General features: G+C 34.5%; 9 protein-coding genes across 14 annotated transcripts in view; 6 read left to right on the top strand and 3 right to left on the bottom strand.

The window, feature by feature from the left end:
- The first annotated feature begins 699 nt into the window (after positions 1–699).
- On the top strand, positions 700–5,056 carry LOC7455765 (eukaryotic translation initiation factor 2 subunit gamma). Of its 2 annotated transcripts, none has more exons than XM_024589860.2 (9): positions 700–852; positions 999–1,159; positions 1,255–1,316; positions 2,059–2,171; positions 2,253–2,355; positions 2,763–2,990; positions 3,132–3,350; positions 3,783–4,043; positions 4,487–5,056. In XM_024589860.2, the coding sequence occupies exons 2-9, from the start codon at positions 1,054–1,056 to the stop codon at positions 4,787–4,789; spliced, it is 1,395 nt and encodes a 464-aa protein (XP_024445628.1). In that variant the 5' UTR covers positions 700–852; positions 999–1,053; the 3' UTR covers positions 4,790–5,056. The 2 variants fall into 2 exon arrangements, with proteins under 2 accessions (XP_024445628.1, XP_024445638.1); XM_024589870.2 differs by having other exon boundaries at positions 701–852; positions 996–1,159.
- Positions 5,057–9,314: 4,258 nt separating this feature from the next.
- On the top strand, positions 9,315–17,660 carry LOC18094049 (LRR receptor-like serine/threonine-protein kinase FEI 1). 4 transcript variants are annotated; one of them, XM_006368203.3, is made up of 15 exons: positions 9,315–9,569; positions 9,811–9,897; positions 10,421–10,627; positions 11,145–11,280; positions 11,521–11,592; positions 11,704–11,775; positions 12,736–12,807; positions 13,389–13,460; positions 13,577–13,648; positions 13,831–13,925; positions 14,237–14,404; positions 14,511–14,843; positions 15,702–15,947; positions 16,456–16,589; positions 16,911–17,660. In XM_006368203.3, exons 3-15 carry the CDS (start codon positions 10,531–10,533, stop codon positions 17,127–17,129), a joined length of 1,788 nt encoding a protein of 595 aa, XP_006368265.1. In that variant the 5' UTR covers positions 9,315–9,569; positions 9,811–9,897; positions 10,421–10,530; the 3' UTR covers positions 17,130–17,660. The 4 variants fall into 4 exon arrangements, with proteins under 4 accessions (XP_006368265.1, XP_006368267.1, XP_024455603.1 ...); XM_006368205.3 differs by having other exon boundaries at positions 10,397–10,627; XM_024599835.2 differs by having other exon boundaries at positions 9,569–9,706.
- Positions 17,661–19,457: 1,797 nt separating this feature from the next.
- Positions 19,458–24,852, bottom strand: LOC18094047 (SH3 domain-containing protein 1). Its single transcript, XM_006368198.3, has 10 exons — positions 24,525–24,852; positions 24,327–24,440; positions 24,157–24,226; positions 23,917–24,065; positions 23,358–23,459; positions 23,084–23,284; positions 22,367–22,429; positions 22,003–22,155; positions 20,386–20,460; positions 19,458–19,872 (listed from the first exon to the last, which is right to left on the bottom strand). The coding sequence occupies exons 1-10, from the start codon at positions 24,582–24,584 to the stop codon at positions 19,747–19,749; spliced, it is 1,113 nt and encodes a 370-aa protein (XP_006368260.1). The 5' UTR covers positions 24,585–24,852; the 3' UTR covers positions 19,458–19,746.
- Positions 24,853–28,145: 3,293 nt separating this feature from the next.
- On the top strand, positions 28,146–32,188 carry LOC18094046 (cell division control protein 48 homolog B). 2 transcript variants are annotated; one of them, XM_024599437.2, is made up of 12 exons: positions 28,146–28,440; positions 28,550–28,594; positions 28,685–28,740; positions 28,871–29,020; positions 29,197–29,304; positions 29,461–29,560; positions 29,771–30,049; positions 30,191–30,360; positions 30,605–30,733; positions 31,003–31,090; positions 31,207–31,284; positions 31,560–32,188. In XM_024599437.2, exons 1-12 carry the CDS (start codon positions 28,225–28,227, stop codon positions 32,028–32,030), a joined length of 1,890 nt encoding a protein of 629 aa, XP_024455205.1. In that variant the 5' UTR covers positions 28,146–28,224; the 3' UTR covers positions 32,031–32,188. The 2 variants fall into 2 exon arrangements, with proteins under 2 accessions (XP_024455205.1, XP_024455259.1); XM_024599491.2 differs by lacking the exon at positions 29,771–30,049.
- A 280-nt stretch (positions 32,189–32,468) lies between these two features.
- On the bottom strand, positions 32,469–33,849 carry LOC18094045 (uncharacterized). Its single transcript, XM_006368196.3, has one exon. It carries the CDS (start codon positions 33,710–33,712, stop codon positions 32,753–32,755), a length of 960 nt encoding a protein of 319 aa, XP_006368258.1. The 5' UTR covers positions 33,713–33,849; the 3' UTR covers positions 32,469–32,752.
- A 6,578-nt stretch (positions 33,850–40,427) lies between these two features.
- Positions 40,428–43,115, top strand: LOC18094044 (probable serine/threonine-protein kinase PBL15). Its single transcript, XM_006368195.3, has 5 exons — positions 40,428–41,018; positions 41,463–41,598; positions 41,843–41,979; positions 42,067–42,190; positions 42,457–43,115. The coding sequence occupies exons 1-5, from the start codon at positions 40,596–40,598 to the stop codon at positions 42,903–42,905; spliced, it is 1,269 nt and encodes a 422-aa protein (XP_006368257.1). The 5' UTR covers positions 40,428–40,595; the 3' UTR covers positions 42,906–43,115.
- A 6,125-nt stretch (positions 43,116–49,240) lies between these two features.
- On the top strand, positions 49,241–52,642 carry LOC18094043 (receptor-like protein 6). Its single transcript, XM_006368194.3, has 2 exons — positions 49,241–50,470; positions 50,543–52,642. Exons 1-2 carry the CDS (start codon positions 49,279–49,281, stop codon positions 52,522–52,524), a joined length of 3,174 nt encoding a protein of 1,057 aa, XP_006368256.1. The 5' UTR covers positions 49,241–49,278; the 3' UTR covers positions 52,525–52,642.
- A 1,067-nt stretch (positions 52,643–53,709) lies between these two features.
- Positions 53,710–55,528, top strand: LOC18094042 (uncharacterized). Its single transcript, XM_006368193.3, has one exon. It carries the CDS (start codon positions 53,782–53,784, stop codon positions 55,246–55,248), a length of 1,467 nt encoding a protein of 488 aa, XP_006368255.1. The 5' UTR covers positions 53,710–53,781; the 3' UTR covers positions 55,249–55,528.
- Positions 55,529–55,589: 61 nt separating this feature from the next.
- The window catches only part of LOC18094041 (protein NUCLEAR FUSION DEFECTIVE 4), a 5,635-nt gene continuing 276 nt past the window's right edge, over positions 55,590–60,948 (bottom strand). Inside the window, exons 1-3 of the mRNA XM_024599607.2 lie at positions 60,773–60,948; positions 56,359–57,272; positions 55,590–56,185 (exon numbers count right to left, since the gene is read on the bottom strand). The exon at positions 60,773–60,948 is cut by the window's right edge and continues 276 nt beyond it. Of these exons, the coding sequence (XP_024455375.1) occupies positions 55,711–56,185; positions 56,359–57,272; positions 60,773–60,948 (1,565 nt within the window). The 3' untranslated portion in view covers positions 55,590–55,710. The remainder of the gene's footprint in view (positions 56,186–56,358; positions 57,273–60,772) is intronic.

Genomic DNA, 60,948 nt, shown 5'->3' with positions numbered 1-60,948 from the left:
CTATAAAAGCATTGCTTATCTTTTTTTTTTCAAGAGCCTAAAAAACATCTCTAATTTTAAATAGAATCTAGAATGCAAGCAAGCTTTTGAAAAATTAAAGATTTATTTATCCTTCCAAAACATCTTTTCACAAAATAGAGTAGGATTTATTTATTTAGAGGTTGTAGATTTGAAAATTAGTGTAAAGCTTGTGAGAGATGAAAAAGAAGTCTAGAATCCTGTGTATTATACTAATAGGGTTTTCTATGATGTAGAAACAAGATACATGAAGATAGAAAAGGTGTTCTAGGCATTGCTTAAAAAAAAATAAAACTATATTTTCAATTATATTGATAAACTACCTTTTAACATAAATTCTTCATGCACCATATAATTTTATTTTCACTTGATTTTTAAATAAAAATATAATATATATTTTTAATATTAGTATATGTTTTCGTGCAACTTTATATAATATATTTTTTTAATTTTATTTTATTTTTATCAATGTTTAATTAAATAAAAAGTTGGTTTTAGAAAATAAAGTTTTAAATCTAATTAGGTTCATCCCTTATAGTGCAAAATTATATATCTCGGATTTATATTTTTTTCAACTTTTCCGTAATGTTAATAAATGTTTATAATATTTATCTGTATAACATTTATTAACAACTTTTCAGTTTATAATTAAAATTATTTTTTAATATCAACTGCCTAGTCAATTCCAAAAATAACAACAAACCATCTCACTTAAACCCCAAATAATAAAAATAAAAATATCGTCTTTACTCTTTATCCCTCCTCACTCGCACACTGAAACCCTAGCTATCTACACCGCCGCGTGCTCTCTCTTCCAAGCAAACAGCGCTGCCGGTACGCAATCTTCCTTTAATCTCTGTCAATCATTAGTTTTTACGATCTTCAACTATCAATATCTCAATCGAATCGACTCTGTGTATATTCGTTTTTTTGTTGTTGTCAATTGACATTTTAATTCAGTTTATCGGTCTGTTTAGCAGGAGAGGTTTTCGACTCGTTTGAGAAGTAACCAGTTGAAGCAGAGGAAGAGTCAAGATGGCGCGGAAAGGTTTGATGGAACAAGATTTAAGTAAACTGGACGTGACAACGTTGCATCCACTCTCTCCTGAAGTTATATCGCGGCAGGCAACCATTAATATAGGTTTTTTTGTTTTTGATTTTGGAATTTCCTTTCAGTAGCTTAGTTGTTGACCGTGTTCGTCGAAACTGATAGTTTTTGGTGTTAATTATTTGTAGGTACTATTGGTCATGTGGCACATGGGAAGTCTACTGTCGTCAAAGCAATTTCCGGTGTTCAGGTGATTTAGATGGTTTTGCCTTTAATTTTTATATCTGTTTCCTATCAGCAGTCTCTTATGGTTATATTATGTGGTATTTACTTTGGGGAATGAAAGGCCAAAAAAAAAACAGAAGAAGAAGAAGAAGGTTATAAATTTTTGCAATAGGGATAGTTATGTGAGCCGGTGAATTGGAAAACAATTTTTCAGTGATCTCAATTCCTTTTTCTTTCTTTCCCTCTCTTTTTTTAACACAATGGAGGCCCATCAAATAAGTAAGTCTTCCCTCTCCCTCTCTAACCCCCTTTATTCCCAGTGTAAATAGGATATGAAATGAGTTTAATTCATATAATGCAAAATGACCTTGCTGCTTAATCCACTGAGCATTCATATTCCTGCAATATATAACACTACTACTAACTATCAAGTATTGAAGTGTTGCTGGATTAGGTGCGTTTAGAAATTGATCCTTGCTCTGATAAAGGGAGTTTTACCTCCATCATGACAGGCAATCCTCCCCCACAATATGTTATATTATCACATGTAGCTAAGCTAGTTGTTTTCTTTTTAATCATGGTTCCACAGAGTAGTTACCTTACTAGCACAAGTTTTTGCCAAATGTTGTTCCGTGGTTATGATTATGGAAACTTGTATTTTGATCTATCCATACATAACAATCAGGCAGATCATTTTCAATTTGTTATAATTATGAATTGTACAGGTTTGAGGGGTGCTAATTTGGTGGTTTTCTATTCGTGTGCAGACGGTTCGTTTTAAAAATGAGTTGGAGCGTAATATTACAATAAAGCTTGGATATGCAAACGCAAAGATATACAAGTGTGAAGATGAGCGGTGCCCTCGGCCTAAGTGCTACAAGTGAGTAAATGCATAGGTGAAGCATTACTATTTAGGTTAAATATTGGCCTTTTGCCTTTAATGTAAGAACTGTTCTCGTAGGGCATATGGAAGTGGAAAGGAAGATAATCCTATGTGTGATGTAGAAGGGTTTCAAAACTGCAGGATGAATTTGCTGAGACATGTCTCTTTTGTTGATTGCCCGGTAAGGGGTCCAGGTGCTGTATTTAATTATGCTTTTTCACCATGCTGACTTTTCATATTTTGATTGTCACCCAGTAAGGCTACCTAGTAAGTGGTTGAACCAGGTCTCTATTTAATTATGGTTTATGCACTGTATGTACTTTTCATATGTTGATTGTAACACATTAAAGGTTTGGACCCAAATGTGCCTTCCTCCAAGTTTCTCACACGTTAAATGAATTATGGTATTGGTTGATTGTTTTTTATTCCCATTGGACTGCTTAGATATTAGCAAGAAAACGTTGGGTAATCAAGGCCTCTTCTTAACTGGCATTGCTGAATAAAATGTCTTAGCTGCAGATTATTAGTGTACTTCTATGCTTTTTGTGACTAGACCATCCACATTACATTTTTTGTGCTCTCCTGTAGGGTCATGACATTCTTATGGCTACAATGCTTAATGGAGCAGCAATTATGGATGGTGCATTGCTGCTCATAGCTGCAAATGAGAGCTGCCCCCAACCACAGACTTCTGAACATCTTGCTGCTGTTGAAATTATGCGTCTCCAACATATTATAATTCTTCAAAATAAAGTGGATCTTATTCAGGAAAATGCAGCCATCAACCAGCACGAGGCTATTCAGAAATTTATTCAGGTTTGCCCGTGCTATTTTTACACATCTTGTTAGTTGAGTGTACATGCATTGTATGTTCTTTTTCCTGATGATGCTCTTTTTCTCCAAAAAGCAAACGGGAGACCCACACCCTACTAATTCTTTTCATCTTTTTCTTTTCAGGGAACTGTTGCTGATGGTGCACCAGTTGTGCCAATTTCTGCTCAGCTAAAGTATAACATAGATGTTGTGTGTGAGTATATTGTTAAAAAGATCCCAATTCCGGAGAGGAACTTTACCTCACCACCTAACATGATTGTTATTCGATCTTTTGATGTCAACAAACCTGGATACGAGGTTGATGAGATAAGAGGTGGTGTGGCTGGTGGAAGCATCCTCAGGGTATGTTTTTAACATGTGTTTGGTTAATATTGGCGTGCATTTTTTTTCTTAGTTGTGTCTATACTTGGTGCAAGATCTTGGTTAATTTGTGCAGAGTTTCCATGCATTTTTTCTCATTCAATTCAATTCAATTCTGGCCCATTTTCCACATCAGGGTAATAATAGCCAGTGTAAATGGAGAAATGCTTGGTTTGTAACAATTCTGACTGCATGCTAAGGTTTATGGGGTCTGAGTGTTACTTATTTGAAGCCTTGTGGACTGACAATGAGAATTAACTTTAGGCCTTGGCACTCGTGAGCCCTTGATTTAGCTATTAAAGTTTGCTTTTTCCATGAAGATGTTGTGGTCCAGAGAGAGAGATTCATGAATTAGTCGTGCTGAGAATCTGTGATGTACGAGTATCATTATTTTGGTCTATCTTGTCCATGCAGGGTGTTTTGAAGGTCAATCAATTTATTGAGGTCCGTCCTGGGATCATTGTTAAGGACGAGGCTGGGAACATGAAGTGCACCCCAATATATACTAGAATAGTGTCATTATATGCCGAGCAGAATGAGCTACAATTTGCCGTGCCTGGAGGTCTAATTGGTGTTGGCACAACCATGGACCCCACTTTGACACGTGCTGATAGACTTGTGGGTCAAGTTCTTGGTGATGTTGGCTCACTCCCTGAAGTTTTTGGTGAGCTTGAGGTATGGAGCTGAATCAATAATAATGTTTTGTAGTTTTATACTTTCATTAAATACTTTTTGCATTCAAACTGCTTTCCATATCCAAGTCATAAATGAGCAAGTCCTGTCTATATTTATATTTGAGTATGTGTTTTGCGCGACATGTGCAAAGTTCTCCCTGTTGGGTTGAATTCAGTGCAGCTGAGTGGAGTTTCATTTTTGGTGTAGACAGGAAATAGTAGACACCCTGTTCGCATTCCAATGTGCATGTGATGATGCTTTTTATATATGGCTTATAAACTATCTTGAATTAAACATGCTTCTCTATGCAAGTTGCTTTGTCATTGGTTTCAATAAGTGCCCTTTTCTCTATAGGGGCAGAGATTTATGGGTTCTTCATATTGTGATGCAGGATTCTTGCACGCCTCTGGTACTAATGTTGTGCCTTTCTTTTCTTTGTGCAGGTGAATTTCTTTCTTTTGAGACGGCTTATTGGTGTCAGGACAAAGGGCTCAGAGAAGCAGGGAAAGGTTTCGAAGCTGACCAAGGGAGAGATTCTTATGTTGAACATTGGGTCCATGTCATCTGGTGCTCGAGTTCTTGCTGTGAAGAATGATTTGGCAAAACTACAACTTACTTCTCCAGTCTGCACCAGCAAGGGTGAGAAGATCGCATTGAGTCGCCGAGTGGAGAAGCACTGGCGTCTCATTGGGTGGGGTATGATTCAAGCCGGAACCACCATCGAAGTCCCACCTTGCCCCCTCTGAGTGTTTTTAAACAGGTAGACAGCTAGAGAAAATCAGAGTGAAAACAGCATAAGAAAGGCTTTTATCTAATATGTGGGAAGGTAGGCAGTTGAATGGATCTTTTTTTTTTCCAGTGCAGAAGAAAAAACATGATCTGAATGGCGCCTATCATTGTCCGTGTTCTGTTTTTTCCTTAATATTCCAATTTTTTTGCACGAGTCTTGTTGAATTATATTATTCTGGCGGGTTCTCAAGGAGTAAAGATGAAAATACAATGTTTATCGAGAATTTATTCTCTGTTTTGTCATGCTCTTTTTTTTTCTTTTTTACAGTTTTGGAGAATGATATTATGGCTTTAGGCATGATTTGTTTGCTTTGGCAAGGTCAAGGTAATCTGGCCATGAAAAACATACGAAATTTGGTTTATAGACTTCAATGCATTTAACATCTGTATTTTCCAGATTCATGATGCCTCTTGAACAGATTGGAAATTTAAGCTCAGTTTGATGAATTTGCCAATTACAATAGTTGTGTCACTGACAGTCAACAAATCAGGAAAAAGTAGCATACTTAACTCAGTATAAATCGTGTATCAATCAAGCACTTTGTGTTAAAAGAATTGTTCCTACTCAGTTCAGCTTTTGCGTGTTAGTTCCAAAAAAAAGCCCTGTTCTGTGATTTTTTTTCATTTGATTGTTTAGGAATTTTATGCGGATAAAGTATGTAATTGGTGAAGTAATATAGGATGAAATTTTTTTTAGATTTTTAAAGTGTGATCATATTAACGAATATTACTTGGTAAAATACTTTTCAAAATTTTTACTTTTACTGTGCTGTTATTTGTTAAAAAAAAATCCATTTTAAGCAGTATGACAATGAATCTCCTATCTCATACGTCCTCCATTTCCATCCCCAATGGGATGGGAGATGTCATTCAGAATCTTAAATTGTAAATGAAGCTCAAACCAGTAGGGGTATCTTCCACTACGAGGCATGATTGAGCCTACCTAACGATTTCATCCATCCTCTATTAAAATAATATTTTTTTCCAGACATCGAACATCTAAAAAAGCTTTCAAAAAAGCAAAACAAAGATGATCTAATTCCATGTGAAAAGGGGCTGACTCAGACTTGGAGGAGTTCACCGTTGTTCAAGAAAGATGATGCATTTCATGATTGAGGAACACTAAAAAGGGATCTCATGCGTTCATCACGACCACCAGATAAGGCAAAGAAGAATCAAATACTCGAGTCTCAAGGGACCCATTTCACTCAGTGAGTGGTGGTAGCATCTGCTGTGTTCTAATAAGTGTTTGATGACAACTAAAAACTTGCTTTAGTGACCGTTGTAAGTTCCGCAGACCCTTTTCACCCTTCAGCACCTCTGGTAATCGCAGGAGGTCCCGGTCGTTAAGCTTCGTCAAACAAGGATATCATCGTCATTCAGAGTTCAGCAATAATGGCTGCTGTCTGTGTGTACGGTGGAGTGGCGTGTGGAGCCCCGGAGGGCCGGGCACCCCCCATTATCCCTACATCCACCCCCTTGATCTTGATGCCGTGGACTAGACACGGGACCGTTTCAAGTGCACCCTGAAATGATTTTAGAGGTGAACAAATAATCATTTCATGTTAGAGCAGGCTATTGAGTAATTACTTCAAATAAATTTTCCATGAATTTATCAATTCGGGCATCAAACTATTCTGTCTGATATTCGGCTGCATTGTTGCATGAAAGTTTTTTCTTTTTCTTTTTAGTTTCATTTCAGTACGCAATGTAAATTTAGGGACAAAGAAAATAAGTTATTTGATGGTGTTATTAAAGTTAGTACCTTTTTTTTTTAACTCTAAATTGGTGCAACTTAATTTTTCAGGCATTGTTTTACACTCTAGAGGTCACCAGTTTGAGTCTCATAAATCTCAGGGTCACTAGAAACTTATACTATTATTAATTTCAGGGTCCGTAAAATCAGTCGAGGTACGTGTAAGACGGTCCGGATACCTATATTAATCTTAAAGATTTTTTTTATTCACGTTATCCTAAACGGGCCTATGCCCTATGCATTATTACTATCTCTCTATTAATAGAATTGCGTCCACCTTTCATGAATGAATCTGAGAAAGGATTATTACTATCTCTCTATTAATAGAATTGCGTCCACCTTTCATGAATGAATCTGAGACTCTTTTTTTTCCCATTGTCACGGGTTTTCTGTTCGTCTTGAGTACGTGACTAGGAAATGGGTGAGGGTTATATTTTTAGCATGAAAAAAATAATCTCTTGTTGCAAAAAAACATGTGAACAATTCATATTCCAGCTTTAAGGACAAGGGCATGCCTAAAAGCTATTTAGAATATGATGACTCTTTGGTATGATAATCTAAGTTATTTATTCTTTTAAAAAAAAAAATCAGTTCTATCAATATCATGAATGTTTATTTCGCCATCCAATCGTAGAGGACAACTAGGTAGCTGCCCGCAATATAGGGTTGGAGGAAAAAAAATTGGAGGTCTTTGGAGAATTCCTGACAATATTATTAATCTTGGTATATTATGTTGACTTTAGAACCTGTTTAATTTTTTGTTTGAACTTATATTTTAAATTAAATTGTTTACGAGCTATTTTTATTCAAAGTCGACTCAAATTACCAATAAAAACTATAATTTGGTTTTAAAAAAACTAAAATGATATTTAAAAAAATATATATCACAATGATATATTAGGTTGATTTAGATTGATGTGCTAAACTCGTAACTCGAGTCATAAACTCCATTAAGTTTAATATTTTTTTAAAAAAATTATTTTTTATTTAATTATATAATTAAAAAAATTAATGCTAAAAAAATAAAGGATCAAAGTGCCAGAAAGTTTGTTTGAGCAACTAAAAAAATATATAAAAAATCCAATCACTATTTAAAAACAAAGATAATTTAATAAAAACAATTAATGAAAATAAATTAAAATAAAATCAAGTATTAATTGCCCAAGGTCATGTGCTCAGGCCTAGAAGCCTAGGCCCGTGCCTAGTTTTTTTTTCTCAAAAGTAGACAATGCATCATCCTCTTTTTTTTTAATTAAATAGGTGATGGTTGCATGCAGTGACATGCAATTTGTCACCTTCTAGGTTGCTACCCCAAATTTGATCACCATTGTGGTGACCAAAAGATTGGATTAGAGTTTGTTGACCTAAAAATCTATCCTCAACCTATGTTCATCTAAAAACACTATAAACCACATACCAACCCTTTAACACCAAAAAATAAGTTAAAAAATAAAAATCAATCAAAAAAAAAATCCAAATGGAATCTAATCTATTTTCTCAAGCATGTTTATAGGAAGAAAGAATAACTTTTTTTTCTAAAATTTATCTTTTTTACCGAACTATACAATCATAAAAATAGACATGTGAAAGAAAGCCATTAAATAAAATTTAAGGGAAAAAAATCATGAAGGGGTGTAAAAAAAAGGTTTGCCAATATTATAAAAACAATATACCATAATCTTATTCAAAAACTAACTAAAAATTAAATGATATTTAATAATACAATATCCTTAATATATTTTTGATTGATTAATTTTGATGAAATTTAATTAAAATATAATGATTTTTTTTTAGAAAAAGCTATTAAGGCCCCAACAAAAAGAGATCAGGCGTGTGTGGGCCTATAATGCCAGACTCATTCTCTTGTCCATAATTTTCTTTTATTTTAAATAAGCATCATTTGCTTCAGAAAAACAAAGCAAATCGCATATCGTATGTAGTGGCAAGGCAGCGACTGTACATCGTTTCATTTGATAAAAAATCTATTTACAGCCATTTTTTTCATCTAAAAATACCAAAAACACACACACAAAAACCTCCCATATCTAACATCCAATCAACCTTTAATTAATTAAAAAAACATAAATTCATCCGATCAAATATAATTTTCAAGCCCTGATCTACTTTTTTCAACAAGATAAAAGTTAAAAAACATATCAACAAAACTCTTTTTATTAAATGAAACTCACTAACACTAAGATTATTTTTTTTTATTGATAAGTTGTAGTCAATTGATCACTTTTTTTTTTCTCCATTATATTTCAGCGACATTCTCTTTCATCTTCTCGTATCAAGTCGTGAAACATGAACAAAATAAAATTTTAAATTAAAAATAAAAATATCAAAACTAAAGGGGGAAAAAAAAAAAAACTTTGGAACCTAATTTTTTAAATCCACACCTCATGTACAAAAAGAAAAGAAGAAACACTGTTAAACCTATAGTGTTTTCTCTTGCAGGCGACATATGAGCAATTTTTGTTTTTTTCTTAATCCTAATTAATTAACAACACTTATTTTGTACCGAATTTATTTCTGTTTTAGAAAGAAATGAAAAAACTAATTAATAAAAGAAAAAAGAAAAGGAGAAGGAAAGGAAATGAAATGAAAACGAGCGTCGGTTGGCACGTATGGAAGGTCGACGTCACACGTGCAAATCCACTCCACTCTGATTGGCTGAGCTAAATGTTCCTCTTAATTCCGAGCATCTATTCCGCTTTCACTAAACACACACACACACACACACACACATCCCTTCTTTCTCTCTCCAGAAATCAACAAAAAAAAAACCTCTTTCTCTAACTCTACAATACAATCACACACATCTCCTAGAGAGAGAGCGAGAGAGCGAGAGAGGCGTTTTTTAGTTATCGGGTTTTATATATTTGTGTTTTGTTTTGTTTGCTTATGGTCTCACTTGACAGCTCACAGTCTACATTATTCTTCTTCTTCTTCTCATTATTATTCACCAGATCAAATCTAAGGTGTGCCTGTTTGTGTTTTTGCCACTTCAATTTTGTTCTACTTCACAAAATATCTTGTGGGTTCTTGTGTTTTTCCCATTTCAATTTAGGCCTCATAGCAAAGTTTTCATTTTTAGTGTTTTTAGCTGTGTAAAACGGTAATTAACAAACCTTTTTGGTCCAAAGCTTATAAACTAAGATAGTTACATAACAGTGTCTTGTTCCTAAGATCCTTCTATTCTTGAAATGGGATTGCTTTCAGGTTGTTTGAGCTGGATGGATGACACTCAATAAAGGAGCCAACTTTTGTTAAAGATTTGACCTGTTCAGCTTAAAACTTTGATGTCTGGTAAAGTTTGCGATTTTGAGGTCCACTTCTTTTTTTCGATTTTTTCATGGATTCATTGCTTAGAAGCTCGTTTCTTGTGTGTATAGTTATCCATAAAGATTGTTTTTTTTTTCCATGTTTTCTTGGCAGTTTGTTGCGAATTTTCTAGCTTATTACTTAACCTGTTTATGATGAAGTTCTACATTTTACTGATTTTTTTTATAGCCCATCAAAGAAAAGAAGTTTATTTCATTATGAGTGTGCATTTCAAATGGCAGTGCTGCTAGCAGAGAGAGATTAGGTTCTATTGCGCTGGGAGTTGTGGAAACTCTATCAGTGAACGGTTGTGGATATAACTCTTCTTAAATGCTTTATCCATGTTTCTAGCATGTTCATGCGTGCTACAGATGTCTGTGTTTTAGGCTAATGAATTTTGTTTGCAATGCAATTTGGTTGTTCTGTTTGCAGAGGCATGGTTTGTTCATTGCAGTTTTAATTGTTGCTCTCTCATATTTTTCAGGCAATCTTTTCCTTGTCTCTGCAGCTGCTATACGGCGTAATCAACCAGATAACCATATGTTACAAGCAAAGCATTCTGGAGCTTGGTCTATCAGATGATTTATAGCTGCTATATTATGCTTGATCAGTTCTGTCATGGCCATCTATCCAATGAGATGTCTAAGGCCCTGGCTTCTTTACATTCTACTGCTATATATTCTCATAAACAAAAGTGGAGCTATCAGTCCTGATGGTACGGTGGTATTTGGGATTATGCATATGTGCTATTTCAACTTAATCATAAGCTATGTCAAAGTAGCAAAGCCGCTACAAAGAAATCTATGGTCCAGTCCATTTACTTTGAAAGAAATACTTGGTTTTTTTATTTATTGTGAGTTATGAGTTGTCCAGTCTCGCATTTGAATTTCATTAATCTGAACACAAACCTGGCGTGATTTTTCTTTCATGTCAAGACTTGTTTTATGAAATGTGAAATTTAGTTTGATTAGAAATATAACGATGAGGGATGTTTGATGATTGTAAGCACCCTACAGGTGGACCACCAAGTTCTTCTGTGGATAGGGTGGAGTAGGTGTTTCTTCCCAACATCAATGTTTGAGTAGCCTGTAATTTTTCAAGAAACACGAACTTGCTTACCTTCTAGAATCATTTTGCCTTAGTTATGTTTGTTAGTGTCTATAGGAGTATGCATACTCAAGTGCACTTGTGATATATTAGAATTTTGAAATTCATTTTTTTTGTTTTTGTAGGTGAAGCACTTTGGAGCTTCAGGAATGCAATTGTCAGCTCAGATGGTATTCTTCCTTTGTGGAGGCCAGAGGATGCTGATCCATGTAATTGGAGGGGAGTGACATGTGATCTGAAAACCAAGAGAGTAATATATTTGTGAGTTCACAAATGATATCCAAATCTCACACTTGTTTTCTCTTTTCTGCCCATAATCAGTTTGCTCCCTGTAAATAAGTATGGAGCTGTGGACCTTTAAATAGCCTACATGTTTTTTCTCTTCATTTGGGCATCTCTCTCTCTCTCTCTTATTTATTTATTTCACTCAAATCTGTTAGTTCAGAATGCAATATGAAGTGCATTCAACATTTTGTTGATTGTTTATCCATTATCTTCCAGGAGTCTGAAGAACCATAAATTAAGTGGACCCATATCACCTGACCTTGGGAAGTTAGCGCACTTGAAAATTCTGTATGTATTTTCAGGAATTTTTTATTTTTATTGAAAATTGTCTGTTGTTTTCTGTATTAAAGGCAAGGTGCTATTTTTCTTATATGTTTTAATATGAATGATGTGTTGCAGAGCTCTATACAACAACAGCTTCTATGGAACAATTCCTTCAGAGTTGGGAAATTGCACAGAGTTGCAGGGAATGTAAGTGCATCTAAATCTAATAATAATTTTTTTATCATCATCACTTCATGTTGTCCTACATTTTCTTTTTATCCTTTTGAATAATGCTGTTGCCATTCTACTGGTTGAATACAAGCAGAACGCACTAGTAGGACTGATTATTTATATTTTCCTTTGTATAATTTAGCATTACTGATGATGGACAACATGAATACAAGGATTTTTACTGAAAAGGATTTTCTCTCCCACAGAAAAAGCTTTGAGTTTCTGCTTTTGAATATAGTGATGATGATTGAAAATTACTCATTCAGAATGGAGTAAAGCATTCTGAACTTACTTTGCACCTTGTGAATTATATTTTAACTGCAACCAACCTTATATTTTGCCAGTGAAGAAAAGTTGCAAAAACCTACCAGATAAATGTCTGATGGCCCAGACGAGTAACACTATCTCTGGTCATAGAGGATTGCATACTGGGAACAAATTTTTTAACCCTTGCACATGGTCCAAGAGCCACCTCATAATCTAAACAATTAATTCAGCTTCTCTTAGAAGTTTGGAATTATAAACACTAGAGAGATCATGTTGGCATATTGCCTTTCATTTGAGTTTACAATTCAGGCATCTTAACAATGAAGGATTTCTTTTCATGTCGGTAACTATTTTCTGTAATGTGTAGCTTATGTAGCTCAGTTGCTGTTTTCCTGTAAATTGCTGCTACCCCATGACCCCATGGTGCCTAAATTTGTAGTTCTATTTCACTTTCACTTGCTAAAAAAAGAATGGGTGTTAGAAATTATGGCTTGTGCGATAACTACAGCATTTGCTCCCTCTTGTTTTTAGAAATTCATGATATATTTCCATTCAAATTAGGTTTAGAGTTGCCACCTTAAAATCTAATTTCAACATCTGTATGGGTGTCCTATCCGCACACATTTATAATTGGACTGGAAGTAAATTATTAATGTCTGTTCTCTACAGATTCTTGCAAGGCAACTACTTAAGTGGACCAATTCCAAGCGAAATGGGAAACCTAACTGCACTTCAAAATCTGTGAGTTGTTTTCCTCATGATAAATTTCAGTTGTATGCATGTTATTTTGTTTTCAACTTAAACAAATGTAGTTCCACAATCTTTTTCTATGAGTACTGAAACTCCTTTTGTCATATATGTATACCCATTAGTGACACATTACAAACCTTTTCCAAAAACAATTTAGATGTTATTCACCTGGGCTTGAGCAAGTTTCTCAAGGGATATGATAGGGTTGCTGTAGGCCTTCAATGCTCAATTTGTTGTGTCTATTGTAGAAATGTATACATCTCCACCAATTGGCTTCTTCCTACTGCAAGATAGATGAGGATTCAAGTTCCATGGTTAACACCAAATTACTTCTGTTTGTGTCTTTTCAGAAGTGAAAGGATCTATGCCACACCTTTATTGAAAAAGAATGAAAGTAATGACAAAATAAACACTGAAGCCTCCACTTAATTCTGAGCTATTGTATATGAGAAAAAGGTCTTTGAAGAATATTGACAGGCACTTGTGCTCACTAATGTGCTTTAAATGACAAATACTAGTTCTAGATGCGATCATCATGCTAGACAAATGAAACTGATTAGGTATTTCTACAGGGATATCTCAAGTAACTCTCTCAGCGGTTCAATCCCTGCATCTCTTGGAAGGTTAAATAAACTCGTAACTTTGTGAGTAGCCTCATTTGCTTTGAATTGAGTTATTTTTTATAGAATGATGTTACCATGAAATTGAAATTGATACATTTACATCTGATATTTATTATGATCACAATGTTAAATTGAAGCAATGTGTCGAACAATTTTCTGGTCGGGCCGATACCATCTGATGGTGTGCTCATCAACTTTGCAGATAACTCGTAAGTCCAACTTGCCCAATATGTGTTATATTTAATTGATTTTGCATCAGCCACTGTGATATAGTAACTCAGGTGTGCCTTGATGAGCGGCAGCTAAAATCAAATTCTACTATTTTACAAATTTACTCCTCAGAAGCCAAAGAAGATTCTTAATCAATAAACTGAAACATTATATCTTGTAGGTTCACTGGAAATCGTGATTTGTGTGGAAAGCAGATTGAAAGAACTTGCAAAGATGACAGTGGAGGGCCCAGAACTGATGGGCAGTCTCCTTCAGGTAATCTAGCAGTCTTATCACATATACAATTCTCCAATATTTCATTTTACCAGGTACAATGTCTGCCATGCTGGATGTAATACAGTATCAACATTTAGGATGATAATAGATTTACTACTTGTATTCTTACAGCATAACACATACTTAAAACTCCCACCGTTCTCATTACTAGAATCTGACTCCTGGAAGTAGTTGAAGTTACCATAGAAACTGAATTGAATTGTTAAGAGAGAACCTAATTTTTTAACAACACCGATCATTTCCTGATCTCATATACTTTATGGTTGCTTAAAACTATTCTTTGCTTGCAGGCCAAAATCAAGGAGGAAAGAAAAAATACTCTGGTGGATTGCTTATCAGCACTTCAGCAACCATTGGTGCACTGCTTCTTGTGGCACTAATGTGTTTTTGGGGATGCTTTCTATATAAGAAGTTTGGTAAAAATGGAAGTAACAGTATTGCAATGGATGTTAGTGGAGGTAATGTTCTCAACTTGAGTTATCTGTCCAAACTGTTTTTTAATTGGATAAACTTCTAATAAGTTCTTAAACTCAGCACCTCATGTTATTTTTCTTGTTGCACCAGGTGCATCGATCGTAATGTTTCATGGGGACTTGCCGTACTCTTCAAAAGACATCATAAAAAAATTAGAGACTTTGACTGAGGAACATGTCATAGGCTCTGGAGGTTTTGGAACCGTGTACAAGCTTGAAATGGATGATGGCAGTATATTTGCCTTGAAGAGAATTGTAAAGATGGATGAGGGTTTTAATCGTTTCTTTGAGAGGGAGCTTGAAATTCTTGGAAGCATAAAACACCGCTACCTTGTTAATTTACGAGGTTATTGCAATTCTCCCACGTCAAAATTGTTGATATATGATTTCCTATCTGGTGGCAGCCTTGACGAAGCACTCCATGGTAAGATTTATGTTTTTGTTTTCATTTAGTTTAGATGTTAGGAAGGCCTAAAAGTTTGATGTGCGGACACTTTTTCATAAGACAATGTAGTGCCATCTATTTTCTGTTTTTTTTTTTTTTTATGCGGATGGTTTTTGGACAATAAAAAGAAATCCTACCCATTGGCATGAGCAGTGACAGAGATGCCTCCAGTCTAGAATGAAGTTTTGATTTTTATAACATTGGTTATAAATTTGCTATTTTTGTTGTGGACCTTCTCCTTTCATTTTTTATTTTTTTATTCTTAGCCTTTCATTGAGGCGTACCATTCTATCTATCAAGTTTCATGTTTACGGATTAAAACATGTTTTCGGAGCTTGAAATTCTTGGAAGCATAAAACACCGCTACCTTGTTAATTTACGAGGTTATTGCAATTCTCCCACGTCAAAATTGTTGATATATGATTTCCTATCTGGTGGCAGCCTTGACGAAGCACTCCATGGTAAGATTTATGTTTTTGTTTTCATTTAGTTTAGATGTTAGGAAGGCCTAAAAGTTTGATGTGCGGACACTTTTTCATAAGACAATGTAGTGCCATCTATTTTCTGTTTTTTTTTTTTTTTATGCGGATGGTTTTTGGACAATAAAAAGAAATCCTACCCATTGGCATGAGCAGTGACAGAGATGCCTCCAGTCTAGAATGAAGTTTTGATTTTTATAACATTGGTTATAAATTTGCTATTTTTGTTGTGGACCTTCTCCTTTCATTTTTTATTTTTTTATTCTTAGCCTTTCATTGAGGCGTACCATTCTATCTATCAAGTTTCATGTTTACGGATTAAACAAGGAACATTACTTATTTTTCATTGATTGTACAGAAAGATCTGAGCAACTGGATTGGGATGCACGGCTGACCGTTATTTTGGGGGCAGCAAAAGGACTGGCCTACTTGCATCATGATTGTTCCCCTAGGATCATCCACCGTGACATAAAGTCAAGCAACATTTTGCTTGATGGCAACTTGGAGGCTCGAGTGACTGATTTTGGACTTGCCAAATTGTTAGGTGATGAAGAATCACATATTACTACAATTGTTGCTGGAACATTTGGTTATCTAGCTCCTGGTAAGCAATGCACATTTACTGGAATTTGTGCTACTGATTTGACCAAACTGGTTGGAATGGACATTTTAGAAATATGTTTCACTCACAAAGTCACACATACAACCTTAAGTTTTTTCCACTTAACTTGTAAATTGGGTTTTGAAAATGGCTTTACCTTTTTCTTAGGATATGCTATTTGCTCTGATGGAAAAAAAAAAAAAAAAAACTCCAGAATAGAAAGAGGAATATCTATGCTAAGTGCAATAAATGGAATACCCTTTTATATCTCTTTGACAAGGCTTGTTACCTGTACTATGGTTGAAGACTGTATCCTAATAGTATACCTTGACTTGCAATGTTTCACAGAAGATGTTTAGCGTCCAAGGTAGCTGTTAATCTCTTTAGGTTATGATTTAACGAGTTATGATGGTTCTTTGGCTGGCTGATCTCTGCATTTGTAATATCATGATTGCTTTCACATTATCATTCCATTATTATTTATGACGAGCCTGTCTGATTCCTTTGGCAGAATACATGCAAAGTGGCAGGGCAACTGAAAAGACTGATGTTTATAGTTTTGGGGTCCTGGTGCTTGAAGTGCTAAGTGGAAAGCGGCCAACAGATGCATCATACATCGAGAAGGGCCTGAATATTGTTGGTTGGGTATGTTTCTTGATGAAATTTGTCCCAGTTGGGCTAATCTCCTTTATTCTTCCTTGATGAATTTAGCATTATTCTATGTCATGATATAAATTAAGAGGGGCTTTCACTATGAGTAAAAAATGTGACTAGAAGATGTTAATTGCATGTATATGATCTCTTTCTATGAACGGACTGGTCTCTAGTTTATATCTATTTCTTTCCATGATTGCCTAGTGGCGCACATCTAATTCCACCGGGTAAAGCTTAAAGGAAATGTATGTGGAAGTGTCATATTTAATGGAGTATACAAGCTGGTTTCTGACTATTTTTTCTGTCTTGCAGTTAAATTTTTTAATCACGGAGAATAGACCACGAGAAATTGTTGATCCTAACTGTGAGGGGGTGCAGGTAGAAAGCCTTGATGCCCTGCTTTCAGTTGCCACCCAATGTGTTTCTTCGAGCCCAGAGGATAGACCCACCATGCACAGGGTGGTTCAAGTACTTGAATCTGAGGTCATGACCCCATGCCCAAGTGACTTTTATGATTCCAACTCTGATTGAAACCCTTTTAGTGACAGTGAAGACATGTTTGAGTTCACATCCATTACTGCAGCTTCTGGAAAAAATAAAGAAGCAATGCACAAGCATGAAAGAGGGCTTAGAATCTGCAGCGGTTTTGTATCTTCATTTTATTCGTTCATTTTTTCTGCAGAAGTATCACAACTCACTAATAGAGGAACACACGATTTCATCTGGTTCTCTTGGTACCAAATTGATTACTCATCGGCTGGAATTTTCATGTCCTCATCTTGCATGGGTGTGCAAAAAGACTTGTCTCTATGACAATGGAGTTTCGACTTGTGGTATGGGCCATTTATTCATCAGAAGTTGTATTTCTATTTTTTAGCCCTCTCCTTTTCCCGTCTCATGTTGTAGTCCCCATCCTGCATTTGTTCACCCAAATTTCAAGTGTATATGAAATTTGTATAAAATTGAGAATATCATCTTGCCTTTGCAAAAAGGATTCATGTTTTCACCATTTTTGTAAAATATGTTTCATTGCAATAATAATCAGTCAGTTCCTTGAGTGAATTTAGCATTTCGCTAATCGCTATATCCACCATGCAAGACTTCACTCTTAATTGTTTTTATTTTTCCTGTCAATGCCTTCAATCTTAGTGCTGGTTTTTCCTCTTCCATTATCCTCTTATTTCTTAGAATCTGACAATGTCGCATGGACAATGGCTCCAAGAACTCACACCTAGTCAAAGATATCAGGTGGATGTACTTCAGCAATAAGATTCGTTCCCAGTTTCGGCTTACATTTGGCGAGCTCTTTTGGGACACCAATGTCGGAGGGAGTTGCACCAGGGATTACCTCCTGTTTGAAAGGCAGTGCTCTTGCAGCTTGTAAGCGGATCTCTATCCATTCATGGATTAGAGATGGATGGTCCTCTAGTTTGGCCCCCGATCTGATTAGTTTCAAGTCTCTTGGCAGCTGGGATTGCCTGCAAAATGAATAAACTTCTGAATAAGAGTATGCTACAGATTACAGCATGCTGCTGTCGTTCACAGTTGGTAAAGGGTCAATCACCATGGCCGGTCTTGATCTTCAATTGCATCACCAGGGCATAACAGGATCGTATATTATACTGCCATGGTCAATCCTTTTACAACAATTGATGGTTAAATTAAAGAATGACAAGATCTTTGAATTTGAATCCAAGGAACACGGGAAAGTGAGTCGATTACACAAATGAATCAGAAAATACCCACAGATCAGCCCACAAGCTAGTTCCAGTGTTGGGGGAAACAACTGCAACGTTGGACATGCGCTTTGGCAATGGGAAGAACATCACTACCCCACCCCACAGCAACCCATGCTAAAGTGTTTTCAGATAGTAAATGCTGTCGAATAGTCGAACCTACATAGAGCCAATAAATCTGAATATTAGGAGTAATACTTTTCAGCCCGCGACATTTCTTAGATATAAAATCCAGCCTCCTACAGAAAAACCTTAAAGACAACGTAAACTAAGCCAACCCCTCATTTGCCTACAAACAATTGAAATATAAATGAAAATTTCAAATTGTTTCTTTCTTTCGTACGAAAGTAACAAACATCCCCTAATTTATTTTCCCCCTTTAATTATTTTTGTGATCTAAATTGGTATCAATCGAGATTTTTTTTCTTTAACACTTGAATAAAATGACTCTTTTTTCCTCACTCTTTTCTTTCAAATCACATACTAATAAATTTGTGGATGAAAACTAGAATGTGGAAAAACTGAAGGACCAAAAATTGATTATTTGAAAAGTAGAAAAACCGAAGTAAATTTTTTATTCTAATTTTAAAATTGCCACCTATTTTCTCAGTCATTTACACTTTAGTTTTTTGTTTCTAAATCTTTCCTTTTCTAAAAAAGTTTTTTTAAATTGGCCATTAGTTTGAGCTATAAGGATGAAATAAGAAAAGAAAAGAAAAGATAAATAAAAAAATTAAACATTATAGCAATATATTGCATATGTTTTTACCACATGTTTTAGTGTTTTCTACTAGCTATGGAGCATGCTGGTACTAAAACCTTTGAACCGTCTCCTTTTTTATATTCAATCAAAATATTATTAAGCAAACATTTTATATTTATATTTAATCAATTAATTTAATTTAAAATCATCTCAATTTGCTTGAAGTGTCGAATTTTCTGGCTTTAACTGGATTACACAGAATAGAATGGTAAAAGCAGCAACTAAAATCTTTCTTGTTAAGCTTCGTCAATGGCTGAAAAAGTTCAAAAACTTGCAATTACTTGCTGGAATCTAGAGGATTGCTTAACCCAAACTGTAACTAATCACTACAGCATCTGCTTGAGAAAATAACACGACAAATTGAGAGGAAAAGAATAGCCAGGACATTTTATTATCCAACAAAAATTACTGCGAGGGGAAAAGGTACACAACATTAAAAGCTGCTTATTGGCCTTATTTTCGTAAACACAATAAATAGAAAGATGCGAAAAAGAAAAGGAAGGCTAAGTTAGGAGAGCACAATCTCATCACACATACACTACCACGCCAGAAGGAACGGCATTCAATAACATACTGTAACCACTGGTGCATAGAATTGAACTATAATATAAACAAGACATATACAGCTTTTGTACATAAATAATTTGGATCAAGGAGTTGAGCTTTCTTCCATTATCTTGCTTGCAGGTGCTTTTTCATGTTTTTCTATGTAAGCAGAAGGAAACCATCCAGCCTTGCCTTTGCATTCTCCTTCTGACCACCCTGTCGGAGCCACCTTGTGATATTATCAGCAAAAGATTAGGAAAGGGGAGTTGGAGGGAAAAGGGAAAGGAAAAAGATTGAAGCTCGAGTTGCCTATTCTGAAACATATATTTGCAAACTCAAATGGCGTATTAAAAACACTCCCCCAGAGTCATTTACTAAAGACGAAGACAAGGACTTCTGATCTAAGGATATAACAATAAATATATTTGTTGTGTGTGTGTGATGGTGTTCAACAAAAAGATAAAGAATTCACAGATTTATAACAGACAAAACTGCCAACTGCAAGCACCACACCCATGCTCATACAGGCATTGGTGCACAATCATTTTACAGGCTGAGCTCTATGGTAAAGGAATATACAATACAACTATATATTTATGTGAATATGCATGCTTAATATAATTAATGTATGTATGCATGCATGCATGCATGAGTAGGATTAATAATTCAAAATCATTTTCAAAGATGGCCTATAATGGAACAGTCTATAGGTCATCGGAGGCATTATCAGTAGAGAAAGTACCTTCCGGACCACAACAAAATCATCAATAAATAGACTTAACTCCCCTTCTGCTTGAGCATCAAATGGGTGTATAACCTGCAAAGAGTTAAAAAATAAAATGAAATGGAGACCAAAATAACAAAAAAAAGCAGTGAATCTTAAGAAATGAAACATCTTTTGCACTGGTAGAAAATTTCATGACAGTAAACAACTACATGTGGATCCTTATTTAGGTAGTGTGGCATACAGTTGTAAACAAATAAATCAGTGAGATAAGAACATGCTTTCAAGGGTAACACCTTTGAATAACAGTTTGAAGAACAATTTTGCTCCACATAAAGAAATTCTTAATCTGACTATGATTGTTTAACATTCACGTAGCAGGTTTAATTAGTTTACTGACGCTCATGCATCTTTGTTACTTTCAGGTCTTTTTAGATATTAAATCTTAGGTTTTCCTTTTTCCTTAAGTTATCGTGTTTACTTCCAGCTCTTCAAGCATCCTTACTATTACTTAAGTAAATACAACTTTTATAACCCACAAATAAAATGGTGGCCACAATTAGAAAAAAAAACTCATGTACTTCCCATGATAAAGTTTGGCATAGTATCTCTTCAAACTCATGTACTTCCCACAAATAAAAAACTCATGTACATGCAAGTTTTTCTCAAAGAAAAATATCACTAAAGTTGTATTTTAATGGGGAAAGATAACAGGTTATCTTTTGCTTATAAAAGAAACATGCACCTTCAAATCACAATATCATTTTGAAACAAAAACTTCTTGAAAAAAAAGAGCAAATAGTTGGAAAAGTAAGGTCCAAGTATCGACTTTTAACTTCCTTTTCATTTGACTACTAGTTCATGACTGCTTCCATCACCAACTGGCACTGACACCCTCACTGTGCACAATAAAAAGATCAGTGCCATTGTTTCCACCACCATTGACCCATTGCTACTGCCACTACCTATAGTATTGCAGCCAGTAGGCCTATCTTCTTCACTCCACTACTGCCAAAGTTTTCTTTCCTTTTCCAGCTCTTTTAAATTAAATAAATTAACTATTTACCAACATTAAATACAATTCTTTGTTGGAGTAGTTGACCAAACAAATTAATTATTGTCAACATAAAAAACAATTACTTGTTGGAGTAATGCAGTCGACCAGCAAACTGTTTGCATGGTATTGGACCCCTAGTGAAATGCTATCCAATGAATATTTGGCCGTATATTTGATAGAGTTAAATATTTTAACTCTATCAAAAAAGAGTTGAAATTAAACTAATAACTTTATTTCAAGTACAAGGAACAGGAGAATGCTGCATCCACATTGGCAAATGAGATGATCAAGTAATCTTGCACATGCCATTACAAGGAATAAAGATATAGTGTGATAGTTTTAAGAGAAAAAAAGGAATCAAACATCATGACATGTATAGGTAGTTTTAAGCGAAAAACAAGAATCAAACATCACGAGCTGTGTAGGCATTTTCTCATATTTCAAGTCAAAAGCTGTGCAAGAGGAGATACGATGGAAGAAATCAAAGAGTGTTCTACAATATTTAATTATTTTTTTCTTTCTGGTGTGGCAGGGTTTGAGAGAAGAGGTGGGATATTCAAAGTGATCAAACATCTTACTTTTGCTATGTAAAGTGCATCCTTATGATTAGGGTGCATGTGATTTTCAGATCCATTTGAAGTGTTATTCTTGGGTTCAGGTGGGAGAATCACATCTCTCTGTGTGGTCGCCGACTGTAATGCAGACTCGTTTAATTGCTCCTCGAGAATCATCTACATCAATCATAAACATTTTGGAATTGCACCAGTCATAATCTATCTCAAACATAAAATTAGATTATAGTAAGGTAATGTTTTGAGCACTTGAAAAGTGAAGAAAGCATGCATGGAGTGATAAAGAGAATATGATTTTCAAAAAACTATAAGTGATATATGTGTGCACATGCACATAAACATGCCAGGTCCACGGTTGCAAAGAACAAACCTCTGCATGTAGCTTATCCAAAATAGTAAGAACGTGTTGATGATAACATCTCTCAGCATCTACCTGAAAAATGATTTGATTTTTTTTTTAGATCAATGTGCAGAAAAGAAATAACTTTTACCTAAACCAAATTTGATAAAACAGCACAAATTTTAAATACAGTAAACCCCTCTTAACTTTGCAATCGTGAAATTAAGCAAGATATTTATACCAGGAAAATGGGCGGGGAACTCTATCAGGACAAGAAAAATTTTGAAACGGTAAAAGGAAGGATACATGGCTAGCTACAAAGAGAGATATGCAGAAGCAAGTGCCAAATTGAATTTGCTGAAAAGGGAGATGAACCATAAGAATACCTTTGCCCAAATAGGCAAGGAGTACATGAGGTAACATCCCTCCCCAAACCCTCCAAACTTTCCTAATTCTTTATCCCATTTGACACCTATGTTGTCACATATCAACAAGAGAAAAGTACTGAACCAAAACGAACATGAACATGGATAAAATGTTTTTGGCTTTAGCTACGCCAGTCACATGAATGCTTCTTTAAGATTCTGTTGAATAACTATACTCCATTCACAACAGGTGTTTAGATGGTCAAAGTTGTCAACCACTATAGATCGTGGTCCCGGAAGCCGAAAGATCATCATAGGCAGAGAGAGTTGTGCACACAAATGCACCCATACACAGGGAAGAAAGAAGAAAAGCATGCAATACCATACTAAACAACCGCTGAGCAGTAATCTCTTGCTGTTGATTTTCAACTGAAGACATGGCAGCAGTTGCTTCTCTCCCAAGTGCCATCACTGTAGATTTAAGTTCAGTCAACCTTGCCTCTGCAGCTTGAAGCTTCATGCAACTCTCTGCAGATATTTCAGAATCCCTGGTTTTCGACCGCCGCCTCAATACTTCAGCTGCCTGCCAAGAACATATCACCATGAATCTACCACAATTCCTACAACTGTTACACCCATGAGACACCAAAGCTTACCTGGGCTTCAACCTCTTGACGGAGTTTGTCATAACGGTGAGTCAAGTGGCGAGCATCCTCCAAAGGAGCTCCAGTTATTAAAGCCCGAAGTGGCTTAGAAACCTAAATATTGAAATCCTGTAACACAATTAGGAACATAAAAGGAGATGGAAAAACCTTATTTTTTCTTAAATGACAGCTTACGCTAAAAATCCCAAGATACCCATCATTAATTCTTGGCAATATACATGTAGGGCTTAAAAGCTAATAATAACAATAATCTCGTTTCTATCATATCAATTTGTCTATCTTACAATTTTTTTCTTCATGCTTTCATTTAACACGCTTGATGAAATAACAATTGGATGGTCACTTATACAATGCAGAGTAACTAATTCTAGGCAGGAACTACAATTACTTATGACATCTGAACTTGGCAGAAAAATTCAAAAGAAGCAATGATCTCTGAATATATAATAAATGGAACACATTTACATTAGCATGAATATATGCTTAAGCATTCCTAAACTACCACTATTCAGTTTGCATTGAGATTATTCCTAACTGGCAGTAAAATTACCTGATCATTAAGAACCCCAAGCAAAATTTCCTTCTCATTTTCCATCAAATTATGCGAGGCACCAAACTGAAGAACAGTCCTTGCGACATAATTATTCTCGCTCTGGTTCTCAGCTCCGTATTTACAACACTCATCAGCCAACTTTCGCACTAAGAAAATCCCGAAGCCAAAAATCTCACATATCAACCTCAAAGAAAACAAATCATAACAAGGTAGTCACAAAGCAAAATCCATACTCACATATTTCCATTTGCTTCGAACTTATAGATACAAAACCTTCAGCACCGCGAACAATATTCTTCTGAAAATGCTGGTATTTTAAAGTGAAATAAAACACCAAAAAAAATCAAAATTTTGCCTCAATAAAAAAAGGAAAACCAAACCAAACCAAATCAAATAAATAACTGCACCTTGGCAGCTCTGGTTGAATTGTAGAGATTTTGAAGATGCTGGTAGCATTGTAATTCTGCTTCGTCAACAATAATTCCTTCATTACTAAAATGTCCCAAATGCTTCAACACTGCCTGCAAACAAACAAACAAACACAAAATTTGAAAATAATAATAAAAAAAGAACAGCAAAAGAGAATCTGAACTGAAATTAATTACCTGTTGCTGCTTTGCAACTTGCTCTCTAAGCCTGGTAGCTTGCTTTTTTATGGCTTCCATGTAAATGAAAAACTATCAACTACTCACTGTACAACTTCTATTCTGTGCAGTTAAAACAGTTACAAAACCAAACTTTGTTAGAGAGAAGATTTAGATCGCCAGAGGCTGCTCAAATCGAGGAGGCGATTAAGCAAGAAAGTGAGTTTTTTGCGGAAAGAGAATTTTGATTTGTTTGTAGTTAGCTTTACAGGCAACACGGAAAGGGAAAGGGAAAGGTGAGGACAGATAAATGGGGGAAAGTGGAAACTGTCTGTCGGGTACGAATTTAGAATTAAATGTGTTTTGTTCCTACAGCAAGTAAAATAAAAATTAAGTTTATTTTTTAAAAAATATAATGTAAAAATCATCACAATGTAAAACACATACTTCAAATTTTTACCCGTTTTGACTTGGGTCGGTTAGGAGGAGAACATTCATGTGCTGGCTGCTCCGCTGATCGGGTGGTTCTTTGACGCGGTAGAAAATGTGAAGAGGCGGAAAATGAAATTTTCAAAGGAGAAATATTAAACGAACAATTTCTAGAAATGGTGATTTAGTTTTCTTGCTATTGTATACTAATTACATGTCTGCTGTATTGTGGGTTTGATTAAATTTTTTTAACATGATAGAAAAATTTAGATCAGAAAATTATTTAATAATATTATTAAATTTAATATAATAAATTAATTTTATGTGACTTTTTTTATAATTTAAATTTAAAATTAAAATTATGTGAAAATTATAATGATATATATGTCCAAGAACGGATCAGTGTAAAGGACTGCCTGGGCAGATTTTTTTTAAAATAAAACTTTAGGTTAGAGGAGGGTTTGGGACCAAGTCCGGGTTTAACAAAAGACCGGCTGTGGCAACAGCCCGGCTAAACCCGGGCGACCCGGTAGGTTGATCCGGGATCCGGGCGAACCCGGACGAGACCCGGTTTTTTTTTTTTTTTTTTTTTTCAAATGTGGGATTTGAAACACATCAGTATATATACTCTATGTTCCCAAGAAAAAAGTCATGTTTTTTCAATGTGGGATAAAAAACCTTTTGGTTTAAATACTTCAACTTAAAAGGATAACATAGTATTTTTTCAATGTGAGGTTTGAAACTCTTTCATATATATATACACTATGTTCCCATGAAAAAAACCATGTCTTTTCAATGTGGGATAAAAAACCTTTTGGTTTAAATACTTCAACTTAAAAGGATAACATAATATTTTTTCAATGTGGGGTTTGAAGCCCTTTCATATATATATACACTATGTTCCCATGAAAAAAACCATGTCTTTTCAATGTGGGATAAAAAACCTTTTGGTTTAAATACTTCAACTTAAAAGGATAACATAATATCTTTTTAATGTGGGGTTTGAAGCCCTTTCATATATACACATTATGTTCCCATAAAAAAACCATGTTTTTTCAATGTGGGATAAAAAACCTTTTGGTTTAAATACTTCAACTTAAAAGGATAACATAGTATATTTTCAATGTGGGATTTGAAGCCCTTTCATATATATACTTCATGTTCCCATGAAAAAAGTTATGTTTTTTCAATGTGGGATAAAAAACTTTTTTAGTTTAAATACTTTAACTTAAAAGCTTAACATAATATCTTTTTAATGTGGGATGAAAAACTTTTTAAAATATTCTTTTAAACTTCATAATATGTATAATCTATATTTACATGGATTTTTTCATATGAAATATTAAAACTTTATTTTTTTTTAAATTTTCCGGGTTGACCCGAGTTGACCCGAATTGACCCCTGAAACCCGGGACCCGGCCCCTTGGCCGGGTCAACCCCCGGGCCGGGTTTAATAACTATGGTAATAAGTAAAATAAAGGTAATTAAATAAATGCCTTCCTCTGCAAAACCATTAAGAGCTTGTTTGGCAGTGTAGTTGTGGGTACTTTTTAAATAACTTTTCGTGCCAAAATATATGTCAATGATGTTTTTTTATTTTTTAAAAATTATTTTTGACATCAGCACATCAAAACGATATAAAACGTACAAACCATATTAAATTTTAGCAAAAAAAAATTTCAAATTTTTTAGGAACGTAGGTTGAAACGTGCTCTAAGTCCAGCCACGGTGTGAAAGGGTTTTTTTATTTAATTAAATAATAATAAAAATAAATAATTACAGAAAAATTTGAATAAAATTAAAAAAATAATCATGTAGGGTTGTAAGAAAAAAACAATTCATGCTAATATGAGAAAAATTCTATAATTTTATTTGAAAATCAAATAAAAATTAAACAATATTTTATTAAAAAGTCTTACAAAAATATTTATAATTGACTTATTTTAATTAATTTCAATTAAAATTGAATGCCATAAGGCTGGACATGCCACACTGTTTAATTAACTAATACATTTTAAGTTAATCTAAGTTCCATTAATCTAATTTTAAACCGAATAAAAAAATAAAACAGGTAGACCATGCGTGATTTGTTGCAGTTGACCACCCACTACAATAACATCATAAAAAAACAGTCTAGGCCAATTTTTTTACCAAAAACCTTAAATCTTAATTCATTTTTACCTAAAATAGATCGGTTAAAAAAACTCACAAAATCAATTCAGGAATAAAACCCTTCTCAATCTCTATCCATTTTTTCCACTAACATGTAACTCTAAAAACATCTCGATCAAATTCATTTTGTCAAAAAAAAATGTCTTGTGACAATAACGTGCTTGAAAGTTTGGTTGCGGTTATTTTTCAAAATATTTTTTATTCATAAATATATTAAAATAATATATTTTTATTTTTAAAAAATTATTTTTGATATCAGCACATCAAAATGATTTTAAAACACCAAAAAAAATATTAATTTAAAGAAAAAAAAATAAAAAAAATTTAATTTTTTTTAAAAGTATTTTTAAAATATAAAAACAAATAGGGCCTTATCTAGTCAATTTTATCATTGAAATCCAATCAACTAATTTTTTTTTCTCTCATTTGTATTTTTTAATAATTTTTTCTCTCATCTTTTAAGTTCAATAACTATAATATAAACAAAACAAAATTTTATATCAAAACATATAATTATAAAGCTAAAAGGAATAAAAATGATTTTGGACAATATTCAAGCCCTCAGCGCATTGAAACTATTTTCTAAAAGGGTTATCATTCTTCTTCTTTTTTAATTTTGTTCTTCAGCTTCAAATATCTTCCAAACATCAAGACTTGCTTTTTAAATTTAATAAATATTTTTAATATCAATACATTAAAATTATTGAAAAATATTAAAAATAAATATTTATTTAATATTTGTTTAAAAAACTTTTCAAAAACACCTGGCAAACTCACTCCCAAATTCAAAAAAATTAAAAAATATATTAAATCATAAAAAAGCAGGTTACTAATCCACGGTATCTTGGGATGAACAAATTTTTCAAGAGAAGAAATAGATTTCTTCTCAATCTCAAAATTAATTAATTCCTGATGGGTAATTTAATTTTTTGTCCTCAAATTTTTCTAGATTTTACCACATTTAAAATAGGACAGGACTAGAGGAGTTGCACTGGAAAATAAAATTAAAAGGGCGTGACTGACAGAACAATACATTTTAGAGATCAAGCTGAAAACTACACAAACATAAAAGACGCTTAAAAAACCCCTATTTTCTCTCTGCTATCGCTCTCTCTCTCAAATGGAACCTCCCAGCAGCAGCAGCGGCTTCGGCGGCGGCAGCAGCGGCTTCGGCGGCGGCGGCAGCAGCAAAGTCAACAACGGAACTGAAAACTCAAACAACGAGTGGAAAGCCGAAGAAGCAATTGGTGGAAATAAAGCGGCTCTCGAAGCTTTAAGAGAGCTCATTACTTTCCCTCTTCTCTACTCGCGTGAAGCTCAGAAACTCGGTCTAAAAGTAACTAAAACCTAATTTTACTCAATAATTACATTTTGTGATTGATTATGATCATGCTACAGCTTTAATTTCAAGTTAAGTAATTAATTAATTTGGTTTTTGATTCTAGTGGCCAACAGGTTTGCTTCTGTACGGTCCACCAGGAACCGGAAAGGTAAGTAGTTTTTAATCATTTTATTAATCCAATAAATTGTTCTCTTTGATTCTAAATTTATTTATTTATCTTGTTTTTTTTCTTCCGCAGACAAGTTTGGTACGAGCAGTTGTACGCGAATGCGGGGCGCATTTAATTGTCATTAGGTAATTTGATTTTCATTTTCTTTTTTTTCCCGACTACTGATTTTATGTATTGCTGAATTAATAGTTATATTTATTTATTTATTTAATTTTTGGCTTGAGTTTGATGTGATTTGTGAGAATTTTTTTGTAGTCCACATTTCGTTCATAGAGCGCATGCTGGAGAAAGCGAGAGAGTTCTACGTGAGGCTTTTTCAGATGCATTGTCTCATGCTGTGGCAGGCAAGCCATCAGTTATTTTTATTGATGAAATTGATGCCTTGTGTCATCGTCGTGATTCAAGGTATTGGAGAAAGGATGGTTAGATTTTGCTGCAGCTTTACCTGTTCTTTAGATTTATGCAATTGCTTTGTTGTAGTTTTTGTGTTAGTTTGTTTTCTTGGCTTGCTGTTGTCTTGATAAGAACATAAAGAGGTAAACTTCTCCATTCATATATTTAAATTAGGCCTTCAAATGCAGACGGGAGCAAGATGTTCGTGTAGCCTCTCAACTATTTGCTTTGATGGATGCCAACAAGCCCTCATCTACATCTTCAGCACAAGTTGTTGTGATTGCATCAACTAATAGGTTAGTTTGTTGCTTTTTGTTTGTTTGAAGTTTTGTTCTATTGAAATGAAGTAGAATCAATCTGATACAGAAGCTTCTTATTAGCCTTTTTTTTATGGCCGTGTTGCACATATTGTTTGATCTTATCTAATATATATATATATATTCTGTATAAAGAGTGGATGCAATTGACCCTGCATTAAGAAGATCTGGTCGTTTTGATGCTGAAATAGAAGTTACTACACCTACAGAAGAGGAGCGATTGCAAATTCTCAAGGTAGCATACAAATCTTTCAATATCTATGAGCATCGTAAGAGTCAATTTTTGTGAAACATATATCAGCCTATCTGAGTTGCCAGTTGATGTTATTACTAGAAGTATGATCATGGCTCTTCTTGTTTGATGGAATGTTGATTAGAAAAAGGTTTGTAATGTGGCAGTAGAGGCATGATTTTATCATGATTTTTTCTTCTTGATTGTTCTCAGCTCTATACAAGGAAGCTTCATTTGGATCCTAATGTTAACTTACATGCTATAGCTGCATCTTGTAACGGATATGTTGGGGCTGATTTGGAAGCTTTATGTCGCGAAGCTACCATGTCCGCTCTTAATTCTTTAGATACAAGTGAAGATGCTGGTGTGCAATTAACGATGGATGACTGGAAGCATGCTAAATCTGTGGTTGGCCCTAGCATAACAAGAGGTGTGACAATGGAAATCCCCAAAGTGTCTTGGGAAGATATTGGTGGACTGAAGGATTTAAAAGTCTGTAACTATATGTCTTAATTTTGTATCAAAATCCTTCCTGATGACTTTAAGGATGCTCAACTTTATATATGTTAGCTCTGCACTTCAATTTGGCATTGAAACTGACGCAGAAGTTAACCATACTTCCTATGTTGTTAGAAAAAGCTCCAACAAGCTGTTGAATGGCCTATCAAACATTCTGCTGCATTTGCAAGGATGGGGATATCACCAATTCGTGGAGTTCTTCTGCATGGACCTCCAGGATGCTCAAAAACCACTCTTGCTAAAGCTGCAGCTAATGCTGCTCAAGCTTCCTTTTTTTCCTTGAGGTATCATTGTATTGTATTTTCATATCTCATAAAATGGAAGTGTTTTTCACGAAGAAAGGATTTTTTTTGAAAGCTTTATTATTCAGATTTTAGTGTACAGACTTGATAACTGGGATATTAGAGGTGGCCGTTTCAAAACTGATTTTTGTTGATTGTTAATCCATGCTGAATTTATAAAAACAGAGAGGGTAAGAAGGGGAACCAAAGAGTTATATTTCTTGAAAACTCATAAAGCATAAATCAGTGGTGCAGAACTCTATTCAATGTACGTTGGAGAGGGGGAAGCATTGCTGCGCCATACATTTCAGAGAGCTCGCCTTGCAGCACCAAGCATAATATTCTTTGACGAGGCTGATGTTGTTGCTGCAAAAAGGTTAGTATGGAGGTTTCCTATATGTCGCTTCTGAAAAATGATTGTTTCTCTTAAACTGTTTCTGCAAATGTTTTCTGTGGTAAGTGGGTAATTATTTCATTGAGCTTCTTCAAGTTGGTGTATAATAAATGCAATCATGGGCACATGTGGAAATATGTATAACATTTTCTTCATTCACACCGTACAGAGTAATGCGGTTGTTCTTATGATTGATTTTTTAAAACAACTGACAAAAAAATGGTTCTCAAAGCACTTCTATTCAATGGCAGAGGTGGGACATCAAGTAACAGCACTACCGTAGGAGAGAGGCTTCTGTCAACGTTACTGACTGAAATGGATGGTTTAGAGCAGTCTAAAGTAGGTGCCAGTCACATGATTGAGTTTATCATTTATCTTGAAACTATAGTTGTGAGGAGTTATAGATAACATCTAACCCTTTTTTTGTGGTTCAAACATTTGCTCAATTCCATCAGGGAATTCTTGTGCTGGCTGCCACAAATCGTCCTTATGCAATTGATGCTGCACTTATGCGCCCTGGACGCTTTGATTTGGTGAGGAGTGCAAGTTTAAAAGTTTTCCATATCTTGTACCTGTTACCCCTTCTTTTTGCTGGCCTTGCAAATGGTTTAACAATCATTTCCTTAGTTTGTCTTTTTGTCTGCTGCGTATTCGAAGATGCCCCTAACATCATAGCTATGAGCTCACTATTCCTGATTACCTTGTGATCTTTTGCACGAGATGGTGCCAAAATGACAATAAAGCCATTCATTCTTTATGCAGATGACATCTTTAAATGTTGTTTAATTTCATTTATATGAACCCGCAGGTGCTGTATGTGCCACCACCTGATTTAGAGGCTCGATATGAGATACTTGGTGTTCACACACGTAAAATGAAAATAAGTAATGATGTTGACCTGAGAAGAATAGCAGAAGATTCTGAGCTCTTCACTGGGGCTGAGCTGGAGGGCCTTTGTCGGGAAGCTGGTATTGTAGCTCTGAGGGAAAACATATCTGCCACTGTCGTATGCAATCGTCATTTCCAGAGAGTGAAGGAGTCGTTAAAACCAGCTTTAACAAGAGCTGAAGTTGAAAGATATTCATCATTTATGAAGACTAAACAAAAGAGATCTGGCGCAATTGAATTTGATCCTAAACCCAATACTGAGTGCAAAAGGAATTTGTTGGATTCAATGCTTCCAGTCAAAGCTGGTGTTCTTAGCTTAGTATTACTTGCTGCTTCTAAATATTTTCTTATGTTTACCAAGTCAGCCAGACCTGATGTACCAGCAACCTGAAAAAGCTGGTTACATATCTCTACATGACTGTTGGGGCTGTGCTTTTCTGTCCAGATTCTCATTCTTTACTAGGGAAATTATGTTTTGAGTTGGTCTCTTACAGATCGCCTTGTAGGTTTTGTGTTTCCTTGAAAGTAATTGCGCCAATGTTTGGTCTTGGTTCGTGTCTTTGGGTAGCGTGTATCGGGATTTTTGCAACCTGGCTAGTATTTTTGTTTTTTTTTGAAAACTAGCACAATGCCAAGGTTTTTAAGACAGCAACCGTAAAAACAAATTCTGTGTTGATCCAAATAATCTGATTTCAAATTCACTGTGCCATCCAGGGGAAGAATTAGCCTGTTATAGAGTTCACGTCCATGGACCTTCCAATCAAAGAATTAGTTTTATTACTTTGCACTTCTGGTTCCCAAGAGAAAAATTCTGCACTACTAAGGGAAAGAGAGGAATTTATTCATAATTTTATTAAGAAAAAGAACTTCAATTAACATATAAAAAAATAATCTCAAAATGACATAGATAGAGAACAACATATTCAAGGCATTGCCAACCTATTATTGTGCACCATTGCCAGATGATTTTGTATAACCTTTACAAGACAAAATTCAAGCCCAAACTATACTAGTATTAGGGTAAAGCCAATATGAAGGGAAAAAACATATACTACTATAATTCCATCACATGCATGACAACATGAAGCAAAACCAAAATCATTAAATCCATACTCATTTAGCAATCTCATCGTCACTTAGCACATCATCAGTGCCATGAAAACTCATCCTCGCAGATGCCTGCTTTGCCCATTTCACAATCTTCTCGGCCTCTTGACTCATCTTCTCTTGCTCTTTCATTGCCTTCTTTAGTCTTTTCTGCTGCTCTTTCACTGAAAAGGTACTCAAATCAGACAAGTACTCATCAAGATTATTGCTTTCCCAGTCAAGACCCAAACTTTCCTTGCTTTGCTTCTTTTTAGGAGAACACCAAAAGCAGCCAACTTTTCTAGGAGGAGAAGGTGAATCCATGAATGAATTCGATGAATTGGAAGACCCAAATTTTGATTTTGATTTCATACTCATTTTCCTCTCCGGTTTCCGTTTGGATGGTGAGAAAATCACATCTTCCACCCATGAGTTAGAATGATCAGACCCGTGTAAAGACTTCTTCTTTAAACCCCCTTTCCCATCTGGGTTTTCTTTCTTCGGAGAAAAAATCTCTTCTTCCATTGACGATTTTGAAGGAGGAGAAGAAACACAGCCACTTTTCATTTCCTTTTCTAAACCCGATTTCCATTGTGGGTTTTCTTTGTTGCCCAAGAAAACTTCATTTTGCCCCTTCAAAGATCCCATTTTCTCACCTGGGTTTTGCTCCTCACTTGAAAAGTTTTCTCCTTTTTCAGAATCAGAAAAGGACCCATCATCATCTTTTTTACCCTTCACTGAGATGTTGTTCATATCAGTGTTAGACCTTGAGAGAGATTTATTGGTAGTTGGGGTTTTAGATTTAGTGGGAGGGAAGGATTTGAGTTTGTGAAAACGGGTTTCTAAATCAGCAGGAAGGACCGAGTCGGTGAAACCAGAACAGTTGATTTTAGAAACTTGTTCAAGGACACAGAGTTCCTGTGTTTGAGATACAAGTTCGTCTACCGCCGAGTCATCTGTGTCTGATAGGAAGCCAAAATCTGCCATTTTTCGAGAGAGAATTGTGAGATTGCACAGTTAACTCTTTGTGTATCTTTCTTTGCGTGCTGCTTAGGAGAGGAACAGGAGGGGCTGTCCTCCTTGTGGTGACTCAGATTGTGGGATCTTCTTCTAGTAACGGCTAGCTCATGCTTTCGGCATTTTGTTCGAGTTTTCAATCGTGGGGCCCGTTCTCTTCCTGGGGCCATACGTATTTATATATATATATAAAAAAAAAAACGGGCGTGTAGATTGACTAGTGAATTATAAATTAGTTTTGAGAAACAAATTAATTATTTTAAAAAATTATTTATTTTTTTTATCAATATTATCATCATGGTTGTTAAAATCGCGATTCAAGTCGTAAAATCGTACGTTTTTACGATTTAATATAGACTTTACGTGCTAAATCGTTCATAAAAATCAGAAATGAGTAAAATCGGGTCAAAAACAGTTAAAATCGTTAAAATCGGGTGAAATCACATAAAATCACGATTTTACCACCGATTGAACGAGTTTGCCCGCAGGAGAACAAAATTCAGTGTAGCTGCCACGTGTCACCCGCCTATTGGCTTGAACAGATCAAAGGCAATTTATTTAGTAACTGTGACTCACCGAATCAGTCTTCCGCCACACCAAAAAAAAATTCTATCTAGCAACCCAACCCCGAGAAATATATATATATTAATTTCCTGCATCGATGGAGCGTTCAACTGTTTCTTGAAACACGAATAATATTGTTTGAGACCGCCCACTATACCCAAGGGTTAAGCTTTTTCTCCAGCAAGCTAATGAAACTGCCACGTCAGATGTAAATATTCGCATGGTTGGTTAATAAGTGTATGGTTGCTATTGAGATTGAATAGCCAAGACTTTTATATAAATAAATGGAATTAATTAATGCTTCTCTTAATTAATTAATAAGTCTAAAACTCTCACGCTTGAGATCATGCATGATCTCTTGGAAATAATTCTAATGGTTCTCGTTAAATAATAATTCTAAATTAAATCACAGTTAAAAAATTAAAATATCTTAGAATCAAATCAATAAAAAAATAATTTAAATATAAAATCAATATAATTTAAATTTAATGTATGAATTTTTATTTGAAGCATGAATTTTTTTTAATGTATTTTAAAATTCCTTACGATTTTTTTACGATTTTACAATCCGATTTTGCGTGCGGCTTTCCGTGCCGTGTTAAAATCACGATTTTAACAACCTTGATCTAAGGGTAAAAACCTGAAACTAATTGTTAATATAATGGTCATTAAAAATTTATTAATTTTTAAGTTTATAAAATTAGTTGAAATATACACAAATTAACTTAAAAATTCATATTAATAATTATAAAAAAAATTATGCCATGCAAGAAGAAATACTATGATAGCAAGACTTTTTATACCAATAAAAAAATCGAAATGGCTCGGATACTTTATTGAAAACTTTGCTTTGGAATTTAATTATCACAACTCATTTCCATTACCTTTTGGACTTTGAGTTTTTCTCTTTTCTATATCAAGAGGATTTCTTCAATGTCGAGAAGATCTCATGATGTACCTGGGTTCTCACACAGAGTTCTAAATCAGACTATGACAGATGTCTTGTCAAATATTTTAATGTACTAATTAGAAGACATGCTCATGTCAAGCTATGATAGTGATTTAAATTGACGATTAGATCATACTTAATTTATTTTTAAAGTGATTCTACAATCAGCTATCTTATAAAAAGCATTTTATTACTTGTTGGATCCTTCCATGTCTCAAATTTAGTATTGTTTGAGGTAATTTTGTTATTTTTTTAAGATTTTTTTTTATATTTATAGTTTATTTTTGGATTTTAAATTATTTTCCATTATATTTTAGAACTCTAATTTTGTTTCTTGGTCTAAATTATTTTCTCTAGCCTATAAAAAAACACTGTAAAGCTATTCAAAAAAGTAAATTTGAACATATTAATATTTCATTTTTTTTTTGTTGATATCTTGTTGTAATTCCGCCTCCATCATCTCAACCCTCAAACTAGTCGTATTAATTAGTTGTGATTATGAAATTTAATGGAGTATATGCTTAATCAAAGCCTGTGGTCCATGGAGAGGGGGGATGTAGAAGAGGCTTGACACAACCTAACACGCAATATCTCTTGTATGCAAAGAAACTATGAGGGTGTTTGGTTGCGTGGTTGCTTCTGTGTTTGAAACAACCATAGCAGCTCACCCGTTTGGTAATGCTCCCACAGCAGATTTCTACTGGTGGGGCCTACCATTAATTGTGGCACCGCCACAAGTTTGCAAGAAGCAGCAATTTGCTGCTTCTTGAGCTGGAAAACTCATGAACAGTGGAGCTAGCTCCATTATTCATGGGTTTCCTTTAATGAACAATGGAGCATGCTCCACTGTTCATGGTTTTCTTCCATGAACAGTGGAGCATGCTCCACTGTTCATGGATTTTTTCCATGGACAGTGGAGCATGCTCCACTGTTCCGGCCGGACCGGTCCGGTTCAACGCTAAAAATACATTGAACCGGGTCCGATCTAATAAAATAAAAAAAATATTTTTTATTTTTAATTGTGTTTTATTAAAAAAAAATAGTGTTAAACATTATTCAATGACACTACATAAATTAGACGGAGCTCGCTTGATGACGTGATATTTGTAGAATTTGATCGCAATCCTAATTTTATTTCTGATTATATTTTACCTATATTGTTGCGCTCTTAAAAATTTTAATGAAACTCATGATATAATAGTAATAGTTAAATCTACAATATTTAAATTAAAAACCATCAATATTAATATATATTTTTTAAAATTATTTTATAACCTCAATTTCAAAAGCATTTTTAACCAAACACATTAAACTATTTTTTCTTCAACCTCAATTTCAACTACAGTTTTAACCAAACATCTATTTTTTCAAACCAACCTCAACTAAAAGTACTTTTTATAAAACAACTTTTTTTAAACCACAACCACAACAGCTACCGCAATACCAAACACACTCTATATAGAATGGTATTAGATAGGTGGCTTTCGTTCTATGGACTTGATCAAATTTTTTAAAAAAAATGCCCAAGCAATGATAATATTTTAAAGGAATAAAAAACTGGGGATATTGATTCAAATAAGTTTTATAATCTTGGTTAATTTAATAATATGATTAAGAAAAATCAGCAACAATAACTCTCCTAAAAAACCAATTACTTTTAAAAAATGAATGTTTGTTCAATATTATGAAAAAATACTCTTTAAATATTTTTAAAAGGTATTAACAATTTTATTTGACAACAAAAAGAAAAATTCAATGATAATAGGGTAACCTCATAGAGAGAAAAAATAAAAGAAATTTAAAGCTCAATAACTAGGAAAGCAAATGTTGAAAGCAAATGTTGAAGGACAATTTGAAAAAAAAAATCAATTTTAAAAAAGAACAAAAAAACTTGACTCTAGTTAACATACCAAATTTACATTGAAGAGATTGAATGAAACAATGGAGGTTAACTCTTAAGAAAATTAAATAATAAAAGGCAAAACTGGAAAAAAAAATCAATGTAAAGAAAACATAAAAAAAAAAGACTCAACTCGACTAACACGTGTCCCATTATATGAGGTTGGGATAACATCACATAAAAAAAATAGAAAAAATCATGAAGCTTAAAGTTCAATAACCTAATGTCGAAAAATAAAATTGAAAAAAAATCAATTTTTTAAAAAACCAAAGAGAAATCAATTTAATATTTGAAACCTGCGACTCGGGTCATGAGATTGGGATTGCCCAATATAAGACAAACATGAAAAGACCGCGAAGAAAAATTCCTAATCATCCAAAATTAGAAAACAAAACAAATAGAAATCAAAATAATAAGGACCAAATATGATACAAAAAATTAAATGAAAGAGAATGATGGGGGGCTAAATTGAAAAATAAATTAAATCAAGAAAACGATAAAAATTAAAAAAATAGCAATCAAAAGAATGAGGACCAAATTTGATAAAAAATAAAATAAAATATTGAGGGAGGAAATTGAAAAAAAGATCAAGAAAAGGATTAAAAAATAGCAATAAAAAGAATGAGGACCAAATTGAATAAGAAATAAAATGAAATAAAATGCTGAGAGATGAAATTAAAAAAACATCTTAAAATAGCATAAGAAAAACAAATAGCAATCAAAAGAATAAAGATCAAATTGATACAAATACAAAATGAAGAGACATATATTTTTTGAAAGGGTTGGCATAAAGTTTGAGGCAATGATATAAAAAATAGAGGAAAAGAAAAAAAACCCATCAAAGTCTAATTGTTGCTCTGCCATACACATGCATTTGCCACTAGGAATAGAGCAGCGCGACACTTCCAACATCATTGTGTACAACAACGATTGATTGTTGGGAAGAAGCACGGACCACTTAAATAGTACGGAGCACCTCTCACTCGTTGGCATGTGCATAACACGTGCTAATCACTTTTATTTTTTAAAATTATTTTTATATTTATGAAAAGACTAAATTGCCCCTCATTTATAACTAAAAAAACCACAATGAAAGAAAAAAAAAAACCTGGACATTAATTTTTTTTTTTTAAGATAAATGTAATCATTACATTATTCAACTAAAGTTTTAAAAGATCAAAAAGCCCTTAGATCTATTTTTTTTTAATGATTTCAAGAGTATTTAAATCATTGTAGTGTGCATTTAAATGTGAAAGCACTGATCTGTCACCTAATGATAAATAAAAGATTATTTTACTATTTCAATCTATAATAATATATAAGGTGTTTTAGATTTTTTTTAAAATTAATGCTAATAGTCTCATCAACTATTTTTCTTAAAAACTCACTCTCGGGCCTCTGCATGAGCATACCACATAGAACTATAGAAGCAACATGAATTCACATTCTCGAATGAATAAAAAAAAGAAAGCTGATTTTTTTTATTTTTTATTTTTTATTTTTAATATTAATACATCAAAACAATTCAAAATAAATTTAAATATTTTTTTTTTAATTTTTACAAACTTCTGTTTGTACGCATTCCTGAACAAGGGCTAATAGCTCAAAAACTGGCCATGGCTGAACCCAACACCAGCTGCCCCAACACCTTCCTTTTCTTGGTACTGATTTAAAATTTAAAGAAAAAAGATGGTGCCTCGAATTAATGAAGGAGGCAAGGACGATCTATCACTCTCAGCCATTTGTTATTCATGGCGGCACTAGTAGAAATCCGTCTTTCTCTTCCGTTTCCTCTTTCTTTCAAATAACTCCAAATCTAGTTTCAAGAATTCAAATAATTATGAATTTAAATCTATATAATTTAGTTTCTTACCCTCAATCACTGAGATTTTTTATTTTTATTTATATCTACAAGTTTGTTCAAGAACTTACGGTGGATTGAGGAACAAATTTACAATAATTAATGTTTAGATTTCAAGTCATGAAATTATTGAATATCACTCGTTAGAGAGAAGCTTCAATATTTGATTGCAATCTTGGTTTCTCTATTAATCTTTGTTTCGAGTTTTATGAGAATTATAATAAAAATGTATGCTGATTGAATTTTTCTGTATATAAAAAAACAATTAGAGTGAGGAATTAATCTAAATTACGGACAACAATTTAAGAAGGAGAAGAAGAAGAAGAAGACAAGAAGCTGATTTTGCAAGTATCAATTACTGCATCTTTGTTTTAATGGAAAAGGGGCCTGTTTTTGGGTTCACATCAAGCACACAAATTTTGTTTATGATTTATCGATCATAACGCTAAACAAGTTAGGAGGCACCAACACCCAGAGTCAGAGAATGCATGACACTGTTTTTGGAGAGCATAGAAGATCAGTAGGGTATGGAGCATGACAGAACGCATTTATCTTGTTGCTGTGGTGGAGCAGAAAGAGATAAGAAATGCAGACATCATCTCATACCTCAACTTCAACTGCTCCAATGATATTTCGTGCTTAAGAAACCAGATTGCACCACTCATCACTCTCGAACACTTCAGCTACTCATGCATATCCTGCCTGCTTTCTGTGTTTTGAAATATGCATATGCAAACATTCTGTTAGGTGGACAAGTGGTGAAGTTATCTCCTTTTTAATTATCCAAAACATCGTTTCCTTATCCAGTTTCTGTGGGCAGTTGGACTTTTGCACTGAAATTGAAAATCCATACGTGAACTGCAGATATTTTCATAACCACTGTTGTTTCCTTGCCAAAATTCAGAAAAGAAAATGTGACGTTGCCCTCAAGATGTTTCAAATCATTTTGCATATAGGTAGACGCCAAGAAATGGGGTTTTCTTTCTCATAATTACTTGACATATAGCGATTGAAGCCAAGACGCCATTTTAGGAGTGTTATCATTTTAGAGAACTTGTAACTGGGATGTTATTGCAGTGCTTGGCAGGGTTCTAAATTCTTAAATGCCCTGCAGGCTCGTATTTTGGCCTGCTGTAGCCATGAACCGGTATCTTAATTTTATTAGCATTTAGCCATGCAATGAATTGTTGGTACTGGAGTTCCAAATGGTGCATCTATGAGCCCACAAGGGTAACCTCCATTGTTACTCCTCCCCTTGACATCTGGCTACTGTTGCAACAATTAATTGCAGCCAACTGCCATTAAGATAATAAAATACCGACACTTTTCTGCATGAGGACATTACAGTAGATGACAAAGCAAACTCAAAGAAATATTAGTGTTAAGCGGGATAACACAGAATAAATAACCCGATCTAGTAGAGTGGTTAGAGCAGTTGAAGAAAGAATGCCCTCTCTATTATCTTTTTAATCAACTCTAGCTTTTAGATAATAAAACCGCAGTTTGTTTATATTACAAAGCGAACACACCCACCACTCCATACCACACAAAAACCTGCTATACTACTATTTCACTAGCAATGAAGGAATCTTCACAGCCATGGAGACCATTCACAGCTAAATATTGCTGTTCAGTTGAAGACCAAACATTCTTTGGCAACTTCAGCAGATGTAGGACATCAAAATCAGACATTTCCAAGAACATCAATGCTCCGGCACCATCATTCAGAAGATTGTCATTCTCTGACCTTAGCCGTTCTTCGTCAACACGTATTAATGAGGAACTTGCACAATCTTTTGGGCCTGACTTGTTTGATTTTCAATTGAGTGAGTTACGTGCCATAACACAGAATTTTTCTAGCAATTTCTTGCTAGGAGAGGGTGGGTTTGGGACAGTGCATAAGGGTTATGTAGATGATAATTTGAGGCAAGGTTTGAAGGCTCAGGCTGTTGCTGTTAAGCTTCTTGACATTGAAGGCCTGCAAGGTCACCGTGAATGGCTGGTAAACATAATTAATTTTCTCCTTACTGTTTTATGAATAACACTATTATTTTCATTATTATATATATCATGACCAATGGGAGATTATAATCCTTACAAATATTGACTTCCGGCTACATGCATGGTATTTTTAATTTAATTTTCTCAACTCTTTGCATAGTGGGCCTTCACCTGTTCCTCGTGGAATTTGGTATTTGGATAGGATCATAGGAACAGGAATGCACAGAGCAGTACCAGACGACTTCAATTCTATGGTTGTTTGGGAAACATGATGAAAAGCAGTTTTTGCTGTGATGTTATATGCAGATTTATGATTCATTTCTTTTGAAGAAATAATATTCATTTATCTAGTTTTAATCATGTTTAGTCTCTTTTGCACACAAGACTTATCCAAGTAATAATCCAATAAAGTTTGATTGAGCAGAGTTTTCTTTATTTATTGCAGGCGGAAGTAATATTTTTAGGGCAACTTAGGCATCCAAATTTGGTTAAATTGATTGGTTATTGCTGTGAAGAAGAAGAACGACTTCTTGTCTATGAATTTATGCCTCGAGGCAGTTTAGAGAATCACTTATTCAAAAGTGAGTCGATCAATTTTATGCTGCATATTTATTTTTCGAGTCATGATTTACATCAACTTTCTAATTTGTGCAATTCAATCTGACTATTTCATATGGAAAAAGTCTTCTGAAAAGGCTAAACCTTTGACCTGATTCTACTTCATTGGTAAAAATGAAAGAAATGGGGCCGTGTACAGAGAAACATTCAGGAAGACGATGAGGAGGGTTATTTACTTGGTTTTGTTTCATTCATTGACCATCACAGGGATTTCAGTGTCCTTGCCATGGAGCACGAGGTTAAAGATTGCAATAGGAGCAGCCAAGGGGCTAGCCTTCTTGCATGGCGCTGAGAAGCCTGTCATATACCGTGACTTCAAAACTTCCAATGTGCTGCTAGATTCTGTGCGTAAACATCTCTTTCTTCTCTCATTCAGATTGTTAGATAAACATACTTGACATGTCAGGTTTTCTACTTGATTCTGCTGTCAGGATTTTACGGTTAAATTATCAGATTTTGGACTCGCAAAGATGGGACCTGAAGGATCAGACACGCATGTTACCACCAGAGTGATGGGGACCTATGGATATGCTGCCCCTGAATATGTCTCAACAGGTATTTTCTTGCCTCAAAGCTTTCTCTTGGGCCCATAATAGACAGGTTCTGTGATGTGTATCCAGACAAAACATTACAAGTCTGTCAGTAGCTCTAGAGCAAGCTAAAGACTATTGGGCTCAAAGCCCGATTCGAGAATCTGAATTGCATTAGCCATCATGGATAGATTTGAATTAATAAAATATATCAAGAATGTGTATTATGACATGTAGCAGTTAATGTGAAATCTGACCATTGATAATGGCTTCTGTGAGAATGTATTACAGGACACTTGACAACAAAAAGTGACGTTTTTAGCTTTGGGGTGGTCCTACTAGAGCTGCTTACAGGGAGGAGAGCAACGGATAAATCAAGACCAAAGAGGGAGCAAAACATCATCGACTGGGCAAAACCTTACCTGACCAGCAGTCGCAGGTTGCGCTGTATTATAGATCCAAGACTTGCAGGCCAGTATTCTGTCAAGGGAGCGAAGCAGATGGCCCTGCTAGCACGACAATGCGTAAGTTTAAACCCCAAAGACAGGCCCAAAATGCCATCCATTGTCGAGACTCTTGAAGCCCTACAACATTACAAGGACATGGCTGTGGCTTGTGGGCAATCGCAAGCATCGACAAAATCTGCTACGAGAAATGGAGTTTCCTCTGGAGGAAGGTTGGAAGGTAGAGGTGCAAGTTATAGGAAATCAGCTCCAGTTACATCAAGCAAGAAAACATAATTAGTAATAATATAGAAGGCTAAGTGTAAATTATTAGTACGTGTGTGTATGTTGATGGGACACGCTTGAAAGTTAAGGCATACGACCTGTGTAGATATTGAATATGCAAATGGTACATGTCCATGCATGGCCAAAATACATTACTACCTAAAGTAAAATCTGATATTTATCATAGAGCATAAATATGTAATTAGTATCATTTTTGAGATATTTCTTTATCTTTCTCACTTTTCTTACCCTTGTAGTGATAAACACTTAATCATCGAATGATATATCTAAATTTAAAAAATATCTAAACAAGTTAGATGAATTTATCAATAGAAACATGTATATTTTTTAATTCAATTTTTAAATCAAATTAAAATTTTACAAGCATATCTTATTATGCAGAATTGATTCTATAAAAAAGTTGTTTTTTTTATAGTTATTTTCATACTCTTTTTCAAATTAGGTATGAGAATTTTATTTAATTCATATTTTATTAGGTAATTTACTATTTAAAGAGTTATGTATAGCATTTGCATTAGACTCAATGATATTCAAAATTTATTAAATTTTCAAATAGTTTAGATGTAATTCCAAGTTTTGTGAGTTTTTTTTTTTTTTTGTGTGGATACCATGTCACCAAATCGAGGAACAACTCTTTGGGGGGGGAAAATGAATATTTTCCTCACCATAAGCTTTGAGGACGGCTACTTGCTTACCATTCTCTTTCCCAAAGCATTTGGCAATGAATAATGATATTTTTGTGATGATATTCTTGTCTATGGGATTGACTTTTCCGGTAAACGGTAAACGGTAAAAGAATAAAATAAAATAAAATAAAATAAAGAAGATCTTTCTATTCCACCAAACGGTAATCTACCACACATTTGGAGTATCTTGTAGTAGGAAAAAAAAGGTACTTATAATATAATAATTTACTAAAAAAAAGAAGATATTAATGGAGTACATTCTTTTCATGCTCAAGATATGATAATTTTCTTGTTCAAAGTCAAGTGTTAGGTTCATCTCACACATTAATTACTTAATTTCTTGTCCTGTTTGGTCTCCTTAAAAATGACCCCTAATAATTCACCTCACTATTTCTTTACAAGGGAAGAATTCCAAGTTAATTTCTAATACCGTGCTAAAAAACTGATATTATGAATTTATTTTATTGTCATTTGTTTTAATTAAAAAAATATAAAGATGTTATTTATGTTTAATAAATTAGAAGGCTAAGTGTAAATTATTTTTTTTAGTTTAACGTGAGTGTCCGGGCCAGCTTGCACGACTATGTAAGTCTCCAGTGGCTATCATATGAGCAATTAGAGGGCTCGAACCTGAGACCATAAAAAAAGCAAACCTCTTTGTCCCAAGCTATTACTACTGTACCACCACCTAGATGGTTGTTAAGTGTAAATTATTAGTATGTGTGTCAGTGTGTGTGTATTAATGGGACACATTTGACAGTTAAGGCATACGCCTGGGTAGATATTTAATATGCAAACGGTATATGTGCTTGGCCAAAATACATTACTATCTATCTCCTCTAAAGTAAAATCTGATATTTATCACATAACATAAGTATACGTGCTTAGTATCATTTTTGAGATATAGTTTTTAGACCCGGTTTGGTGGTTGGCTGGTCCAACACCCGGGTTTCGGCTTTTGACTGGGTCATCGGGTCAATTTTTTTTTTTTTAAAAATCAAAACGATGTCGTTTTAGTAAAAAAAACGAACAAAAATCAATAGATTGCAACCGGGTTTTTACCGGGTCAACCTGCCACATCACACCAGGTTTTTTCTTTTCCTGTTTTTTCTTCAACCCGGCCCGGTTCCAGTTCCGGGTCGACCAGATCCCAAATCAACCCGTCGGGCCAGGGTTTTAAAACTATGCTTTCCAGTGTTTATATTTCATCATCATCTAACGTTGAACATACAAAGAGAATGTTTATAAAGTAGATCAACGTATCTAAATTTAAAAAGATATTCAAATAAGTTAGGTATGTGTATATTTTTTAATTCAATTATTATATTAAATTAAAATTTTACAAATATCTTATGTAGACTTGATTCTATAAAAAAGTTCGTTGAATAGCATTCACTGAGGTTATTTTCATGTTCAAATTTGGTCTGAAAGTTGTTGTTTGAGATTTTTTTTATTTTTTATTTGTTTTTAGACTCTTTTCCTAATTAGATTTGAAAATTTTATTTAACTCATATTTATTAGTTAATATGGTCAATTTAGTTTTCTATTTAAAGACTGTATAGTATTTGCATTAGACTTATTGATATTCAAAATTTATTAAATCAGGATTTTTTCTACAGTTTAGTTGTAATTTCAAGGTTTGTAAATTTGTTTTTTTGTACACCATCTCCCCAAATCGAGGAACATTGGTTTTGAGAGTATTTTAATCTTGGGTATTTTTTTTCTATAATTTCTAAACATTTAAATTACTTAATTACCTCTAATTTAAAAAAAAAAGGGTATTTTTGCATCTTTCTTTTTCTTTGTATAGATAAAATTATCTTTGCCCTTGTAGTGAAGGAGAGATGAACCATTGATTAAAGGGCATTTAAGTCTTTTTAAATAGATTTTATAGTGAATCTTCGAGGCATGGCAGTTAATTTTATCTTTTTTCTTATGAAGCATTAGTTTTTTATTCAATAAAGCTGTTAAAGTATGATAACCACATGTCAGTATATGGAAAGTGTCAATCTCTTTAGGTGGCATGCAGGGCACCTTCCAGTCACCAAACAAGCCATTTCACTATGTCATTGGATGGTTGTTGCGTTCTCTTCCACCAATAGCGGCGTGTACGGTGGTTTGTTAGTGGTTGATATTTTTTTTTATTATTATTTTTTTATCTTTTCTTCATAAAAAAAAAAAAAAATACAAGTTTGTTCTTTTTTAGTTTGATTTTTCAATTTCAATCATTATTGTTTTGATTTTCTATTTTTATTTTTGATCATTTTATAAAAGTTTTATTTGTTTTTAATTTTAATTTGGCATATTTATTTTTCCTATTTGTTTCTTATTGTTTTGATTTTTGAGTTTTTTTCTTGACCTATTTGTGAATTGTATTTTTTTCAATTTAGTCTTCAATTCTAATTTTTTTTATATATAATATTTTTCAATTTGATCATTCTTCTTTTAATTTTTAATTTTTTTTCCCTTTATCAACATTCCAGTGGGTTTTAGTTTTGTCTTCTAGTCTAAGTTTGTTTATTTTTTGTTTTTAATTTGGTCCTCATACTTTTATTTTGTTTTTCATATTGTTAATATTTTTTATTTTCAATTTAATCCCCTGATCAAAGAATTGCTCGTGTCTTCTATTTTTTTTTATTTCCACCCTCAATCTTTTAATTGCTATATTTTATTTTAAATCCTTTTGTGTAATTGGTTTTTTCCTTGATTTTATCAGTCAACATTTGATTTGTTGAGGACTTGACTTCTTGGTTTTCTTATGGATGGTGCTTCCGATGTGATGATTTGTGTCACGAGTTTTTAAAGTTATTTATAGCATAACTTTCAAACCCGACCCGATAGTTAATCTAGGGCAAGACACGAGTTAAGTGGGTTGACTCAAATCAGGTTGTTTGACCCAGGTCAACCTTTTTTTTTATATAAACATATAAAAATGATATTATTTGAAAAAAAAAGAAGAAAAAAAAGATCAAATGGTTTTTAATAGGTTTGTCCAAGGCTAATTAGGTTGCAAGTTAACCCTATTTTTTGATCATATTAAACCAGGTCAATCATTTTTCTATTTTTGTTGGAACCCGACCTAGTCTAGATCCCGAATCGCCTCAGTCACAAGTCAAACTACCAGGTCGGGTTGGGTTTAAATAGGCCATTTATCAAGTTATCTCAATCTTCTTATTAAGGCTATAGGTTTTAAGGATTAACCTGAGATTATTCACCTTTTATTGCCAAACTTATATGTTTATCACGTAGCATCGGGTTTGCTCAAATTGAGGTTTTTTTATTTTTTTTTATTCAATTACATGCTTCACATGGATTTTCTCCAAGTTATCATTGTCATTTTTTTAATAAAAAATTGTTTACCATCGTTGCTAATTCTTTTATCATGTCATTAAAATAAAACCAGCCTTTTCAACCCGTTCAAGGTTATACTATGGTGCTCATTCTTTTTATTTTTTTGTCCTTTTGTTAATTTTTTTGTGTTCTTAATTTAACCATCCAATCAAAGAATTGTTATCAACCTCTAATTAACTTTAATTTGATTTTTACCCTCATTCTTTTAATTATTTTTTTTCTTATAGATTCTTTAATGTAATTGATTTTTCTTCCTTAATTTCATCTTTCGACGTTTGATTTGTTAAGAATTAAAGTTCTCTATTTTTTCATGTATGTTACTTCCGTTCTAATAACATGTGCCACGAATTTTAAAAGTTATCTATCACATACTTTTCAAGCCAAACCCGAGGATCAACCTGTAGCAAGTCTCGAGTTTGGTTGATTGACTTGGATTAATTCGGATGAACTATTTTTTAATTTATAAAATGTAAGAATGACATTGTTCTTTTAAAAAAAAAATGAAAAAAATCAATGCATTTTGTTAGGTTTTCTCATGAGCCCAACTTTTTGTTCTTTCTTTAAAATGCACTTGCGACATTTTAACATTTTACACAAATATTAGTTCGGACCCAAGAAGCAGCACAATCCACTATTTAGTTTCTTCTAAAAGCAAAAGATAATTGACTATGCAAATATTTAACACCCGCTTTTCTTTTGAATTTATGCATTTTTTTTATCTTAGAGGTTATTTTTATCATCAAGACAAATGATTTTTTTTAAATACATTATATAATACACTTTATTTATATCAAATATAAAATGAAAAAAATATAAATATAAATTACAACAATCTCTTTTAAACATTATAAAATTAAAAAAAATAAGTATTATTTAAAAAAAAGTTAAACTAAATAATTTAAAAATATGAGAGAGGAGGTATTAATTTAAATTTAAATAAAAAATAATATAAACTAAAAAATACATTCCAAAGAGGGGGTATTAATAAAAAATTTTTGTAAAAAATAATGAGAGAGAGAGAGAGAGAGATGAATGTCAGGACCTGATGGGTCTGACAAGTTAGGACCTTGTACATAGCCAACTATCCAAGCCCAAGAATGCTTGGGTCTGGAAACCTAGTCCCACGCGCTAGAGCTTATATTTTTTTTCCCTACAACAAGGGTTGGACGACATGTTGATTGCCCCTCTTTATTTACAATTTTTTTAAAGCAAACGACATGTTGTTTGACGTGGCAATGACACGTTTCTTGCTTCCTAGTATTTGAACACTTGAAGTGGCTAGAAAATTGTCAGAAAGTTGGATTTTCACTTTTAAAATAAAAAAAAATCATTTCAATCATTTTTCAATTAAAAAAAGTAAAAATTATCATATAAACCTTAATAAACTCATTTATGGCCTTAAAATATTAAAAAATTCTAAAATAACCTGAAATCACAAAACTTCCCAATAATTGATATATTTTTTTGGCAAGATGAAGGTCATAAAACACATTCATTGAACTCCTCATGTTGAATGGAACCATTTGACACCAAGCTTGTTTATTTTGATTGTCGAAATCATAACAAACGACAACTTTCTCTCTTCATTGTTTCTGGGTGAATTTTTCACTCCTATCCCGAACTCATATACTAAAAAATTAACTTTTAGACTAAAATAAAAATTGTTGTAAATTTAGGATTGCTGATATATGTTTTTTTGTTTTATATTTTTATTCTTTATCTTTTAATTTGATAATTCTAGCGTAATTTCAAATTTAATCTCATTTGGTTAGGCCATGAAAGGATTTAATAAAAAAGAAAAGGAATGGTGAAGTTTTTATTTTTAAAAGGGAAGATGCCATTATAAACAGTGAAGTAGCCGGGAAACCTAGTTCTTGATAATGGTTTTAAACGTATAATTAAATAAAATTATAAAATTCTGATTGATAAATAAATAATAGAATTATGAACATATCTTCAAAAGCCTAACATGCGCCTCTGGGACAACAAAAAAGATTTGCCAATTAATTCATAAGAACAATGCCTATTATAAAATACCGGGGAATAAAAAAAGAAAGAACAGGAAGAAATGATGCTTTTGTATATCAGTCCATTTGAGAGGCTCAGATTCTCAAGGCTCACGCACTCAGGCGATGGTCTCCAATATTTTTCCAAGTCAACTAGTGGTAAAAGACGTCCCTTGTCAAGGTAGAGGAGAATGACTTCTGCAGCAACAAGGAAGAATCCCCTCTTTATTTTCTCCTCACTATTTCTAGTAAACATATTGTAATATAACTGTGTTATCCTTACCTTCCATGTGTTCATTCCCTTTCTAACACTAATTTCAAATGGGCAATTCGCTTATGCACACCTGCTTATATTGCCTGCTAAAACTCTTTGTTGGAATTTGCTTCCTTTCTTCCATTGTTTCTAGCCAATGTCTTGAGCACCAGAGGTCAGTACTACTACAAATCAAACAAGAATTGTCAATTGATCCTCATTTTGTAACTGACTCGAAGCTTCTGTCTTGGACACCAACAAAAAACTGCTGCTTGTGGGATGGTGTGACTTGTGACCTTCAAACTGGTTATGTTGTCGGTCTAGACCTCAGCAATAGCTCCATTACTAGTGGAATCAACGGCTCTACCAGTATCTTCAGTCTTCATCACCTCCAGTATCTCAGCATAGCGGGAAATGAATTGTATTCCTCTCCCTTTCCATCAGGATTTAGTAGACTTTCGAGCTTGACTCATCTCAACTTTTCATGGTCAGGCTTTTTTGGCCAAGTTCCAGCTGAAATTTCATTTCTTAGAAAGTTGGTATCTCTTGATCTTTCTTTTTATCCGTTTGGATCAGAGGAACCTGTAACACTCCAAAATCCAGATATTGAAACACTTGTCGAAAACCTTACTAGGCTGAGGGTGCTCCACCTTGATGGAATAGACCTCTCCATGGCTGAGAGTAAGTTGTGGGCGGTCCTGTCAACAAAACTTCCTAACCTTCGTGTCTTGGGTTTGTCAAATTGTAATCTTGCTGGGGTATTGCACCCTTCTCTTTTACAACTTGAGAAACTCACTGATCTCCAGCTAAGTGGAAACAACTTTTCATCAAGAGTGCCTGACTTCTTAGCCAAGTTTTCTTCTTTGAAAACTTTGCATCTAAGCTGTTGTGGGTTGTATGGAATTTTTCCAAATAGTCTGTTCTTGATGCGCACTCTGCGTTCTCTTGATGTGTCCTACAATTCTAATCTCACTGGAACTTTGCCAGCAGAGTTCCCTTCAGGCAGCAGACTTGAAGTTATTAACCTCTCAGGAACAATGTTTATGGGGAATTTACCACATTCGATAGTTAATCTTGTCTTCCTACAAGATTTAGAAATTTCTCAATGCAGTTTTTCCGGATCAATTCCTTCCTCATTTGAGAATCTCACCGAGCTTCGTTATCTTGATTTTGGAAGAAATAATTTCAGTGGTCCAGTTCCATCTCTGGCTTTATCAGAAAAGATCACTGGATTGATATTTTTCGACAATCATTTCTCAGGTACCATTCTTCTTGTCTTTGGTAGAGTTTAACAAAATAAAAATCTCTATATTCATAGCAGCTATTTTACAGGATTTATTCCTTTGTCTTATGCGAATGGGCTGACCTATCTCGAAGTTCTCGACCTGAGGAACAACTCATTGAAGGGAATGATCCCTCCAGCTCTTTTCACGAAACCCTTATTGTGGAGGCTAGATCTTAGCCAGAACCAGCTTAATGGACAGCTAAAAGAATTTCAGAATGCTTCATCTTCCCTATTGAGGGTGATGCACCTGAGTGAAAATGAATTGCAGGGTCCAATACCAGTGTCAATCTTCAAAATAAGAGGACTCAATGTCCTGGGGCTTTCTTCCAACCAGTTCAATGGCACCATAAACTTTGAGATGATCAAAGATACTAACGAGCTTACTACACTCGATCTCTCTGGCAATAACTTCTCCTTTGAGGTTAGTGGTGTCAATTCAACCTTGTTTTCTCATATTGGAAAGCTCGGTTTGGGTTCCTGTAATTTAAAAGAAATTCCAGGTTTTCTGACAAACCTGATGAACTTGTTTTATTTGGACCTTTCTAATAACAAAATCAAGGGTGAAATACCTAAATGGATTTGGAAATTAGGCAACGAGAATCTGGTATATCTAAACCTATCTAACAATATGCTATCTGGTTTTGACAAACCAATTCCAAATCTTTCTCCTGGTAACTTGGTTGTTCTCGATCTTCATTCCAATTTGCTGCAGGGGCCCTTCCTTATGCCATCACCTTCCATCATCCACTTAGATTACTCACACAACCAGTTTTCATCCTCCTTACCATCCAGGATTTTCGAAAACCTGACCTATGCTAGTTTCGTATCCCTATCAAGTAATCACTTCAATGGAGAAATTCCGTTTTCAATGTGCGAGTCGTGGAACTTATTTGTCCTAGATCTGTCTAAAAATCACTTCAATGGCTCCATTCCAGAGTGCCTGGGTAATTCCAATAGTTTCTTGAAGGTGTTAAATCTGCGAAACAATGAACTACATGGAATCCTGCCAAAAAGATTCGCAGAGAATTGCACTTTGAGAACTCTCGATGTCAATCAAAATCACTTAGAAGGGCCTCTGCCAAGATCACTGGCCAACTGTGGAGATTTGGAAGTTTTAGACGTTGGCAACAATTTCTTGAATGGTTCTTTCCCATTCTGGTTGGAAACTTTGCCCCTGCTACGAGTCCTTATCTTGCGGTCCAATTTCTTCGGCGGTTCAATCATTTATTCTCCCAGTAAAACTTCATTCCCTCTGCTACAAATAATTGATCTAGCTTCCAATAAATTCCGGGGCAATTTGTCGTCTGAATGGTTCAAGAGTTGGAAGGGGATGATGAAGCAGGAAAAGAAATCACAGTCTAGCCAAGTTCTCAGATATAGTTATTTGGTGCTAACTCCATTCTATTACAAAGACTCTGTGACATTGGTAAACAAAGGGTTTAACATGGAGTTGGAGAAGATCTTGACAATCTTCACTTCTATTGATTTATCCAACAATCTGTTCGAGGGTGAGATTCCTGAAAAAATAGGAGATCTTGATTTACTCTATGTACTCAACTTGTCAAATAACCATCTCACAGGCCAGATTCCTTCTTCATTTGGAAAACTCAAGGAGCTTGGTTCTTTGGACCTGTCAGAAAACAGACTTTCAGGTACGATTCCTCAACAACTCACCACATTAACCTTTCTCTCAGTTTTAAAACTCTCACAGAATCTCCTCGTGGGAGAGATACCGCAAGGCAATCAGTTTGGGACATTCACATCAGCTGCTTTTGAAGGGAATATTGGACTATGTGGCCCTCCATTAACCAAGACCTGCTCTCATGCACTGCCTCCAATGGAGCCGAATGCCGACCGTGGAAATGGCACTTGGGGTATTGATTGGAACTACTATTGGATTGGATTTGGCTGTGGAGGTGGAATGGGCCTAAATATTGGGTTTGTGGCAGGAACTGTTGCCATTAATATCTTTGTGATGGGAAGGGGAAGAGGAGGAAGAAGAAGATTTTATACATATATACATCAGTAGTTTTAATGGTCCCAGAATTGTAGCCTGCAGATATGCTATTGCAATGAAGCGAATCCCATGCCAAAATGTAGCAAACGTTACGCTTCAATGAATGATAAAGGGTAGACTTTCGATTTTATTATTTGTTCCAATCCATTACAACAACATACTACTCCTTTTCAAACATCATACTACATTTCCAGTGGACCTGACAGAAAAAATCTCAATGAACTTAAGCCACTTTAAGTTTTAATGATACTGGGATTCAGACCTAAAAAATCTCAATATTTCGCTTGTTATTTTCAGTGGATTAAAGTTGGGCTGAAGGCTTAGAGCTTTGGGAAGCTGGGGTGAACAGCATAAACCATTGCTTCAAATCTAAGCCCTAATATTCCAACCATATTTATGAGCACCATTTTCGGTAAAGAAAGCAGAGGTTGCAATCAAGGTGCTTAGAGTCCAAGCAAAGATCACTTGCAAGTGCCTTAAATTGATGACTGATCTAGCATTAAGATAATGAAAAGAGGTCTCATAGTCCAAAAAGCATAGCATTTAAAAGAACTTCGTGCATCGCAAATCACCCGAAATCCGCCTTGAAGAAATTGTGACTAGCTAGCTTGCTTTGTTCAAAATCAAGATGGGAAGGCGTCTACGTTAAACTATCAAAAATGGTTGACTTTGCATGAAAATTAGATCCGGTCTTCTGCTGATGGCCTAACATAGGTAAAGTTGACTTGTCTACAGGCTAAAGAAAATGGGTAAAGCTTCAATAAAAAGAAGAAAAATATAGAATGATATATTGAGATAGTATTATCCCTCTTCAAGGTGAACTCAAGTTCTAGCTTTCTGCTTAACAGATCTGAAACTAAAGTAAAAGTGACAGTCAGGACATTTACACAGTAAATCTTGACAATAACATGTTAAGAATGGTAGAAGATACAAGCTAGCCAGGGGAGTGGAGGAGGCTTCAACATTACAAAACGTAGCACATGGAGTAAATTCGTCCAGGCCCTGCAAATATTATATGAACTGCCAATAAAAACAAGTATATATTATGGCCACAAGAAGAATCCTCTTTCTCTTGGAGGAGGCGTGAGAACTGCACTAGCTAATAAAGAAGAGAAGAAAAGAAAACAACATGCACTTGCTTAAGAGCGTGACCACATCACCACAAAACTTTCCTTCACTTTTCAGCATAAATATTTAGAATTCATTAATCTTTGCAAATTATTAAGCACCAAAAGCAAAAGAAACATTTTAGCAAGTCCCAACCAAAAAATGCCCTTCAACAACAAGCCCAAGAAACCTTATGCCATCCCTTCTCAATCTAAATCCAATCTATGCACCACACTTTTCTTCGTTGTTCTCTTCACTATCCCAGCCCTTTTCCTCCTCCATGCCCCAACTACCTCCATTTGCACCACCTTAATAGCCAACCATGCCAGGCCTTGGTCAGGTGATCTACGCAATGCAGAATTTGCATGGAACCGTCTTGCCTTCATTGAAAATAAACCCCCTCCAGTCAAGCTCAAGATTGCTGTTTTCTCTCGCAAATGGCCTTTTGGCACAACCCCTGGTGGCATGGAACGCCATGCCTACACTTTACACACTGCCCTAGCTCACCGCGGCCATCAAGTGCATATCTTCACCTCTCCTGTAGATGAAAATAGCCCATCCGTTTCTCATGCTAGTGTAATATCTTATCCACAAATTCATTTTCATGAAGGGGAACCGGGCAAGTGGATACATAACAAAGCATGGAAGCAATTTGAAGAGGAGAATCAGCGTGCAAAACCATTTGATGTGGTTCACTCGGAAAGCGTGGCTTTGCCTTATTGGTTAGCTCGCAGAGTTCCAAATCTTGCAGTTTCTTGGCATGGTATAGCTCTTGAAGGCTTACAATCAAGTATTTTCCAGGACTTGGCACGAAAACCAAATGAGGCGATCACTCCTTATTTCAATAAAAGTCTCCAAGGTTTTGTCCCTAGAGTGCTCGATGAGATAAGGTTTTTCAAGAAATATGAACATCATGTTGCTATTAGTGATAGTTGTGGTGAGATGCTTAGGGATGTGTACCAGATTCCTAGAAGAAGAGTTCATGTAATTGTCAACGGTGTGGATGAAGATGATTTTGGAGAAGACGTGAGATCAGGCCACGAGTTTAGGTCTAGAATTGGCGTCCCAGTTAATGCTAGTTTAGTACTTGGTGTGGCTGGAAGATTAGTGAAAGATAAAGGGCATCCAATTCTTTATGAAGCATTTTCCGAGTTCATGACAGAACATCCTGATGTATATTTAATTGTGGCAGGGTCAGGTCCATGGGAGCAAAGATACAAAGAATTAGGCCCTAGAGTCTTGGTTTTGGGATCTATGAATCCATCTGAATTGAGGGCATTCTATAACTCCATTGATATCTTTGTGAACCCAACACTTAGACCCCAAGGCCTTGATCTTACACTCATGGAGGCAATGATGAGTGGGAAGCCAGTTATGGCATCAAGATTTCCCAGTATTAAGGGCACCATTGTTGTTGATGATGAGTTTGGTTTCATGTTTTCTCCAAACGTGGAATCATTATTGGAGACCTTGGAAGCTGTGGCGATGGAAGGATCAAGAAGACTAGCTCAAAGAGGGAAGGCATGCCGGCAATACGCTGCTTCGATGTTCACTGCCCGTAAGATGGCACTGGCATATGAGAGGTTGTTTCTCTGTATCAAAAATGAAACCTTTTGCACCTATGATTAGTTAGATTATAGTTCTATTTATTCTTTTGGTTTTACATTTTTATCTTTATTTTTATTTTCATTCTATTGTTACAGGAAAAAATATTATTTTTATAACAAGCAGTGTGTAATGCATTTAACACACTGCTTGAGTTGGTTTGCTCTATAAAATCATTTAGGATCATTTAAGGAGACAGGAAAAAAGATTTATCCTTCTTCATGTAGTTTCAGATTCAATAAACCTTGTAATGAAAGGAAATAATCAAACTGTGAGGTGATCATCTTCATGATCTTGTGGACTACCAATGTTAAATTTGATTGACCTGGTTTCAGATCAAAATCTTTGATAAAAAGAACATCCTCTGCTGCAAAACTAAATTTTTTTTCCCCAGGTAGCAAGTACAAGTAAACATTGATACAGCTAAACAACTTCTGCCTCCCATTGTCTACTTGAACCTAACCACGCCATAATCTTAGCAACCTCTTAATACAGCGGTGTCATGCTCGAAATACGTTTTGCTTCAAACTGGTCATAGGCATGTCTGGTTCTCAAGAATAACAACAAGCTAGAAGTTAAGCCCAACACCGATAAGCATCCCCACCACACAAACGTTAAGAAATAGCACTGCCTTCCCATGCACACCACCGAGTCAGTGATGATGTTTAGGCTAGAGCTTACATGAGAATCATACACTATAGCTGCTAGAAAACCATAAACAAGTGATCCTATTGGGATATTGGTGATAAGAATGTTGTGATTGACACCTACACTATTTGGCCCAAATAGCTCAGAAGTTATTGAAACTGCTGCGGCAAAGATGAACCCAGAGCTCAATCCAACTAATGCAGTGCTTATATGCAATGCTACTGCATTGCCTGATGCAGCGAGCAAGAAGAAGGCTATTGGGGTTGGCACAAGGGCAATGGTTAGCCACGCAGTCCTTGCAAAGTACATCTTCCTGCAGAAGACATCATTACTGTTTAGCTTAACGTAATGTCTAGGCCTGCAACATCTCAAGGATTTTGCAGCTCTTTGTTTAGTATTATGACTGAGGTGAAGGCACCATAGTTTATGCAATCAGATGCAGCTGAAATTAGAAGTTTAGAAACAAAACAATGTACGATCACTTACGCTCGTATGTAGTCTGGTGCTGCTGAAAGCAAGCGGCCAAAAAAGGAGAAGGATGAATAGAGAGTTACAAGAGTTGTAGTGTTTGAACTTTGTCCAAGTGATTGTGCTATTTGACCTAAATTGTTGCTGTACACGAGGCCAATGGTACCCCCACAGACATATGCAGTGTAGTATAGCCAAAAATCCAACCTGCTTACCAGCAACGACACAGGGTGCTCTTCCCCAAGCATTGCTAATCGATCTTTCTTAACGATTGAATCACAGCACCCTTCTTTTTCACCACTGCTTTTCCTCCTTTTAATTTCATACATAGTTTCATCTCCATTTTCATGATAACTCGACTCACGGGTAATGAGCTCTTTGTGAAGCTCAAGATCATCAACATCCACAAGAATGAAGCCAGAGCCATGAATGCTGAAACTAGAATGGATGGTCCGGTGAAACCATTCTCTAGCATAGACAATACCAGGGATACATAATGGGAAAATTAGTAGAAAAATTGCTCCCCCAAGGAGTAGACGAGCTCTCGTTCCATCAGATGAACTTGAACCAAAGAGAAGAAGATAAATTCCTGTGAGGATGGCTAAGAAATTCAATATTAGAAATATAAGGGAATCACGGCGGACTCCATCGGGAGGAAGGGGGTCTAAAGATGGTTGACGAATAATGGGGATCAGTGATACAACGGAAGTGATGAGGGGAATAAAAGCATTTAAAAGAAGATATATATCGTTTGATGATGAATCTATTGCATTGCCAGCGAGAGTGTATAGGGCTGCACTCACACCATTGAAGGCTATCGTGAGAGATAAAGCTAGGGGCCGGTTAGCTGGGAAATTTTGGATGCAAAGAACAAAACATACAGTGTTGAACCAACAAATACTACATCCAGCCAGCAAACAAAGAAGAAACACCTGCAAACAATTTTGCACTAATCAGAAAGTTTTTATGATGATGGATGGCTTTAGAAAAAGAAAATTTAGGAAAATATAAGTACACTCTACTATACTTCATCAAATACTACAATGAAATTATAATCCTATATCTATTCCCCATTGAAACACAGAATGCATTTACAGTGAGAACAGCGAACGAAGCCTAAGCATCTATACTTGACATTGTTTTCTGTCCACAACAGACTTGCATTGTTTCTCTATATTATTTAGATAACTGCGCTTTCTCACAACACCATGCCACAAACAGCACTCCAAATATATACCCAGAGGACTCTGGATCTTAATTCTTAATACTGCAGAATTTCACAATCTTGAAGAACAAGCACAGAGGAGCCACAATTTCTTTTCAGCTAAACATTTTCTATTTTTCTCTTTATCGGGTTGAGGTCCTGTTCTCACTGCCGTAAGGGGGGAAAAGACAAAAAAGAAGAGAAATCCATAGGAGTGGGAAAGAGTTCCCTTTTTTTTACTTGTTACTTGCATGTTGAAATCGTCTTTTCCTTCCGCTTTTTTTTTTTTTTTTTAATAAAGAGATACATATATTTAGAGTTCATCTTTTACTTTGCAATATCAAGCTTTAATCAACAAGGCCACATTTCCAAATGGAGAATTTCGCTCCCCTCCTCTGCTTTTCAATGGAAAGTGGTGCTACAGGACTAATTACGTGCCCCTTTAATCTACTTAAAAAGGAAAAGCACGTGCTAAATCGTTTATAACATGAAGAAACTCTAAAAGCAGTTCCTTTTCAAAAGTAAAGGCAAGGTCCCCTTAAGCAGGTCAAGTAAATTAGTATGGAAAAACTTCAAGAGGAAAAATTATGTTGAAAGAGAAAACAGAACATTCGTAGTACAGATTACAGAATTTCTAATTAAAGACAGGCACATATTCGTGTATCACCTTCCATAAAGACAGCTAAACATATTCATCTAAAAACATGCCATCACATACAATAGACTAGAGGAAAAACAACTTTGATTCATCATATCTAGTGTTTTACATGATGGGATTTACGTGCCACCCTATCAAGTATTTACATCAGAAATCATAGTAGCCACCAGGTATAGATATTTTTCATGTTTTGGCACAGCCAAGGGAAATCAAATCAAAAAGGAAAGGGAAGGACCAATGGAGATATGAAATCTACCATAGCCCGCCAGGCGCCACAAAAGCAAGGAGAGGAAAGATGACAAAAAGACAAAATCAACTAGACAAGCAAACAATCTCTATGACAACTACTTGTTGTTGGGCATTTGGTGCATTATTCTTATCAGCAGTATGTGGTAGAAAATTTGTGGCATATAGGAAGAAATGAATAATGAGGTTCAAGAGAGTTTCTACATCTAAATTGGAGGACACAGAGGCTCCTTTTCATGGATATCGACCAGAGGCAACATGCTGTCCAACATCAACACTTGAGACAGTTCATGGTTTTCGTATATAAACAAAACATTGTAGATGGGATTCTACTACGAATTTTTCCCAAAACAATTTCCCTTCTTTTCAAATTACCAGAACAAATGTCATAAGTTCAATGTCGTAACACTGACGCAGCAGGACCAGTACAGTAGGTGCAAGTGCATTCAATATCCAGCAATAATTTCTAGTTACTTCTGTTGAATGGCCTATGATATGATTATCTAATCTCAGACATCAGACTGGACTTTCAGCTTCTTTGCTGGTGTTGTGGTTCGAACAATAGTCAAATTTGCTAACACCTGGGACTCCTAATTTATAAATTTATGATTCAAGTTCCAAAAGGATGGCTCCATTTTATTATTAAATTAAAAATAAAATTTAAAAAATATTATTCAAATAAAAATATTTTAAAAAACAATTATTTACGAAATACCAATAATATCCGCTGTTTAAATTTTCTGGCCACGAACATCTGAAAAAAGAATTCAAAAGGTAAAAAGGTTGATGATTGCTTTCCAGAAGTGACAAGGCAAGCAATGTTGGACCGTGATTAACTTGTAAGGTGGAAATCTTGATAAAAATCGACGGCTCCCTTTTGTACTTGTGTCTATTTTCGACTTTAGATAAAAGCAAAATAATTGCTCTTGACATGATGATATGAAATCAAAAACAGTACGCCTGTTCCCCGTTGAAAAAAGGGAAGGGGCTGGAGACTCTTTTTATTATTATTATTATTATTATTATTATTTTAACAATAAATGAATTCTCGTGCATTTCCTGATTGAAACTAGTGATTCAGATTTTTCTTTTCTATTCAATTTGAAATTCAAGCACCTGATAAATAACTTAAATAGTAATTTAACAAGAATTATTTGACACTGGCCTCTAAGGTTATATAACTTAGTAGTATGATTGGTTTTTAAAATATTTTTTATTTAAAAATATATTAAAATAATATTTTTTATTTTTTAAAAATATATTATTTGACGTTCTCGATGATTCTGTTAATATTTTATATTTAAACTCACCAATAATTCACTTTTTGTTTTTTTCAGTAATTAATTTGAAAAGGTTATATCAAGGAAAAGAGAGAAGAGAAAAGGCGAAAGATATGCGATGACGCATGTATTAAAATATTTTAGAGCACTCTTTCTGGAAAGTAGAGAGCCATGTGGAGGACTACGATTCGACCTAATAAACACTTCTTATTTATGTTTCCTTTTAATATTCACATGAGAGATTGAATTCACGCATATTTTATTAATATATAATGAATATTACATAAGATTTATTTTCAGAAAAGTTGTTAATATCTAGTAAATAAGAGTATAAAAAAATAAATTAAATATACAAAAAATGCCTCAAATATAATTTTATTATGTAGAAATGGAAAAGCAAAACCTAATAATTTTAATTTAAGAGTGTTTGAAATGTGATATTAGTTGCTGTTTAAATGATTTTTTATTTAAAAATATATTAAAATAATATTTTTATAATTTTTAAAAAATATTTTTGATAACAACACTTATTTAAAAATATAAAAAAATTAATTTAAAAATAATTAAAAATTTTAATACTCCATCTTTCTGCAGCCACTCGTATTTCTCAAACAAGTATATGAGATATTTTCTTGAGAAATATTCTTGAAAACGAGAACTGAGAAGGGAATAAAATACATTTATCAATTGTGAATTTTGATTAACAGAAGAATGTCACCGTCTCGATCAGGAGAGAGTAGGTATTCCAGCAGGGGTAGCAAGCAACGGGAGAACCAGGCAAATTATCGGCTATTAATAGAAACTTGTAGTATATCTTCGAGAAATTAAGACCCATAAATGGAAATTAAAACAAAAAACCCAGCATTAGAGTCATTATACTCGCATCTTCGATAATCATACCACTTAATCTGAGACGCAAGTTCAAGAAAGATAGAAAAAATCTTGAAACATAAGATTGGTTTCAAAATCGACTCCATAAAAACAACAGAGATCCTATTGCCATAAATAAATCTCATGTTAGAGAAAGAACAAGAGAGAACATACCAGGATATACGGCAAGGAGATGATGTCCCTCATAACAAGCCATTGAAGACCGTAACCAAACAACCCCATGAAAGCAGCCATGAAAAGAACCACCCATAATGGAAAATACAAGAGAGCCAACCCTGAAGACCATCCAAAAACCTTTCCAAGATCAGAGGCAACAGCCAAGTAATTCA

The sequence above is a fragment of the Populus trichocarpa genome, chromosome 1, assembly GCF_000002775.5.
Source record: "Populus trichocarpa isolate Nisqually-1 chromosome 1, P.trichocarpa_v4.1, whole genome shotgun sequence".
Taxonomy (NCBI): domain Eukaryota; kingdom Viridiplantae; phylum Streptophyta; class Magnoliopsida; order Malpighiales; family Salicaceae; genus Populus; species Populus trichocarpa.
This window is presented reverse-complemented; position numbering and strand designations above follow the sequence as displayed.

What these genes read in the sequence shown, in the direction of transcription:
- LOC7455765 (XM_024589860.2), top strand. Translation starts at nt 1,054, where the DNA reads ATGGCGCGGAAAGGTTTGATGGAACAAGATTTAAGTAAACTGGACGTG. An exon ending in AAGCAATTTCCGGTGTTCAG is followed by an intron (nt 1,317 to 2,058) that starts GTGATTTAGATG and finishes ATTCGTGTGCAG; the next exon opens with ACGGTTCGTTTTAAAAATGA. An exon ending in AAGTTTTTGGTGAGCTTGAG is followed by an intron (nt 4,044 to 4,486) that starts GTATGGAGCTGA and finishes TTCTTTGTGCAG; the next exon opens with GTGAATTTCTTTCTTTTGAG.
- LOC18094049 (XM_006368203.3), top strand. Translation starts at nt 10,531, where the DNA reads ATGGCCATCTATCCAATGAGATGTCTAAGGCCCTGGCTTCTTTACATT. An exon ending in ATTTGGTTATCTAGCTCCTG is followed by an intron (nt 15,948 to 16,455) that starts GTAAGCAATGCA and finishes TTCCTTTGGCAG; the next exon opens with AATACATGCAAAGTGGCAGG. An exon ending in GCCTGAATATTGTTGGTTGG is followed by an intron (nt 16,590 to 16,910) that starts GTATGTTTCTTG and finishes TCTGTCTTGCAG; the next exon opens with TTAAATTTTTTAATCACGGA.
- LOC18094047 (XM_006368198.3), bottom strand. Translation starts at nt 24,584, where the DNA reads ATGGAAGCCATAAAAAAGCAAGCTACCAGGCTTAGAGAGCAAGTTGCA. An exon ending in ATTCAACCAGAGCTGCCAAG is followed by an intron (nt 24,227 to 24,326) that starts GTGCAGTTATTT and finishes TTAAAATACCAG; the next exon opens with CATTTTCAGAAGAATATTGT. An exon ending in CTCAGCGGTTGTTTAGTATG is followed by an intron (nt 22,430 to 23,083) that starts GTATTGCATGCT and finishes ATCATTTTTCAG; the next exon opens with GTAGATGCTGAGAGATGTTA.
- LOC18094046 (XM_024599437.2), top strand. Translation starts at nt 28,225, where the DNA reads ATGGAACCTCCCAGCAGCAGCAGCGGCTTCGGCGGCGGCAGCAGCGGC. An exon ending in ATGGTTTAGAGCAGTCTAAA is followed by an intron (nt 31,091 to 31,206) that starts GTAGGTGCCAGT and finishes CAATTCCATCAG; the next exon opens with GGAATTCTTGTGCTGGCTGC. An exon ending in GCCCTGGACGCTTTGATTTG is followed by an intron (nt 31,285 to 31,559) that starts GTGAGGAGTGCA and finishes ATGAACCCGCAG; the next exon opens with GTGCTGTATGTGCCACCACC.
- LOC18094045 (XM_006368196.3), bottom strand. Translation starts at nt 33,712, where the DNA reads ATGGCAGATTTTGGCTTCCTATCAGACACAGATGACTCGGCGGTAGAC.
- LOC18094044 (XM_006368195.3), top strand. Translation starts at nt 40,596, where the DNA reads ATGAAGGAATCTTCACAGCCATGGAGACCATTCACAGCTAAATATTGC. An exon ending in AGAGAATCACTTATTCAAAA is followed by an intron (nt 41,599 to 41,842) that starts GTGAGTCGATCA and finishes TGACCATCACAG; the next exon opens with GGATTTCAGTGTCCTTGCCA. An exon ending in CCCTGAATATGTCTCAACAG is followed by an intron (nt 42,191 to 42,456) that starts GTATTTTCTTGC and finishes AATGTATTACAG; the next exon opens with GACACTTGACAACAAAAAGT.
- LOC18094043 (XM_006368194.3), top strand. Translation starts at nt 49,279, where the DNA reads ATGGGCAATTCGCTTATGCACACCTGCTTATATTGCCTGCTAAAACTC. An exon ending in TTTCGACAATCATTTCTCAG is followed by an intron (nt 50,471 to 50,542) that starts GTACCATTCTTC and finishes GCTATTTTACAG; the next exon opens with GATTTATTCCTTTGTCTTAT.
- LOC18094042 (XM_006368193.3), top strand. Translation starts at nt 53,782, where the DNA reads ATGCCCTTCAACAACAAGCCCAAGAAACCTTATGCCATCCCTTCTCAA.